The sequence below is a fragment of the Bidens hawaiensis genome, unplaced genomic scaffold (assembly GCF_021521415.1).
Source record: "Bidens hawaiensis isolate Kalapana, Puna unplaced genomic scaffold, B.hawaiensis_p1.1 tig00002507_1, whole genome shotgun sequence".
Taxonomy (NCBI): Eukaryota; Viridiplantae; Streptophyta; class Magnoliopsida; order Asterales; family Asteraceae; genus Bidens; species Bidens hawaiensis.
In genome coordinates this window covers 1,930,289-2,002,377 of record NW_027491137.1, presented here as the reverse complement: position 1 = coordinate 2,002,377, position 72,089 = coordinate 1,930,289, and the positions used below count along the sequence as shown (strand labels likewise).

The window sequence follows — 72,089 nt, the reverse complement described above, 5'->3', positions numbered from 1 at the left end:
AGTTTTAATAATAATAATAATAATAATAATAATATAGTAAACTTACCTCTCTAATAATAATAATAATAATAATAATATAGTAAACCTAATTTAGATCAATAAAACCCTATTTCCTAATACTTGAATTTACTTCAAGATCAATCAAAAACATAAACAGTGGTTTGAACCAATCAGTCAACTTAAACTCACATCCCCCTTGCGTGGGATTCATACAATCCAAGAACACAAATAAAACATGGTATCTTGATTGCGTGGGATTTAATAATTGATAAGATTTCAATGCTTAACAATGAAATCTTGTTAAGACCCGCTCGTAAATTCACAACATTTTTGAAAGTTCTTTTTGGGTTTTCAAAACTTTCATAAACAGTCACTGTTGAAAACAGATAGAATAAGATTCCCTGAAAGATTATATGATTTAATTCTAAAAAAAAGGCCCGTTTAACTCATTTATCTAAAAGACTCAAAAATGTTTTATAATATAGTGCTTGGCACTTGATAATTGGCCATTGATGAAAACATGCAAAGAGTGACCAGCAGAGAAGACGGTTAGTGTCGGTTGTTCCCCCCTTATCAAGAACCCTTCATTAGAGTCGATCTTAGCACTGATTCACAGTTAAAATCCATAAATTAATAAACATTTTCAAATGAAATTGTTTATTAAACATTATGCATACAGAGGTCTTGATCCACTTACTCAGTCATGTACCATAAGTAATTAGAAGCATCTCGAGTTGCATTTAACTGCTCCAACAATCCAACGGTTCCAAACCTATCATCATCATAATATTCTGTTTCATCATTGTACGATTGCCAAGCAAATCCTGTCGGCTCACGCTTCAAATCTCATTGTGGTCTGAGCACCTACCTGTTTATATTGTTACAAGTATTCAGATTAGATTTAAATATATATTCATAAATTATTAGGTAGAAAAAGAAGAATTAAAAACATTTGTAGCCAAATAATCAGCTTTATGATAGCACCTACAAAACTGATTTGTTTCAAATAATTTTATAAGCACATGGTCATTATCACTTTGACCAAAATTTAATACAGTAAAAACTGATTATTAAGATCTTTCAGTAATCACATAATCTGAGTTTTTAATATGACATTTCTCACCCTTATGAAAGAAAGAGGTGAGGTAGAGGGAATTGAGGGGTGAGAAATGGAAATGGAATTGGAAAGAATTCTCTTGTTTGTTTATGAAAGAAAGAGGTGAGAAATGGAAATAAACCATTTCCATTTCTCTGATTTTGTTTCTCTACAAAAAGCGGAGAATTGGATTTCTCGACCTTCATTTCTCCTATTAAGGAACACACACACAGCCTGAAAGCAACGACGGGAAGACTGCAATACACTAATCGCCGGTATGTAATTCTTTCTTTCTTTCGTACTTCTTATCATTATCACTCACTTTTGCCTTTTGTTTGCCCTAATATCTTCGCTATACATAAAAACCCTTTCTTTGTCTTATCAATTAGGGCACCAGCACAAAATTAATAACTTTATGTGATTCCAGTTTCCAAATTCAATGTCACAGCGTTTAATTTGACCGAAATCAATGCTGCAAATCATATTATTATTTTCAATTTTACGAATGCGTCCTCTAATTAGAGAACTAGGGTTTGCTACAATTCTTGAAATAAATAGTAATTGCAGTAGATGTATTGTTTGTAAATTGATTGATTGTATCAATTGGTCGATTTCGAAGGGGGTATAATATAACTATAATCACAGACCCTCAAAGGTTTCTCTTTAATGGAGCAAAAAGTTATAATTTTTGTAGGTTATTGCCTTAAATTGATAACACAATTATCCTTTTCTTAATGGCCGAGGCTCGTTAACTTTTTGTCAGTTGAAGATTAGAAGTACATTTAGTTGCATTATAGCCAATTATAGTTATATCAGGTTTTTAAAGGTTTTTGTAATTATGCTTAATACAAAATAGTGAGTTTTGGATACCACTTGGATTAATCTTAGGGACCGAGTTTCGATGATTCGATCTTATTTTGTTATTAGTTCAATGCATCATCTACAATCCGTATGTGCTGATTATTTTGTTTTAAGTGTAATGAAATATTCTTGATGGTGGATGCTTAAGTGTATTTGTATTTACATGCACCGTTGCCATTCTGTACTTCAATTCCACTGTTACTACACCCTGTGCTTGCTCTAAACCTAGTGCATTGGTTATGCTTTGTTTTCAAACCTGTTTTATTTATGCAATTTTCATGCATTGATGATCTTCAATGTGTGTGTTTTGCATCTCATGTCCGGTCTATTGGAGTCTGTAGGAAGTTACAGTCTTACAGATGTCTGTTTTAGAGCTTGGATGCTATGCAGGCTTAGAATCTATTTTGGTCTGGCTATTTAAGTTAATAGATACTGAAACTCTGAAAGATTTTTGACTTATTGTAACCATTCTGTTTTGCTTTTACTTTTCGCATTCTTGTTAAAACGCTTATGTTAAGCTCGTCTAAACTAGGGAGAATTATGTGTATTTGAGAAATTGTCTGTTGTATTCTTTCTTGCTTACTGAAATATGCTAGTAACTTGGTGTATATACAATGCAGATATCGGATATCAGTTTCACGCGTCCTGTGAACCAGCCAATTAGAGGAGCATTAGGGGAACTGGCCATTTATTTATAGGAAGTAATAGAGAGGGCAGAAGCTAGCAATGAATGCTTTGTTGTCAAGTGACCCAATGCATTTTGGTATGTACGATGGCGGGCCATACAGGCATTCTGATGATAAATTGGAAGAACATGGTGGTCGGTGGTACTTTTCACGAAAAGAAATTGAAGAAAACTCACCATCTAGACCAGATGGCATTGATTTAAAGAAGGAAACGTATCTACGCAAATCATATTGCAGGTTCTTGCAAGACTTGGGTATGAGGCTCAAAGTGTAAGCTTCTTTATTCTTAGTTTTGTTCTCTCAAGTTATTATTCTTATTCATGTGCTTTTCTTTATTTGTTGGTAATCAATGAAAAATGCAATTTAGTGCTATAGGGTATTTCTCTTAAAAAGTTGAGTTGAAGTAAAATGTCAACTTTGAGATTGAATTGGTCAAATGATAGTGTGGTAGCCTAAAAATAGTCAGTGATGTGTTATATAAGTTTTAACATTGACATAAACGTGTAAATATAGGGATCTAAATGGGTTTGAGACTTTGAGTTAGCTTTGATTCAAATGAAACCTATCTCACAAAAGACTTTTTTGCACAGGTTGGCATGAAAGTGAAAAAATAATGAGATAGCCAATGACATCCAAGTAGTACAGGAGAGGAAATCCTTTGGTCGATAGGGACTCTTTTAGCATGCAAAAAAAGCATTAGCATGGGTTATAAACTCTTTTGGTGTTTACTTGAAATTCATTGTGTAACAACTGATATTGTGAGTTATGATAAAAACGGTTCAAAGCAGCTCATTTGATTGGTAAAGATGTGGATCTAGGACGTTCTTTTCTTGCGTTGACAATAGAAGAGAAAATTGAGATGGTCGAGTTGTATACCGATGGTTCAATGGGATAGTTGTGTATGGTTGAAGTATGTTTTGTATGTGAATTGGTTTTAACTATGGTTGATGTTTTTTGCTTAAAAACTATGTTTTGTATGTGAATTGGTTTGATCAATGCATATTTTGGTTGGAATTTATGCATCTTTTTATATGTTTTTTATTTTTTAATAAATATTTGTTATGAAAAAAATACTTGTGCTAATGACAAAATTGATATAATTCTCTGTTTATTTTCTATGTACCAAACAAGAGAAATGATTCTCAGCTATATTTCTCTACTGAAATCTCTGTACTACCAAACAGAATAGTCAATTCTCATTCTCCAGATCAATTCCCTTTCTCTGCAATTCCATTTCTCTACAATTCCATTCTCTATACCAAACACCCCCCTACTGTATTATAAACAGTGGTCTTGCAATCAGGTAATATGCTGACAGACCATGGAGGCAGATTGTAATGCTGATTTTGAAAATTAACTTTTGCAAAATCAGATTTGTCATCATTTGCAAGAAACGCAGCGCAGCCGCCGGTTTTGTTCTTGTAAACATATGCCTGCAAAGAAAGCGATTAATATAAGGTGTGGCCCCACTTAGAACTCAAAAAAGATTGATTATAAACTAATGGGGTGAAAAAAGATCAGACCTTTTGATAGTTTCCAAGTGAGATAACAGATGGGTCCCGGTTTACTAAAACGGGCTCGCATAGTTTTATTGCTCTGTGCAGACCTTTCAAGTGTCTCCATTTAGTTTCCCTTTTTAGTCCTACATATCGAATATTATACATTTGTGATTTAATATTTTAAAATGTAAACATCAGACAGTTAAATTATGTGACATGATGCCTTCATAAATGATGTTTCAAATTCTAACTAATTTATACCGAAATCAAGATTAATAATCTTCTAATGTACCATATTCATCCAAAGGGGCATCATAGTCATAGCTCGTGGCAATAAACGGGCCACCCGCAGTCCTACCAAAATTGGTTCCCCCATGGTACTGTCAAAGTACAAGAAAATATTATAACTTGACAATATTGAGAAAGGATGACCAAGAAATTAAAAAAAAAAAAAAAAAAAACATTTGAGGTACCATATAGTAATTGATAAGGTTTGTATAAGTCATCATAAGCCTTTTGGGATATTCCTGCAATTGAAAAATATTAGGATAAAAACCCGAAATGAAATAAATATTTTTTTTGGGTGTAATAGTAAATTTATACGCACCAAAGTGTCGGTTGGGACGGGCACCATCCATGGTGCTTCGCTTATATACTCCTCCATTGTCACAAAAACTGATTGTGGAGGCTGCAAAAGATTAGATTATCAATAATACTCACAACCTTTTAAAGTTTTAAAAATAATAATAATAATAATATAGTAAACTTACCTCTCTAATAAAAATATAGTAAACCTAATAAAGCCCTATTTCCCCTATTTCCTAATACTTGTATTTACTTCAAGATCAATCAAGAACATAAACGGTGGTCAATCAGGAACACCACCCAAGAAAAAAACCTAATTTAGATCAATAAAACCCTAATTTCAATTACATAGTTAAGGAGTATACCTTTAACAGAGAGTGAACTACAGAAGAGAGGAGTAGGTGGCGACGGCGATTGCGCGTACAAAATAGGTGGCTACGAAAGAGAGGCGGCGACGGCGGTGGTTGTTCAGCAGAATACGGCGATGAAGAAGGCGACGGCGGTGGCTGTTAAGCAGAATACGCCGATGGCGATGGCACACAAAGAACCAGATCCGATTTTGCGATTTTGATTTTGATAAAATCAAACTGGAATTAAGGTAGGTGATGGCGTAGATGCTAGTAGGAGAGAGGAACTGGAATTAGGGTTGACAAAAAAAAAGAATGAAAAAACTGGATCCAGTTATTTATATTGGAACGGGTTGTATTGGAGCTGGTTTAACCGAATGAGATATCATTTTATGAAAATGGGTTACAATTGGTGAAAATGGCTAAGAAGGTGACAAGTGGCATCACCTAGTACTTGTTTATTAGTGTGTGTGTATATATATATATAATTATTGTCGAAACTGGTGATCATCTCACTCAACATGTGTTGACAATCTCTGTTTATATTCTATGCATATGCAGGTTATCAGTTGATTTGAAGTTAAGGTGAAGAATACATAGAAAGATCTTAGACAATAAAATCAAGAAATATTTGCATTATTGTGGATTATTTATTTGTTTTAGGTTATATTTGTCGTGTTTGAAAGCTTGTGCACTTGAATTGAAATTTGAAATAAATGAATTAATACATATTGTCATATTTTATTCATTATGATAGTACATTGTAAGCTGTGAACTAACGGTTCACACCCCGGCATTTCCGCTTTAGGTTGGGCTCAACTAATTTTCCAATACTGTCATGATGATTTTCTAAACTATTAAACTGTCACACCCCGACTAGCACAATGCGGAAGCGTAAAACGGGAATGTAACAGACATCTCTGGTATCAACACATTGTTTATAAAGAAACATCACAAACTAATTTACAATATATTACAATTCATGGTTCTATCATTGTTTTACAGTCTAGGTGATACAAACAAAACTAGTTCGTTAACTATACAATCTTACTACTAACTTCCTTGCTTCTATTCACATAGCATCAACCACACACCTTGGGCAAGTAACAGATCACCAAATCATTCCGATTTAGGTACACCTGAAAAGCAGTTTAAAACGGGTCAACTACTAGAGTTGGTGAGTTTCACGAGTTTCAAGAATACAGTTATGGATATTCACAAGTTAACACTTGTAATCATAATATAAGTATGTATGTATGTAAATGATGTAATTATGCTAAGCTACAGTGAAGCCTTGACTGTATGTGCTGCGTGCATCCATTTCCCACGCTCAATCAACCACTGTGGCTCCCCTTCCGCCCACAACATGCCCGGTAGCTATGTCTAACACTACATAGCCTGTATGTATAAATATGGTCATGTGCAAACGGTGCTATGTGACACGGCAACCAGGCCGATTCCGTTTGGGTTTGTCAAACCAATAGCAATATTCACAAGCCACCGGCTCGAAGTTAATCACTGTGACCGTGGGGACTTTCATGTGTTAGCACTTAGATAATTCACATCAATACATGTTTCAGGCATGTATATGTAATCAAACATGCTTTTCACCCCAAAAGTTCGTAAAACTGTTTAAAGAGTGGGGTCATGAAACTCACGGTTTAGTAGATAATCAGTACTGTATCAGCTCGTGGTTTGTTCGGTCCGCTATCAGTAGTTCCTATAATCAATATTATAATAATATTAATATTTTAATATTATTATAATCTCAATACTAAATTGGGCTGTATAACTAATCTGGGTATAGCTGGAACGCCCAGAAAGTGGCAATAGGCTTAGGTTGTGATGTTATTCAATGTCTAATACTTAGAACTGAACTTGGCTCAGATTCCCATTTTCCCAGCTGGGCCAAGTTGTTCGTTTACGCGTTCAGAAAATAGTTATGGGAAAATAAGCTTAGATAAATGTATTGGTTAATAAAATGATTAAGTTATAAAGAAGGATCACATACTGGGATCCCGAATTAGCTACGGGGCCCATTTCCGTTTATTCAGTTTGATTTAAGAAGAAACGCGCACAATCCACCCGGATTGTCCAGGTTTCTCATAGAAAAGTTCGTTTTTACTTAATTAGTCCAAAAATATGATTTTTGATCACTCTTGGTGTTTTGATATTCCCGCAGGTTCGTTAATCGCGAACTTGCCGGTTTTATAAAAAACTGAATTTGTTTAATCTTTAAATTAGCATAATTAATTAAACGTTAATCATTAAATTATGAAAATTTAGCCACTTATCAATTAAAATATGTATATTTTTATAAAAATATTTCTGGAATTTTTTACTGATTTATTAATTTATAAAAATTTATTTTATCAGCTATATTTCGCCTGAAAATCGTCCGTTTATCCCAAACAATTTCAAAAAATTCCACCAAAATTCCTGAATACTCAAATCATGTCCCAAAACAACCTGTATCAATTCCAGAATGTAAACAGCTCGTGCAATATTCTTTTCGGCCCAAATTCGGCTATAAAAATTCACACGAACGCATATACACAATACACATTTAGACTTCTCCAAATGATCTCAAAATTCATATGTGATCAAAAATACATTAAATCTGAGTTCCCAGAAAAATTTCATAAGTTTTGAAGTATTTTAGCTATTTTTCCCAAATAAACGTTCCAATTCGGTAATAAATTCCCCAAATATTCTCAGATGGTTGAAAAATTACCAAATTTGAACAGAAACTCATTGACATGGTCCTTGATGTCCCTGCAAAATTTCAAGACCTAATAATATTGACATCACAACCTTAACCTAAACAGCCCGTAAGCGAGTGTTTTGGCATTACCTTAGCGGTTTTGGTTCGTTTCCGCCTTTCTAATCAACTTTTCAAGCTCTTGTGCTCCTATGTAGGCTAGGTACATGTCCTATATCACAAAACAAGCAGGTTTCATCAATAGAACAGCCCTTTAACTTAGGGTTTCAGCTAGTGCACAAAAACGAACTTTTGAACCGTAAAAACGCCGTTTCAACCCTTTAATCCGTGTTTATGGCAAAAAAAAACTATCAAAACAGGTTCCTTACCATGTGTATGATCAAAACATGTTTATGGACCATTTTTAGGATTTTTACATGGTTAGGAATGATTTTTAGCAATTAAGACATATTTTTATGGTATTAATCAAGGTTAAACAAGGTTAAAAGTTACTTATTTAAGTTGTTACCATAGGGTTTTGGAAGGTTTATGGAAAAATGACTTGCAGCTGCTTGGACTTCAGTTTTTATCAAGTGAAATGAATAAACAAGCTTAGATAACAAGTTTTATAAAAAAAAATGGGGGTGGTGTGGGCTACTACGATTGGAAGCTTCATGGGCCCATTTTGGCCCAAGTTTCTGATTCTAAAGGCCCAAAAACGTAAAGCCCAGTCCAAATTTAGTTCGGGTTCGGTTTTTGGCGCAAAAAACTTATCGGGTGCGTTAAACAGCGCGAAAACGAGTGTTTTTCGGCTAGTTTTGTGTAAAATTATAAAAATATATTATATGTTTGTAAAAATCAAAACTATTTTCACGGATCGCTTAAAACATTTCAAATAAGTGTTTGGTAAGTCTTTTTCGGCTTAACGGATGATACAATGCTTGGTTTGTAACTATCTTTCGCGTTTAAATCTATAACGGGTTGTTAAACGAGCATGTTTTCGTTTAACTTGTTTGCTATCGAACTAAGGCCATATTACTAATAATTTAGCTTGTATTAAACGTATATCACTTATAGATGGTCCCCCGGGATTTCTGGGTCATAACCCGACTCGTTCGGTTAATCGTTCGTTTGTTACGCAAAAGGCGTTTATTTGCTTAATCGGTAAATACGTACTGAGGTGTACCTTGTTTTGGCTCAAATATCACATAAACTCATGACAGATAGTCCAAATGTTTTCAAATATATTTTCAAAGAATTTTAATTACATTACAGTGATTAAGTCTCTGTAGACTTACGAGATCATTACTACTGTTATTGTGGGGTTTTGTATACAAAGCTTGCCTACTAGGCTATTACATGTTACTTATCGGACAAGTGTTAGCCAATAAGTAATATAACCACAGTCACAAATACGGTCGAGTGACAAGTACCTTTCAGTAATTTGTAAGCAGCCAGATGTAAAAACCTCTTAATGCTGTAACTGTTCATTTATAATGAATGTACTCACCAGTATTTTCTGTTGATCAAATATTTTTAAACATGTTTCAGGTGACTTGTTAGAGACAAAGGAATGATGCCTGCGGGCTTCCAGTTTAAATAAGTGGCTTGTCACCAGAATAAAGAAACATGTTTAATAAATTAGGGTTTATCCCAATAAAACCTATGTTTGTATAAAAATTGGTTTTAATCCTAGTTAATGAAATAAGAATCATGGTACTTTTATAACTCTGATCATTTTTCATAACTACGATTCTGATAAAGTATTCCATTGCAAATTATTTTAATAAACACCGATACCACCACTCGATGTTCGAGGCTCCCTTCCAGGGGTATAGGGGTCGGGGGCAGTGACAAAGAAGATGAACACATAATGTCTAATATACATATTTTCTGTTTCCTTCTTAAAACCAAAAGATCAGCTAGTCCAATGGTTAAACCATCTATTTGTAACTTAGAGGACCTAGGTTCAAACCCGGGTCATAGCATTTCGTTTTGTTATTTTATTTTCATTAAACCTTTTTCTTTTTAAATCAAAATAGATTGTTAAAAATCATAATAAATCAAATAAAATCATTTTTAAACTAAATAAATTTTTACAAATTAAGTATAAAATATATTTTATCATTTTTTATCTAAAAACCGATCTTTCAAAATCCGTCAAGTTTCGTTTAAACACGTCAAACATGTATGTATGTATGTGTGTGTGTGTATATATATATATATATTTCGTTTGTAAAACATTAAAATTCGTTAACATTTTTGTTTTCAAGATAAAACATACCGTTAACACCAAAATTCCGTAAACGTTATAATATTCAAACTTAACGTTAAAATAATAATATTTAAATAATTTTTTTCGTTAAATCATTAAAATTAGTTTTTATTACGATTCGTTAGCGTTAACTCATCAACTTTAATTTGTTAATTTTAATTCGTTCGTTGAACTTTAATTCGTTAACTTTTAATCCGTTAAACCTTGATTCGATAATGTTAATTCATAACTCGTTAAACTTGTTTTCGTTAGCTTAAAATTTGTTAAAACCATTAAGACTTAGAATAATATTAAAATAATCCATGCCTTAAAATAATACACATTCCCAACAAATAATTAACTTTAATAATCCCGTTAGATTAGTCTTTAAATTTTGTATTTATTTTATTTATAGTTCGTGCGGATCTTTCGTTTCGGTCTCTTTGACGCATTTTTGGATTTCGTTTTCTCGTTTATCATCTATTGCAAAGGTGAGTTTCTCACACCCCTTTTTTAACGCTTTTACATTTTTGGGGGTAGCATGTATATCTTATTTAAACATTACTTACTTATTCATTTACAAAACTACAATTCGTATTATGGACTTGTGTGTTTATTTGTTTACTTGCGTTGTGCTATTATCCGAGTACGTTGGTTGTTACCAACTGGAAAGGACCTTGCGTGCGTTTTGCTATTATCCGAGTACGTTGGTTGTCCCCAACTGGAAAGGACCGTGCGTGCGTTGTGTGATTACCCGAGTACGTTGGTTGTTACCTACTGGAAAGGACCTTGCTTGCGTTGTTACACATGTTAATATAATTGTATGGTTTTTGCGTATGTATATCAAAACTGTGTGATTCTCACCAATTACTTGTTAGTTGACCATTTATTTTATATACATGCTACAGGTACAAACATTAGAGGATGATACTTGGAGAAGACACTAGACTTAGGTTATTCAAACAAACGGACAAACTGTATAGTTGTATTATTTATTGTAATTCTTTGTTACAAAATTGTGTATATGATGTTTAAATCAATTAATGATAATATTATCACTTAGTAGTGTCACATGTGTTTTGAGCAATCTGTACGTCACACTCAGGCATTTCCGCTTAAGCCGGGGTGTTACAATTTGGCACACACATTTGTTTAGCGTGTTGCTAGAAGCTTCAGATGAGATGAGTCATTTTCAATCGTATGCCAATGTTGCTCTAGCAATGGATTGGGACTACAACTTCTTTAAGTTTGTGTTTGATGAGATGGTTGGAAATTCGAAAGGGAAGAAGGTGGAAATATATCTGATGTATCCTATGTTTTTACAGATGATCTTTGATTTCCATTATCCTTTGCTAGAAAGATATGTAAATTCCTTGGATGTGAAAGGCATGGGTCCGGCGTCTTTTGGACTGATGAAACAGAATATGGCTGCTAAGGTTGTGTACCAATGGCTTCGTCCTCTTATTAAATTTGGAAAGTTTGCTGAATTAGAGGCTAATCCGATAGTTTTCATGCCTGCTGTGATTGCTGAAGAACATGCTAAACTTGCTCGTCAAGAACCTATTCCTACATATGAGGTTCTTCCTGATGATGAGGCAGAGAATCCTCCTCCACCACCACATGTGGAGGAACAACACCATGAAGAGGTACAATCTCATGTACCTATACCTGATCAGTTGGCTGTCGTGAAAGAAATGTTACAGCGAACGGCTTTGAAGCCTCCTCAAGCAGTTCTTGTTGTACAAGATTAGCCATCTGAGAGTGATCAAGAAGATAAAACTAGTTTAATTCCAAAAAAGAGAAGAAGGAGAGATCCTAGACAATGGGTTTTGATTAAAGAACCGATTGTTACACAAGCTACATGCGAGCTAGTTATTATGACTCTGTTTATTGAAAGCCCGGAAGTTGAGATGGAAATGCCTCAAGCTGCTGCTGAAACACATGTTGAGCCCTCAAGTTCATATGCTCAACATGTTGCTTAAAGTTCAAGTGTATTTGAGAACCATATTCTGTCATTGCAAAATCAATTTCTTCAAGACAAGGGTAAAGGAGCATTAAGGGAAGCTGATGCACATCTTGTTGACAAGCCTTGATAGAAGAAAGCAATAAACCAAGGGGGAGATTGTTAGGATACTTTTGCTGAAAGTTCAAGTGTATATGTGTGCTTTTAGGTATTGGGCTTAATACGGACTTAGCCTTTTGTGGTTTGTAAACACCCTATATATAGATATGGTTATTGTTGTTTAGGGTTAGACGTCACATGATATATCATTGTAATCGGTTCTCAAAGAAGATTTATGTACCCGACTTTTAGATTATAATAAATTTGTGCATTGAAGTTCATCTTGTTCTTATTGTTTATATTGTTCTTGAATCACCACGGTGTTTGGATTCCACACACATCATGTTTACTTGATATCATATTGTTTAGATCCGGATTTGGGACTTACAAATAATATGTCAAGATAGCATTCTTTACACTTCTCACTATGTTAAGATAGTTAACTCTCACGAGTATAAACTATGTCAATATGATGTTTAATCTGACAACACAACCGTATATAAAGTTAAATAATTTCTCACCAATATTAACGCTATGTCCAGATGGTGTCATCTCTTTTAACTCAAATTTATATCAAAGATAGTATTATTAGTCACTAACAACTTACACAATATTCATTAAACAATACTAGTGAATACTCTTCGCATGCAACACAAGAGTGACAAATGATAGATATTTGTAGCACACTCTTCTTCCCTTTCTCGCTTTTATAGATTTTCATACTATTTTTCTTGATCTTTAATCTTTGATATTCTCAAATGAAGTCGAAGTTAGGAGTTTTAGAGTTGAAAGAGTATGCTCAAAAGGGTTCCAAATTTGAAAAGACCCAATTATACTCAGATGAATGACACATGACATCATTTTGCGTTAAAAACTAACTAGGATTAATAAATTAAACGTCCAATCCTCTCACAAATGTTTGGACTAAGGTTGCAATTCCTTTTTGATAACACATCTGGTATACAACTTAAATGCATATTCACCTTCATTATTTTTCCCAACTTTTACTTTGTTAGAATAGTTATTATGAGTTTGGATCAAATACAAATGAAATTAGCATGCTAATTATGAGAATTAAGTAGAGTAATTATAAATACAAGTAGAGTAATTATGTATTACGTCAAAGAGTAATTATATAATTACATAATTACTCTACTTGATTCTCATAATTAGCACATTAATTTCGTTTGTACGTTAATTTCCCCCCCTAGTTATTATTGTTTCTTCTATAAAATATTAAACTAATACTTATTTTAGCATGCTTTATCTAATATCCAAACGAGAACCAAAAAATCATGAGATACTTATCAACCAAACCTAACCTAATCATCCATCCATCCATCTATCTAATTCAATCATAAGTTTTTTTATTTATACAAGTGTAAAGCTAATTTGGAAGTTGTAATATATAATTATAACTTCACTTGTCGTATATCCCGAAATGATCGCTTTTAGAAGCAGTTGAATTACGTGGCAATTTTATCCACTAACATTATACTTAAAAATCTAAATGTGAATTTATCTTCAAGATTAAAGACTTATTAATCCTTGGTTTTCATGTTATTTCGAAACCATATATAACATTCTTATTGAAATATAAATCAGTCAATAAATAATTTATATATCAAAGCCAACCGAAGTGAATAATAATTTGGAGTACTAAAATCTTAACCCTAAGAGGGCAAAGACAACGGAATCATCGTTTCAAGGCACAAAGACTAACAAAACAATATAAAAAAAAAATAATAATAATAATCACAAACATATGTTAGTTGATGAATAAGAACAAGGAAGTTTGTCCAATATGAACAAATAATGACGTCAAGTAAAGAAACAGAAAAACCTTAAACAACAAGAACGGTTGATTGGTTGTTTGCTAAACGCCTAAACAAATCAACACAAGAAAAAGATTGGAAATTTAATACCAAGTCAATACTAATAAAAAAATATACCAGTGGCAGTATTAATTTGAATAAGTCAGAAAAATAAATTCTGGTACTGGTCGTAGTTTTTTCCGACGGCGGTGATGGTGGTTCAACATGTCCCAATCTCAGCTCAAGGTCTACATCCTCTTGAGGGTTTTGAGGGTGTTGAATGTTTCTTTGAACCGCGGTATCCTGGTGGTCGAAAAGTGCGAGTGGTTGGACCGGTAGAGGGTTTAGTCGTGGACGGGTAGAGGGTGACTCTATAGGTGGTGTAGTGGTGGTTGAGGGTTTGAACTTGCTGGTTTTGTCCTTACGGTGGATGTTCATGTGGCCTCCAAGTGCTTGTGCATTAGTGAACCCTCTTTTGCAATAATTGCACTCGTATGATCTTGGTGTGTGGGTTGTACTTGTACTTTGTGGTTGAGGTTCGGTGGCGGTGGACGGTGGTTTTGGGTCGTCGGAGGATTCGGAAGGCGGTTGATCGGACTCCATTGACGGAGGAGAAAGATTTAGGGTGGTCAAAATGGTGGGAAGAAAAAGGTGGTAGGTTTGTAATATAGAAAGATAACGGCCGGCAGATGGAGCCGATCTTAATAGGATTAAATTACAAAAAATAATCTGTCCATTTCTCTCTTTTCTTCTGTAATTAACTTGAGGTTTAATTTGGTAAACTTGGGATACGACTAATTCAGTAAAAGATAACTTTTTTTCAAGAAAAGTTTTTGTTTTTTCTAAAAGTTCGTAAAAGATAACTAATTTTATAGTTTTATACGTTCTTGCAAATTTATTAAACAACTTTTTGAAGACTGCAGGTTTCTAATCAAATAACGTTATAATGTAATTTCAATATTCATCAAGATCGACTAATGATTCTTGCATTATATATTGATGAGTATGATATAGATTGTTTCAATAACTTTATTTCATGTTATTTGTTAGGTTAAAGTGGAGTTTAAGTGTTCCGTTAGTGCAAAGCATGTAATGAGACGTTAACTATCGCATCATTTAACAATGATGTTGTATCCCACTTAGACTTTCTCCATTGCGCCCATGACATACCTGCCCAAAATGATGTGGAATGTGCCTATGTTTTCGCGCTCATTGGCCTTTAGCAACCAAGCCCTTTTCACAAGAGCTTTGGTTTTTTTTTTTGCTTTTTGAAGGTGAGGTGTGCCCAAAGTAAAAAAAAATTGTTTAATATAAATGTTGTGTGTAATATGTAGGTGATGAGATAGAAATTAAAGAGTGTAAGTATATTTGTAGGGTGAGAGATGAAATTAAGGTTTTAAGGATTTGTAAGGATATTATGTGAGCTGACTTGGAGATAGTCTTACGCTGTTGACTTGGTTGTAGTTGGCGTCCCTACATACCACCACTGCGCATAGTCATATAAGAATCTTTTATATATTTAATTATGTTTACACAAATTTATAAGAGATGAGTTTCAGTGAGGTTATATATGTTGATCAGTTTTTCATGATAGTAATAGGGAAACATGATAAATAATAAACTAATGTACCTGTTATAGCAAAAATAGTATTAATTGCAGTAGAGAATGATGTAGATGACATGAATGTTAGCCTAGTCGAGTTCCCCTTTAAAGTGTTTAGTTAAAGAGGAGGATTAGGGTTCTAGAGAAGAAACAATTTCAGAAGAGAGAGAGATATACAAATTTGATGCATATGTTTGTTATGTTGTGATGTAATTTATTCTCTCTCTTTTATACACTTAAGGAGAAACCCTTTATTAATTAATAAGAGTGATATGGTTTATCAACAATTACAAAATTAATATATAGTAAGGCATAATTAATATTTTAATCTATTATTATATAAATGATTATAATATAATTGTCAAATATAAATAACTATATATTATTATATTTATTCTTACACTATAGTGTGCGTTTACCAGTTTAGTTTTTTTTTTCTTTTTGTGAGATTACAAGCTAACAATATTGTTTAATTAGATAACTAAATAAACTAAACGTTAAATGAAATCTATATATCATTTAATGATACGCATTTTGGTTATGTAGTAAATAAACAAACATGAATATTATTTCTTCCACAATTTAAATGTACAAATTTGAACATATGTCATGTTAGGGTATATCTTTGCAAATGTTTGTTTGCGTTCTTTCATTTAGGTTGATTCATGTCTATTCATTTAGGTATGTTTTACATCTACTATTTTGTGTTTGTTTAAATAATCATTTAAATCAACTTATTATTTATAATATTAATTAAAACCAAAATGCCTTTGGTCTAGTAAGACGTAACCCCAAAAAACCGACCTCTCTATTAGTATCTTCACTCATCGACATATCTGATGATAATTATCGCCACCCTACCGCCATGTAGCCACCAGTGACGGATCCAGTAATTCTTTTAGGTGGTGCACTACTTTTATATGTTTCAATTTCATAGAATCGGGTATAAAATATTCCGGGTCGGCTCGATGATTCGGACAAAGTCCATTACAAACTAACAAACTAATAAATTAAAACTAAAATGTAGCAAATAACATAACAATTAATAGCATCAAGAACAATTAAATATTTAACAAACGAATTTAAACTTACCTTTACAGTGGGAGGAAGACAACCACTGTGTAGATGTGTGTGTTTATAAAAACCCTAAATTGATATAAGGCTGACTTAAAAAAGGATTTAAAAATTCGCTTGCTGCACGGAATCGAGCCCATGATCTTCCGTTTACAAAACCGGCAACTTACCAGCTAGTGTAGGCTTGTAGTCTACAAAGAGTGGTTCCTTCATAATTTATAAGGTGTTGCTCTAATATTTTCTATATATCGATACGCTATCATTTCAAATCTCGGGTGGTTCCGAGAAACCACCCATTTACACTATAGATCCGCCCCTGGTAGCCACCATCACTGCAACATCACCAAAACACATAGGTAGCACTCGAGCCTTTCAATCTTTGTATAAAAAAATATATGGCTGCTGCAAGTTTAGGTGTAACCAAAGATGATGATTCCATTTGAATACTTGAAGGTAAACTACACATACATTTATAAATCCAAATTCCACTCGAGACAATACTTTACTAGCATGTGTCTTAATCCTTCAAATAATATATCAAAGCTCAATTCCAAAACTTCTTTAAGCGGCTAAACTTCATATTCTTATAGGTAGTTCATTACTCTTGCATCTACTGTCACACCCCGACTCAGGACCTAGGCGTATGACTGTCAGTTGGTTCCTGTTTTGTAAATATATTAGAGTAGAGGGTTCATTTTAACGGAAGTCTTTAAATATATTAAAATGTTAATTTACATTATCAAAATTACGCGGGAATTAAATACACGAGTTTCAGTTTTACAAAACAGTGATATTAATATTTCAAGGATTTAATCATATTCAAAATCGAGTCATCTCAAGCGATCTTCTAATGACTCAAATCCTTGTATACCATCTATCAGAATCTAATTACCTGCATGGGTGGGAAAAATACGTCAGCTATATGCTGGGAAAAAAACTACACATACATTTGTAAATCCAAATTCCACTCGAGACAATACTTTACTAGCATGTGTCTTAATCCTTCAAATAATATATCAAAGCTCAATTCCAAAACTTCTTTAAGCGGCTAAACTTCATATTCTTATAGGTAGTTCATTACTCTTGCACCTACTGTCACACCCCGACTCAGGACCGAGGCGTATGACTGTCAGTTGGTTCCTGTTTTGTAAATATATTAGAGTAGCGGGTTCATTTTAGCGGAAATCTTTAAATATATTAAAATGTTAATTTACATTATCAAAATTACGCGGGAATTAAATACACGAGTTTCAGTTTTACAAAACAGTGATATTAATATTTCAAGGATTTAATAATATTCAAAATCGAGTCATCTCAAGCGATCTTCTAATGACTCCAATCCTTGTATACCATCTATCAGAATCTAATTACCTGCATGAGTGGGAAAAATACGTCAGCTATATGCTGGTGAAACGTTGACTCAGTAAAACAGTTTATAACATTCGTTAAATACAAACATAGTTTTCTGTTCACAATCTCAGTAGGAATGCCTGTCATTCCCGGGATTTATACCATTGCCCTACACACACAATTCAAAGGTTCTCCAAGTACATAGCCCCTGTTCGGAGACAACCATCCCCTAGGCTAGGTAACCCCGTTGGGAATCGGTTATGACTGACTTGGTTTTGTATGCCAGTTATCAGTTATGTTTGGATCCAGACACATGTGTATTTTGTCTGAGTTGCTTTTTATTATCTATTTTGTATTACAACAATTTTAGAGACAATAATCTCATGCAAACATTTATCAGACTCTTTGCAATAAACACCCTGTCTATTACAAGAGTAAAATCAGTTCAGACCATAAAAAGTTAACGTGTTCACCTTGTATTATCAGTTAGAAATATCAAAATCCTTAACTTCAGTATGCTATCAACCTATATTTGTAATAGGCATGCATAAGTACCTAGTTTGTATTATTCAGCAGACTTTAAATCTGTTTCAGTTCAGCAGACTCGAGGTCTGATCAGCAGACTCCTAGGTCTGATTCAAGTTCAGCAGACTCGAGGTCTGATCAGCAGACTCTTAGGTCTGACCTAACCTTAGTATAGATATAGTCGTTTTATGAAAGTACTTTGTATTTACATATGACTTTTGAAATAGCACGCTTTGGCCTAATAAAGGATATCACGTTGGCAAACTTCTCCAGGTAAGCAAACGGGTCCCGCGGTTGATTGGGTTGTATACGAATTGCTTTCCTTAGAAAAGAAGAGTCTACTAATGATATCCCCCTTCCAGTTACTACGTGTTAATCAAAAGTATAGTTTTGATAACGTTACTTCATGTAGAAGCAACGTCTTTTACTTTATAAAACATTAATTGGAAAACAATTACAGTTTAACGACTATATTCAAAACTAGGTTCTAATACCTATATAATAAAGTTACTTAACCATAATCCTACCTTAGTCGACTAGTCGGAAGTGAAACCTAAGAAAAACAGCAGCACTTCGGCTTGTGCTTCGTTTAGAATACCAGCAGCTCGTTTAACAGCGTAACAACACCTCGTTTCTTCGCGAGAACAGCCCTCGGAACCCTAGAACTTCCTAGCACGCTTCCCGATGTTTAGCTATGTGAAATCTAAGGTGAAAATGGGATGAATGAGGCTAAACCCATAGTTGCCTATTTATAGCCTCGACTTGTGCATCTTCGCGATTTGCGAAGATGTAGGCCATGTCAGTTCGCGATGCGCGAAGATGCATGGCGGGCGCTGCAATTTTGCATGTCAACCCCGTGCTGACACGTGTCGTCACGTAACTGGATAAACTTTGAAATGTGTGCCAGCAACTTCGCGATACACGAAGCTGTTCAATGGTCATCTTCGCGATACGCGAAGATGCATGAAGTTTAAAATTTTCATTTTCAGTCCTTCTACTTCCAGATTTGACATTTTAACCCCTCAACTTCTAAAATTTATATTTTTGGCCCAAAACTAGATGAGGTATTTTCACGGTGTTACATCCTCCCCACATTTAGAAAAATCTCGTCCTCGAGATTTATACAAAGAGAAAGAATGTGGATATTTTCTTTTCATTTCGGACTCAAGTTCCTAAGTGAATTCGTGACCTCTCTGCGAATTCCATCTGACTTTTACCAACTTTAATCTCTTACGTTTTAGGAACTTGGTTTGACTAGCTTCAATCCGTATTGGTTCCTTTACAAACTTGAGTTTTTCGTTCACTTGTACATCTTTTAGAGGCATAGCGAGTGTCTCATCAGCTAAACATTTTCGCAGATTCGATACGTGAAACACATCATGGATTCCTTGCATCTCTTCAGGTAACTCTAATCGGTAAGCTATATGACCTATTCTTTCAAGAATCTTGAATGGTCCAACAAAACACGGACTTAACTTACCCTTTTTCCCGAAACGAACAACACCTTTCCAAGGTGACACTTTAAGCAACACTCTTTCTCCGTCGTTAAATTCCAATGGTTTCCGTCGTTAAATTCCAACGGTTTTCGTCGTATGTCAGCATAACTCTTCTGCCTATCTTGTGCTGCCTAATGTCTTTCTCGGATTTGAATTACTTGATCAGTCGTTCTCAGGACAATTTCAGGACCAGACAATTGATTATCACCGATTTCGAACCAGCACATAGGCGTTCTACACTTTCGCCCGTATAATGCTTCATCTGGTGCCATTTGTATGCTTGTGTGATAACTATTGTTGTACGAAAATTCCATTAGAGATATGTGAGTATCCCAACTACCACCTAAGTCTATAACACAAGCGCGAAGCATATCTTCTAATGTTTGAATCGTCCTCTCACTTTGTCCGTCGGTTTGTGGGTGATAAGCAGTACTTAAATTCAAGCGCGTACCCATTGCCTTTTGAAAACTTCTCCAAAAGTTGGAGGTGAAACGACTGTCTCTATCGGATATAATTGATAACGACACACCATGCAATGCTACAATGTTTTCCACATATAGTTGTGCCAACTTGTCCATGCTAAACGTTTCTTGAATTGGAATGAAATGAGAAGATTTGGTCAGTCTATCAACAATGACCCAGATAGCATCATTTTGTCGTGACGTCTTAGGTAATTTCATAATGAAATCCATGGTAATCATGTCCCATTTCCATATCGGAATTTCAGGTTGTGTCAACAAACCCAATGGCTTTTGATGCTCGGCTTTGACCTTTGAACATGTTAAACATTTTGCCACATACAAAGCAATTTCTTTCTTCATTCCGATCCACCAATAATCATCCTTAAGATTATAATACATCTTATCACTACCCGGATGCATCATATATTTAGACTTATGAGCTTCTTCTAATATCTTCTCCCGTAAACTCCCAACCATAAGCACCCAGATTCTTTTTCCTAATCTGAGTATCTCATCATCACAGTTAACTAATTGATCTATTGTACCATTCTCTTTTTCAGCTTTTATATTCTCTTGTTCTAGTGCCAACTTTTGAGCTTCTTTGATTTCAGTTAATAGATCAATCTTAAGTTCTAGCCTCTGAGCTCGTACTCTCTTTGGCTTTTCGTGCTCTTTTCTACTTAAGGCGTCAGCCACAACATTGGCTTTACCTTCATGATAGATGATTTCACAATCATAGTCATTAAGCGTTTCCATCCATCGCCTTTGTCTCATATTTAATCCTTTTTAATCAAATATATGTTTCAAACTTTTATGATTAGTATAGACTGTAAACTTTACACCATACAAATAGTGTCGCCATAACTACAACGCGAAAATTATAGCTCCAAGTTCAAGATCATGTGTGGTGTAATTCTTCTCATGAACTTTTAACTGTCTTGAAGCATAAGCAATTACCTTCTTCCCTTGCATCAAAACGCACCCCATTCCAGTATGCGAAGCATCACAATATGCAATGAAGTTATCTTGCCTTTCAGGTAAGGCTAAGATAGGTGCATTTGTTAATTTCTGTTTGAGAGTTTCGAAAGCTTCTTCTTTCTTTGGTCCCCATTCAAATTTTACTGATTTTCGGGTTAATGAAGTCAAAGGAACAACTATTCTTGAAAAGTTTTGTATAAATCTTCGGTAATAGCCAGCTAACCCCAGAAAACTTCTAACTTGTGACGGGGTCTTGGGTTTCTCCTAATTTGTAATAGCTTCAATCTTGGCTGGATCAACTTGAATACCTTTCTCATTAACAATATGTCCGGGAAATTGTACTTAGGACAGCCAGAACTCGCACTTTGAGAATTTAGCGTACAACTTTTCCTTCCTCAATGTTTCTAATATAGTTCTGAGATGAGCTTGGTGATCTTCTTTTGTTTTTGAGTAGATAAGAATGTCATCAATGAAAACAATGACAAAATTATCTAAATAGGGCTTACAGATTCGGTTCATCATATCCATAAAAGCTGTCGGAGCATTAGTGAGTCCAAAAGGCATGACAGTGAACTCATAATGTCCGTATCGGGTTTCGAATGCTGTCTTTGATATGTCTTCTTCTTGTACCTTCAATTGATGATACCCGGATCTCAAATCAATCTTTGAAAAACAACTCGCCCCTTGTAGTTGATCAAAAATATCATCGGTTCTCGGTAACGGATATCGATTCTTGATTGTAACTTTATTCAATTCCCGATAGTCAATACACATTCTCATCTATCCGTCTTTCTTCTTGGCAAACAGTATTGGAGCTCCCCATGGTGAAGAACTCGGCCGTATGAACCCCTTTTCCAATATCTCATCCAATTGCTTCTTTAGTTCTTTCATTTCAGTCAGTGCCAATCTATAAGGAGACTTAGCAATTGGTGATGTTCCCGAAATTAAATCGATTCTAAACTCAACTTCTCGGTCAGGTGGAATCTTAGGCAATTCATTGGGAAATACATCGTTAAATTCAGAGACAATTGGAACCTCTTCCATCTTTTTAGGTTCGGGTTCTTTAGTTACATATGCCATAAAAGCTAAACAACCTTTAGTGACTCGCCTTGATTTTTGAAATGATTCCGATTCTACCAGATTCTCTATCACCGGCTATTCGAATATTTTTCTTATTTGGAGTTAGTATTTCTATGGTTTTCTCGTTACATAGGATCCGGGCTTGGTTGGCGGCTAGCCAATCCATTCCTAATATAACATCAAATCCAGCTAACTCCATAGGTAATAGCTGTACTGGCATATCGTATCCGGCTAAGGAAATATAACTATTTAATACTTCAGATATTTTTATTAAAGTTCCATTAGCCGTATCTACTTCATAATGGTTATTTAACTTAGCTAGAGGTTCATTCAATAGATCACAGAATTTATAATCTACAAAACTTTGATTGGCTCCTGAATCAAACAAAACTCTAGCATAAACATTATTGATAAGGAACGTACCAGTGATTACGTTTGGTAATTCTCCTGCCTTCTGAGTGTTAAGCATAAAGGCGTGGGCATTCCCTTTTCTTCCTTCATTTCTGGCACCACTTCCACTGGCGCCTGCAGCTACCTGCTTCTTCTTCGTGCATTCCGCACTAAAATGACCCTTCTCACCACATTCAAAACAGACAATCATTTTCTTTTTACAATCTTCTTCCTTATGACCTGGTTTCTTACAAAAATTACAGGTCGAAAATGGATCAAATTTACGAACATCAGACTTCACCACTGGCCTCATACACTTTTCATCATGTCTCTTTCCACAGTTCTTGCACAGTGGTCGATTGAACATCATTGTCCTCTCGTTTCCCTTTCAAAACTTCTATTTACCGTCATTCTCTCTCCTCTTCTCCACCACATTCTTCTTCTCTTCATCTCTGTTTCTGATCATGCTTTCCATTAAATACCCTGCTAGTTCAATAGCAGACTCAATTGTTGCTGGCATGTGTGATCTCACATGATCACGGATCTTTTTCGGCAACCCATAGATATATCTGGTCACTTTATTATATTCGGGCGTGACCAGATGTGGTACCCGTCTACAATACTCAAGGAATTTGGTGTTATACTCCTTGAGGTTTGTGCCAATGACTTTGTGATTCCAAAGCTTGGTTTGAATATGATCAACTTCGTGAATGGGACAAAACCTTTGCTTGATTAATTCTTTAAAAGTCTCCCATTCCAGATTATACAAATTGCTTCTCCTTTTCACATCAATTAAAGTATTCCACCATTCTAGCGCTTCTCCCTTGAACATTTGAGACGAATACTGGATACTTTCTTCTTCGGTACATTTACTTATAATAATTATTGACTCCATCTCCTCGAGCCAACGGAGCGTTGTTATTGCCCCTTTATCTCCATAGAATTCCTTTGGTTTATATACTTGGAAATCTTTGAACGTGCATCCCGTACTGACTTTTACTCTTTTTATCTTACTTGGGACATGTTCAGCAATGGAACTTTCATAACCCTCATTCTTCTTTTCATTTTCATCTCATGTTCTTTTTGATTCTTTTCTTGTGGAGTGCACAGACACACTATGGCTTGGCTGTATTTGTTTTGTTGATTTTGATTTAGCCAAACTTTTAGAATTTGCCGTGTGTTCTTGAACTATTTTTATCAGAGGAGTTACAGCTTCCTTGATTAATGGGGAAACCGTTTCCTTTATCATATCACGAATGCCTCGAATATATTCTTCTGGAATCGATTTATTATTATTTTCAGGAGTTTTTGCCTTGTCAGCTTGACTCTCTTGACTTACTTGAATTCTTTGTTGTTCAAACATTCTGTAAATCAAATGAATTCATGAATTTAAAACACAAGACACAAGATTTTATTCATAACAGATCTTTTTAGGTTACAGAATGATAGAAAAACTTAACAATATAATCCTAATCCTTTCCCCATTTCTTAACTAGATTCTTCATCTTGTCACATTTCTTGATGATCTTGTTGCTTATTTTTTTCTTCTTAACCCTCTCGTTTCTTAGTTCGTCCATCACCGAGTTAGGTTGGTTAGGATAACCTACTGGAGCGGATGCAGAAGAGAAAAGATAAGTTGTTTACCTTGGATACAGGTGAAGATTTGCTACATAAGCATGCATTTCTTCATCGGGAATATTCGTTGTATATAATTCCTCGATGAGACGGGCATCCTCCCGTATCTCGTTCGCTTGCTCAGCCTCAGTTGGTATAGGGCCTTGGTATGGTGGAAACCTAGGATCCTCAGAGTAATGAATCGGTCCTTGACTTGGTCTAGCTATAATTTGGGCACCTGGTGGCGGTGATCCAAAATTCCACAGACTCTGGTTGGAATGACAATTCATCCAACTAGAGGATTCAGTACTTGTTTCTTGTTTAACCCTACTCTGAACTTCCATATCCCAGTATGGATAGTAGTTTGGAGTACCAGTCAGCGGAACACTTTCTGAAGTATCACTTGATATTTCAATTGGCATTTCGGGGCTTCCCGGAGCATATACTGGTTGACTTCCATAAGCCAAATAGGGATCGACGAGATCAACAGGGTTCATCTGATTCATCAGGTTTGGATTCATCGATTTATTAAAGTTATTCAGATCAGCTGGGTTTGTGTACACTGGTTCAGTCGGGTTCACCGATATAGTTGGCCACTTAGGACCAAAATTTGTGCTAGCTCTTTCAGACGGCTCAACATCGGGGGCAGTATTTGACCTCCTTACAACCCGATGTTTTTGTCAGTAATAATTTATATACGACATCTGCATATATATAAACTTAGGGATAGGTAGACTACCAATCGTAACTTATCCCTACTTATTAGATAACTGGTTAAAGCTTATGTACTAACTTATTTAATACCTAATTCACTGAAACCTGGCTCTGATACCAACCTGTCACACCCCGACACAGGACCTAGGCGTATGACTGTCAGTTAGTTCATGTTTTGTAAATATATCAAAGTGGCGGATTCATTTTAGCGGAAGTCTTTAAATATATTAAAATGTTAATTTACATTATCAAAATTACTCGGGAATTAAATACCCGAGTTTTAGTTTTACAAAACAGTGATATTAATATTTCAAGGATTTAATAATATTCAAAATCGAGCCATCTCAAGCGATCTTCTAATGACTCCAATCCTTGTATATCTATCGTCATCTAATTACCTGCATGGGTGGAAAAACACGTCAGCTATATGCTAGTGAAATGTTGACTCAATAAAACAGTTTATAACATTCGTTAAATACAAACATAGTTTTCTGTTCGGAGACACACAATTCAAAGATTCCCCGAGTACATAGCCCCTGTTCGGAGACAACCATCCCCTAGGCTAGGTAACCCTGTTGGAGAATCGGTTATGACTGACTTGGTTTTGTACGCCAGTTATCAGTTATGTTTGGATCCAGACACATGTGTATTTGGTCTGAGTTGTTTTTTATTATCTATTTTGTATTATAACGATTTTAGAGAAAATAATCTCATGCAAACATTTATCAGACTCTTTGCAATAAACAACCTGTCTATTACAAGAGTAAAATCAGTTCAGACCATAAAAGGTTAACGTGTTCACCTTGTATTATCAGTTGGAAATATCAAAATCCTTAGCTTTAGTATGCTATCAACCTATATTTGTAATAGGCATGCATAAGTACATAGTTGGTATTATTCAGCAGACTTTAAGTCTTTTTCAGTTCAGTAGACTCGAGATCTGATCAGCCCTAGGTCTGATTCAGTTCAGCAGACTCGAGGTCTGATCAGTAGACTCTTAGGTCTGACCTAACCTTAGTATAGATATAGTCGTTTTATGAAAATACTTTGTATTTACATATGACGTTTGAAACAGCACGCTTTGGCCTAATAAAGGATATCACGTTGGCAAACTTCTCCAGGTAAGCAAACGGGTCCTGCGGTTGATTGGGATGTATACGAATTGCTTTCCTTAGGCAAGAAGAGTCTACTAATGAGATCCCCCTTCCAGTTACTACGTGCCCGTCAAAAGTATAGTTTTCATAGCGTTACTTCATGTAGAAGCAATGTCTTTACTTTATAAAACAATAATTGGAAAACAATTACAATTTAACGCCTATATTCATAACTACCTATATAATAAAGTTACTTAACCATAATCCTACCTTAGTCGACTAGTCGGAAGTGAAAACTAAGAAAAATAGCAGCACTTCGGCTTGTGCTTCGTTTACAATATCAGCAGCTCGTTTAACAGCGTAACAACACCTCGTTTCTTCGCGAGAACAGCCCTCGGAACCCTGGAACTTCCTAGCACGCTTCCCGATGTTTAGCTGTGTGAAATCTAAGGTGAAAATGGGATGAATGAGGCTGAACCCGTAGCTGCCTATTTATAGCCTCGACTTGTGCATCTTCGCGATACACGAAGACGCAGGCCATGTCAGTTCGCGATACGCGAAGATGCATGACGAGCGCCGCAATTTTGCATGTCAACCCCGTGCTGACATGTGTCGCCACGTAACTGGATAAGCATTGAAATGTGTGCCAGCAACTTCGCGATACGCGAAGATGCATGAAGTTTAAAATTTTCATTTTCAGTCCTTCTACTTCCAGATTTTACATTTTAACCCCTCAACTTCTAAAATTTATATTTTTGACTCAAAACTAGATGAGGTATTTTCATGGTGTTATACCTACACTACAATTTATCAATAAACTATTAAGAAGTTACACTTCAACTTCCCTTATCTTGCAGCCTTAACACAAACCTTGGGATGTTTATGATATTTTCCAATATCTCTACGATAAGCTTTCCGCATTGAATTTAGCATTTAACGTTTTATTGGATGGGAATTGGGTGTCTTGACATAGGATATTAAAGTATGGACTTCAAACCAATCCCCATGACTGATATGTTTAGCAGATCTCTTCCTAACTCTTTAGTTAGATCATTTGCCAAATTATACTCATATATTATAAACTCAATAGATATCACACTTTGCATGATGAGCTCATGAATCATGTTATGTATTATATATAACCGTCTGGACTTTCCATTATACACCTGACCAACCCTTAGTCAACACTATCACACTTGATAAACTTTGGTGATATCGATTTAGCCACAATGGAATTTCATAATAACAGAGTCTTACCCATTCAACCACTTTTATCGATTTTAAATGCTAGAAACTTGCAATTTCCAAGTTATGCAAATTCATTCCTTAGTTACACAAGAAATAAAACCTCCCCCAACAGAGAATACGCATCCATAGTTATGTAGTTTTTTTACTGCTTGCCAGTGTTGAGCACTAGAATTACTAGTATATCTGCTCAACTTACCCACAACATAAGCTATGTAAGTCTTTGTGCTAATCATAGCATACATCAAATATCCAATGAACTTAACTTTGAATACTCTAATTGTGAAATAGAATCACCTTGATTAGACATAAAACTTGATATTAGGATCTATAGGAGTGCTAACCGGAGAACAATCAAACTGATTGAATTTCTTCAATATTTTCTCAATCTAATGAGATCGAGTCATAGCTTATACCATTGTTACTCCTTTTTATTATTAAACGTAGTATAACATCAACTTCCCCCGGATCCTTCATATCAAAATTAGAAGAAATAATTTCTTTGTCTTATTAATCATTCAAATCTAAGTAAGATTACTAGGAATTGACCATTTCTTTCAAGATTATATTTTTCCTTTCAGACACACCATCATGTTTGTGGTATATAAGTAGACTAAAATACACTAAATCATAATACTCTCAATCTCTACCAGTATAGAGATTCTTAATCAAACCACGTTGATGAAGGTCTACGTTTTGTTTAAAGATTTCAAATTTATCAAAACTTCATCCTTAAAATGCAACAAATAGATATGACAATATCTAGAAGCATCATCAATAAAGGTAAAAATGTTTATATTAATGCATGCCAAAAGTTAATATTAAACTGATTTAGACATAGTCATACATACGGATTCAATAGCGAACGGGACATTAACACTAAAACTTTAAGCATTCAATGACATAACTATTCAAATCCAAAAGATTTCATGTCAAGATAAGATAAACTTATCCGACTAGATAACATGGTTAAAACCATAAATTATTTAAAACAACCCAAACAATAGATTATTTATAATCTCTAAAACATACACAAGTCAACAAAAACAAATGTTGTCCTAAAGTAAATACAAGTCTTCAACTGGTTCAAATTCTTCAAACCATATCACTTCCTTGCATACTTGACTCGTATCACCCGAGTCTATACACTATACAAGCATGTCATCCTATGCATTAAAGAATTCAAAAATAAGCGATAATTCTTAACCAAATTATATTTAGAAACCATTGGAATTTTTAAGTCCAATAGCAAACTCGAAACCAGGGTTTGGTTTATTTCACACCCAACTTGTATACTTGTGTACCTTTAATGGGCTTATATTACTTGGGTCGAGGCCCATCAACCCTATGTGTGTACCATATGAACAAATATTTTAATAATATTTTTATTTCATTCAAACTATAAAATAAACATTGTTTCTTTGAATTGAATCCAATTTTGTGTTTAGAAAAAAATTAGCATTCCCCGGATGAGTCATTGAATCAACTATAAAACTCGTAGGTTTTATCATATTTAAAATATAGTTGGTAAACGTACCTTAGGAAGCATTCGGGTCTTTCGACCCATTTGGACCAGCCACATTAGACTTGTTTCCACACATAACCCTCATTTGACAATCTTGGCCACATCTCCAACAAAACAACTTTGGCTTCTTTTAAAAATCATTGTCTCGGTTAAAATTTTGTTATTTCCGGCTGCCAAAACCAATTAATTGATTTCCTTTGTAATATGAAACTTGAACTCGATTGAAACTGTAACCAAAATCTTTAGCTGAAATCATCTTTAGTCCGTTAACTTTCACATACAACACCAAAATCAATATACAAAAAGTCAGTAACCAAAATTAATATATTCATACCCAAAATGAATTGGGACTCGAAGTACAAACAAATATTAGTAATTAATATAAAGAAAAATTGGAAATAAATAATTCTATCTTTTGTGTATTGACTGATAGCCTGATAATAATCCCACTTTAAAAATCACTGCTAAAGATCTAACCTTTCAACTATTTTTGTCTCAATGGATCTTTGTTTAAAAACACTTAGCATCGTTATGTTTTTTTCTAAATTTCAAACCAATGTTTTAGGGCTTTTGATTGTAAGAAGAATACGAGTCAACTGATGCAAACCTTTTTATGGATTACACGCAATGACTTATCAGATAAGACAAAAATTTCTATATATAGAATTGGATTTTGAAGAATTTGTGTATACGAAGAACTAGAGAATAAATAATGGTCCTCTCTATTCTATGTTTTAATATCCAGGGAATCAAAAACATCGATTAATATAATTCAAATCTAATTTCCTTATGAGTTATGAGTCCAAATAAATTAATTAAAAGTCCATTTAATGTTATACTTAAGACCAAGTAAATAATTACTTAAATCCAAGTAAAAAACCGGATAACAAATCCCAAATAACATTATTGTTAAAAGAGCCCGCACTTCCGCGCCACCTAATTCGTTTAATCTCTAGTAGTGTTATGTCCTCAATCAACAAGTTAATCCAATAGTACTAAAATAACCAACAAGTAATTGACCACTTGGTCTTACGAATGTTGGATAGCCTTTTAATGATATTGTAACAAAACAAAACAAAACAAAACCAGCATGGTCGACCCATGGATTTAGACATGATTGACCATGAGCTCTTGAAATCCTCAACCCTGACAACATTTAACACACGAAATGGTTGTAGACACGGTTAACCTGTAACCTAACTTGTAGTACCGATGTGGTACAACATAAGGTATAGTACGAATGTGGTTCCTCGCTATATCCTTGCTAATATTGTAGTATACCTGTGTGTGTGTATTTTCATGTTGATGCAAAAAAAATCATTACACATTTACACTAAGGTTTATTGTTGAATTATTAGTATCGGGTAGATCACTAAGGGAAACAATGGTAAATTGTGGAGAAAAAGAAAAAGGAACACTATTAGCCTCATCGTTATTTCTCCCTCGAACCAAGCTCTGACTTTAGAATATGTATTCATTTATAGTGAATGTGCTATAGTAGAGTCTGAAAATCTAACCTTCTTCCTTCGGTGAGGATGAGTATTAATATTTTCTCTCTTCAATAACCTATCTTTCTAGATTTTATAGCATATCCATAGCGCCATATCACATAACTGCCAACTAGTGCCGTTAGTGGGGGAAGTTTGATCTTTCACCACGTTCGACACAACTAATGATCATCATGGAAGAATACATGGAAAAATGTCATGGGGTTAGCTTGGTCTGGGTATTACTATTAATTTCATCAAATGATCGTTCGTCTACCGTATAATCAACATCATCCCTGACATATCAACTTCAGAGTTAATATATTCATGCAAGGTGACTAAACATGGGAAGGCGTATCTTGTCAATCAACATGTATTCATCCCTTTTTTTTGACACTTTTGGTTTCTTCACGCCTGGAGTTTTGGAGCTATTTAGCCGAGTTCAGCGAGTCATTCATAGTAATGCTATGACTCCAAAATCAACCAGTATGGTTTTTAAAATATTGAATTTTACAATTCAAAAATAGGTGCGTTGCCCACCTATCTTTTGTTTTAATATAATCACCACTTTCCAAATTAAATTATTACTATATATTCTTTGGCTTATGTAAAGTGGGATGTCCCTTCACACTTATAAGTCAACAGACGCTATTTATTTACATGACTTATTTATCACTTTCAAAGAATAAAGAAAATTTGACAAAATATTTGGAAATCCTATATTCTTTCTAGGTGAAATAGAAAGATTGCCCCTTATAAGTTATACATTTGACAAATTTTCCTTAGATCTATAACAACTACGCTAACATTGTCTTCACTTCGCCGTGCCAAAGCCAACTTAGTCAATAACAACGATGCATTAGAACATGTCGGGTCACAATTCTCGTACTCGATTTCATCAACGATGCATTATCACCTTTCAGACACATCCTCGCTAGTCCACATGCAGTGTCATTCGACACCACGTCCCACAATCCATCACTTGCAAGTATTAGACAGTCGTCCTCCGCTGTCCGTTCTATTATCGTCACCTCTGGCTCACATGTCACATAAGGTTTCAAATAATTATCTCCTGGAATAATAGAATATATTATAAATTATAAGCTTTGAACTAATGAGTTTTCGAACATAATTGTTATGAGACTGTAATTACCAATAGCTCTAGACATGGCAAGAACACCACAAACTGTGTAATATATTCGCCGAAAGCTTCGCTCCATCGTCTTCTTCCACTCGTTCTTCTTCAATTCCTCCTTTACCAAAAGGTGTAATATATTCTTGCACATCATTGCAACCTAAAATTAACAAATAAAATTAAAACATCGATCTAAATTTAAATAATTCTTCAATTTATTTCGTTATGTAATGTAATGTAACATAATGTAATACATACGTGAGAACAACCATGGCCGTCAAAGACGCCAAAATAGTGCGTATTAGATCTTAATTGATCATCTTCATCTATCCGAATAAACGATGGATGAACTGCGACAGTATCTTCCATCTCCCTCCTCCGTCCACACACCGAAGCAACTCCGAATTTAGGATTTGATTCACACGAGCTTGCGGATTCGGAAGCCTTGGTGACAACATCATCATCCGATTTAAATGCTGAATAACTGCTGGCGGCACGAGAGAAGGACGCCAGTGAGATTGTGAGTCTGGGTTTGTTTAAACTGTTAGCGTTACCATCCGTACGTACTCCGGCTACAAATTTAAGTCTTCGATTTCTGCGATATATTTCGGCCATTGCAAAGAGTTGATCAAATTGCAAGTTCTGTTCCCGTGTGGTGAAGAAACAATTGAATTGAAGATGAAGGCGGTACGGTTTAAAAAGGGACGCCACGGAGACAACTACAAGAAGAAATATAATTATTAATTCTGCAACTATTTATTTAATAAATACAAACAAACAATTAGTTTTTGTAGCTAATTCATGTGTCTGGATGTGCCACAAACCTATACCATTTCAAACGTAAGCGTTTTAGCTCTTGTCCGAACAATTAGTCCACCACCCAAAACAGGAATCCCTCTCACATATAGTAATATTTTAATGTTTTTAATAGGGTCGTGGAGGTTTTAAGAAAGTTTGGAATCTGGTGTGAAGTTCGTGGTGGTTCGTGAACGTCATGTGCGTTGTAGATGACCTAAGAGCATTCACGTCAATGACCGTCCACAAGCTGTCGCCTCAATATTACACCATATTCCAAACTTTTTCAAAAATACTACTTATTTTACATTAAAAAACGTCCACGTCATTTTCTGCTTTTACAATTAAATTTAATATAGTGTTAATTTAATATAATTTGATTATTCATGGCCCAATCTTCTCATTTGGACACCCCAAATGTACAGCACCCACACTGGTTTGTCTAGTTTTGTTTTGTCCGACTAGCCACCAAATTAGACGGCCATCCTAGCAAAATTACCATTGTGGAGGGTGTCTAAGTATTTACAATAGGACTAAAAGGCTTAAGCTTATAATTAACCGATTAAACAGAAAATGTTTTACTAAACATCTTGATATCATTAGAGTGTAAGCCTAAATAATAATTACTTTTTTTAACGACCAAATATAATAATTACCATATTAGAATATAATTTGATGTTTAATATTTAAAATCAACTTTTCACACTTTTAAAACAAAAGGGGGTATATAATACCCATAAGCACATAAGCAACGAGTAATATATATCCAACATGTAGAAGGCCACATAAACACCAACTTTACAATAATACGATGCGTTTTGGTAGTGTAAACTGTGAAAGAAAGTAACATCATGCGGGCGGTATGTGTGTAGTAGATGGTTTCACATTTCACATTAAAAACATATGTTATAATAGTGGGATGATTTGAAGATAAATGATTAATTATATTATTAATTAATAATTAAAAAATAAACAAAAAGTGTCTCACGTCTACAACAGCGCCTCTGCACATGTGACCCACGCCCTTTTCGCACCCCTTTGTAACGGTGTTCCTCAATCCTCACCCATATTCCCACAAGACGCCCCTTTCACTCCTTCCATAGAGCATAGCATGAGTATGATAGAAAAATACTAAAATTACCTATGCCTATCTCATACGGGAACTTGACCTTTGATGAGGACATAAAGGTTGGTCTTTAGGCTGACAACCGGTCATTTAGGTTCAAAGAATGGGTCCAATAGAAGATGGTAAAGGCTTTGGCCTTTGGGTGAGAGGTCCAGGGTTCGATTCCTGGCATTGACGGTATAATGTAAATAGTATGAGGAAAGCTTGAACATTAAAAAAAAAATAGAAGATGGGGTGATGTGTTAGGTTGGCTACTGACTCTGATGTGATGGTTTATTAACTAGGAATAAAACATTGCTTTAGAATGCGACACCTGCTCCATTATCCACCACACTTTCATTTTTAAGGATTTCCTTTCCTCATTTTAGCCGACCCTTTTATGTAAAAGTTTTATAAGATTGGTCATGTAGTCGGATTTAGAAACCTAGCATAAGAAAGGATTTTAGTCATGTATATTCTGAGAACTCTAAATTATAATTACTATTATTAAATATAAGCAAATGATTAATATAACAAACTAATAATTCATCCAATTGAGGGCTAACAACATTACACCAAAACTAATTTTATATATATATATATATATATATATATATATATATATAAGGGGAGGGATTTTTTGAGAACCATGTTGAGTTGTAAGAACTTAAGAATTCCATTCTAGGCCACACATTTAATTAAATGGATTAAAATATGTGGTTGAGATTAAATATGACAAAAAAGTCAAACTAGGAGAGAGAATAAATATATAAGTGGTTATACTAATTTTTACGTCCGTTACACATGTGTAAAAAGTCGACTCGATGCGTAAAAAATTCTGTAATTTTTTTACGTGTATGTAACTTATATATATTACGCATGTGTAAAAAAATTCGGAAAAAAAAATCGTTACGCTGAGTTCTTTCGAGTTCTTAAAACTCAAAGGGGTTCTCATTTGAAATCTTCCCATATATAATATATATATAGGCTAAGTATAAAATGAAAACTCACTTGAGTTGTGAAAACTTTAGAAACTCATTCTCAACCACATGTTTTTAATTAATGTTTAAATCTTGTGGTCCACAATTAAAGTAAATAAAAATTGTAAATATAAATATAACTTTTTCTCTCTTATAAAAACATATATAAAAATTAGTAAAAAAATGTTAAAAAAATAGCAAAACATTTTTTTTTGATGTTTCGATATTTTGTATTAAATGTTACAACATATATTACATGTAACAAAAAAAAAACTATGTTACATAGGGTTTTCATTTTAACCTTACCCTATATATATATATATAGGGTTAGTTTTATTTGAAAACTCAAACAAAGTTAAGAACTTTTAAGAACTCTTAAAAACTAAATATGTTTTTAACTTTTTTATATATTAACATTATTTGAGACTTGTTTTATCATATTTATAAAAAAAAAATTTTGATTACATATATAAATCACAAGTTACATATGTGTAAAATTTACACATGTGTAACTTGTGATTTTGATTACAAGTTACACATGTGTAACTTGTGATTTATATATGTAATCAAAATTTTTTTTTATAAATATGATAAAACAAGTCTCAAATAATGTTAATATATAAAAAAGTTAAAAACATATTTAGTTTTTAAGAGTTCTTAAAAGTTCTTAACTTTTTTTGAGTTCTCAAATTAAACTAACCCTATATATATATGGTTAGTTTAATTTGAGAACTCAAAAAAGTTAAGAACTTTTAAGAACTCTTAAAAACTAAATATGTTTTTAACTTTTTTATATATTAACATTATTTGAGACTTGTTTTATCATATTTATAAAAAAAGATTTTGATTACATATATAAATTACAAGTTACACATGTGTAAAATTTATGTGATAAAAATTTACATATGTGTAAAAAAAACATAGATATGCGTAAAAAAACTAATTTTCATAATTGTAATCGTAAATATAGATGTCAAAAGTGATAAAACTATACTTAAATAACATCAACCTACAAAATTTTTTACAAAAAACGTTAGTTATTAAGAGTTCCTTCAAGTTTTTAAATAATTTAAGAGTTCTAAAATGATATTAAATATATATATATATATATATATATATATATATATATATATATATATATGAGAGATTTCAAATAAGAACCCCTTTGAGTTTTTAAGAAATCGAAAGAACTCAGTGTAACGATTTTTTTTTTGAATTTTTTTTACACATGCGTAATATATGTAAGTTACATACACGTAAAAAAATTACAGAATTTTTTACGCACCGAGTCGACTTTTTACACATGTGTAACAGACGTAAATGTTAGTGTAACCACTTACATCTTTATTCTCTCTCCTACGTTGACTTTTGTGCCAGATTTAATCTTAACCACATATTCCAATCCATTTAATTAAATGTGTGGTCAAGAATTGAGTTCCTAAGTTCTTACAACTTAACATGGTTATCAAAATATCCCTCCCCTATATATATATATATATATATATATATATATATATAACTTTTTAAGTTTTATTTTAATATCCTCTTTGTTTTAAATTTAAAGAAAAAGAAATAAGACTAAAATGCATCCATACAAAAACCTCTCATACTCTGTTATACTGTAGTTATTGATATCATAAACTAATCTATTAATGAAATAGTGTCTAATATTAGTGGATGTATATTAAAAACGTTCAATTAAATAGTTTAAAATTAACTAAAGTTAAATACTAAAAGTTTATCTTATTTAGTTTTATTTTTCGAAGAGACTAAATGTTGCGTTCTATAGGAATTGAACCTTTGACCTTATATTTTACACTCAAACCACCTTACCACCAACTCTAAACTACTCTTGGAGTTATAAACCTTGGTTAACAATAATGTTAAAAGTCGTGTTACTATTCTATTTTTTTGAAAGGCTGCATTATATCAACAATGGCTAATTATAAAACTCTTTCAGACCCGACAATATGGAATGCAGTGAGATTTAAATGCATCTTTTATTGTACCATTTAGTTACATAAAATGGCATTTAATAGAAAAATATAAAGACTTTTCAAAAATCATATAAATAAAAAAATTAAAAGCTTGAGATGAGATTACCAAATCAAAGACGTATAAGCCATGATTTTACATGATTGAAAACGTGATATTCAAACTGTAAAAAGTAGATGCCTAAAGCCAACACCTATACTAACGTAGTAAGGTGTATACTTTAAAATGAAAATAATCAATTTGTACAAACAAACAGTTGGTCACTTGGTCTAACAACTTTTAACTATTATTTGATGTGAATGCATGACAAGTGTCAACCAACATTGAAAGGTTTAAGAATATTGGAACACAGCCACACAATTATATTATTTTTCCCGTTTATATGACAAAACATATTGGTTGGTAACGGTTGCCAAAATAATAATGGTTTACGAGGGACAAGGTTTATTGTTAAGGGACAAAGATAAGCCACGTACAAAAGGCCCAATCACATAGACCTAAAGAACCAGCATGCGCCTAACTAATATTGTGATTTAATTAACTAAAAATTGTATAACGTTCTGCAATATCAATGTCATGTAGATAGATAGTCTGAGAAGCGCACCTTAACTAATGAAATCTATTGGGATCGAGCTAATCTTTCTTTCGCTTGTAAGAGTTCTTACAGGAGAGCCTTAACTCCGGTTGAAGGATGAGACAAGACTCTTATTCTCCTCCTGCCCATATAACATACCAAAATGATAAAAGAGCATTCTCACGTTCATCTATTAGCCTTATTTCCTCCAGCTCCCTTGCTATTGTAGCAGCTATAGCCTTTGCCTCATTTAAGTGGCATTTAACTAACTTACCCTAAACAAGCACGTTATTGTTTAACTAAAAGGATAAGTAAAAGGAAAAAAAATCCAAAAAAGTGTGTTTGGTTGGTTTGGGGTGATCTACGTCATATTGGTATAATTTCGTCGTTAATGCGTTGACGCCCTTTAATGATGGTGGTGTTGCTGTTCGGCATATTGTATTTTATTAAAGTGTGTGAGGTGGCGGGGACGCCAACCCGAAACCCACAACCTTAGTAAGTTGAAATCCATACAATTAAGACCACAACACATACGATGACAAATAAGTGCATGGGCATCAAACATATACATATGCATGCCAACAATTGACATCCATCTTAATGGAAATCATTAACGAGAATTTTAGTAAACACATCCATTAGTGATAACTATGTTATCACTATAGTTATTACTAATAATCGAGCTTTTACTGAAGCTTCTTTTGCAATTGTCGGGTCAAGTTGTCAATAATCTTTGGTTACAGTTGCAACTTTCCATTGATTATCAAATACTTTTGAAGATCAGTTTTGACTTCCGCTAGGGGCGTGATGCTTGGACCTCCATTGTCGCTAAGGGCATTGCTCCTTGGATCCCATGAGGACAAACTCCAACCCCCGTTAAGGCACGATATCTCCTTGAAACCCCCATGCTCTAGGGTCTTCTCCTCTAAGAACCATTGAGGTTACATGGTGCTTAAAATCATAATGTGACATTTGTCAATTTCGGGTTATTTTATACTTGTATTCTTAATGTAAACCCGACCCGTTTTGTATCCCGAACCTTTCGATATTATCAAAATGATGAATTGTATGTTAAATATTTGTTTTATAGTTGTTGGATAAAAAAAAAACACCTTTTTCGGTTCTTAAAATTCCCCGAAAACGCTCAAAACGAACTCCAGGGACTAAAACTACCAAAATGGAGACTTGAAGGACCCATTTGTAGTTTGTGCTTTCTTGGATCTATAACCAACCCATTTTCATGAAACACCCTTTATGAAAGACACATTCAACTTACCCTATATATACACACCCATCTTCTTCATTTGTGCTTGCTCATTTCCTCATTTCTCTCTCAAATTCTTGAATTCTAAGGTTGTTCTTCATAAGCTAATCTTTCATTTTAACTAACTTCTCAATACTTAAAGCTTGATGTTACAACATATATATAATATACACTCCTTGTTTACCTTTGGTCTTTCATTTCTCCGGTCTCGGCCGGTTGAAATGCGGGCTAGTAAGGCAAGGTACATGGAGGACTTTGTAGTCCTTGTTTATATATTTAACAAATCTAACCATATAACTTGTTATACTTGCTTAACTTCTACATATTTTAGTTTATTGTTCATATTTTTCAAGTTCCATGGTATTGGGTATGTGGTGACTAGCCTCGGTTTCATCCCGAGTTGAGAACCGAACCAAAAACCGAACTTTTGCTTAAAAGCATTATTGTTAACTTTTTGAATGTAAAACTTGAGTATTATTATTTATAAGTTATTTTACAAGTTCCATGGTAATTGGGTTTGTGGTAACCATCCTCGGTCTTATTCCGAGTCAAGGAACGAACCAAAAACCGAACTTTTGTTTAAAAGCTTTATTGTTAACTTTTTGAATGTAAAACTTGAGTATTATTATTTATAAGTTATTTTACAAGTTCCATGGTAATTGGGTATGTGGTAACCATCCTCGGTCTTATTCTGATTCAAGGACCGAACCAAAAACCGAACTAAACCGAGTTCACTCGCTTAAGACACACAAGTGTGTTTTTAGCCACCAAAACTCATATTTTTCTTCAAGATTATATTTTAAATCAATTTTAGTTAATTTCTAAACATATTTGGCATGTCGGTAACCAACTTGATCTTATAACAAGTTCGAACCGATAAGGTCGTATACTCGCTTAACGAACGTTAAGGTTCTTAACAATAGAACTACATACTTGGTTAAGTCTATTTTGATTTTATTGAGTTATCTCATAACATTTATTATTTTGGGAAGTTAACTGTGAGCTTGGTCAATTATCAAGTCTCGAACCGACAAACCCGAACACTCGTTTAAACCTCGTTTTGGTATTCTTATAACCAAGGGTTTTGCAATATCGCATTTTAACCCACATTATTACTTAACATAGGTTGAGTAAAAAAAAGAAAAAAACTAATGAATAGAATACCGAGACCCGGTTTCGAGTAAACTTATTTTACAAAACTCGTTTATTTAATTTCTCAAATATTTACATTTTAAATCCTAAACTTTATTTATTTACTTTATTTGTCATGTATTTTATTTTAAACCCTTCCAAGACTACCTACTAACACAAGACCCGTTTAATATAGGTCTTGCTCGTTAAACCAATCTCTCCGATTATTCACGACACTATCTTTCAAGTTACTTGTTAATGTGAGTACTTTTTCATCTCCCGTTTTCCATCTTTCGTTTTGGGGGTGTCATTGCATACTTATTCAAATTCAAATAATTTATACTTGAGTCTTAAACCACAACACGTATTGTATATGTTTAGTTAAATAAATGCTCGATTTTGTGTTATATGCTTTACATGATTATGTGCAAATTCTTGAATGCTAAGGCGGGTAGCCTCTTGAATGCTAAGGTGGGTAGCCTCATCAAAGTATGATCATACGTTAATTCCGAGTATATATGGTATCCCCATATAGAAGGTGTCGTCAATGTATTCTTATTAACGATTTCATTATTGTCATCAATGTATTCTTATTGACGGTTCGTCAATGTATTCTTATTGACGGTTTTATTATCTAAATTGTTGCTGTTATTTATTGTTTTCATATACTAGTTGTGGATTTCATACTATATACTTATTTTCCAATACTATGAAAATTGCTCACCAACCTTCGTGTTGACAAACTCTATTTTATGCAATGTTACAGGTTTGATGTTAGCTTGATTGGATTACTTGAAGAAACTTATTATCTTGGCTTTAGAATATTAGATAATAAAAGAACAAGTTATTTGTTTATCTATCTATTTGGCATTTTGTATGAACAATTGTTGTGTTATTTATGATGATATGGATTTAAATGAGTTGTTTTAATATTGTAACTTTATAGTGTCATTGTGCAATGAGCAATCATGTCACGCCTCGATGTTTCCGCCTTCATTGGTCGGGGTGTGACAGATTGGTATCAGAGCCATCGACTATAGGATAGGTGGTTAGACGTAACAGCCTAGTATAGTTTATGCTCTAAGGTCCCTATACGTGTGCTCATACGTGTTTACCCTACTTGATTGTTTATTGCATTTATTAATTATTTATAAACTTGTTTAAAAATCTATCTCATCATAAATGTACACATACACACATTTTCAACAGTAGTCTAAGGTATTTTTACCTTAAAACAAAACACTAGTTTTTATATTGTATTTTATGAATCACAAGCTTAACTTGGATCTCGTTGTTTACAATCTCCTTAAAGCTAGGTTCTATAATTTGCTTTGTGACGACCGTAGGGAACGAAACACTTGATTCGATCATTTGACAAAAAGATTCCAAGAATCGAAGGTGAATTTACTTACCTGGGATGATTGGGTTTAGTGTTGGTTTATAGGTCAAGCAACTCGAGTTATATGAGCCGACAGTTTAAGTTGTCGTATGCGAGCGTTCCGGTCGCCTCCTTATTTTGGTGGTGAAAACATAAAAGCCACGGTGATACGTGGACAAGTGTTTTTAACATCTCGTTGTATCTCCGTTTTATTGTATGTTATTATCATGATTTGAGTCAACAACATGAAAGACGTGGTGATATGTGCACATGTTCGACTCCATATATATTACTTTTACATAAGTTTTTATTGCTGGGATATCAAATCATGGTGGTTTATGTACGATTTTCCCAACTATATATATGTTTACAAGAAATTTTGTTGTTTTTTTTTTGGAATATCAAATCATGGTGGTTCATGTACGATTTTTCCGACTATATACAAATTTCAACACTTCAAAATGTCCAAATTTTAAATTCTCGAAACTTTGAAACATATACTTATATATACGTTTTTATCATTTGGTTTATATATAAACTTTATTTCTACTAACATTCTCATCCTTATGACACTAGGATTCACGTAAAAAAAATGGTTACATACATCTTCTATTTTAAACTCAATGCCCTCAAATTCGCTACAATTCTTTATAATTTTTAGAATGCCTCCGCTACGACGCCACTACCGCAAGGACTCCAGACGCAAGATGGACACTTTAGTAGCCAAACAAGTCGCCGCTGTGATTCCCAAACTCCTAACTCACTTGCAAGCAAACCAACCTCCACCCGTTGTAGCACCCGTTGAACCCACACCCGCTCCCTACTTGTATAAACAATTTATCGGTGCTAACCCAACCAAATTCCTTGGTACGAACTGTGCAACTACCTTGTTGCAATGGTTTGAAAAGATGGAAAGTGTGTTTCGACACAGCGAGTGCCCCTAAGCGAAGAAAACTAATTTCGCTTCGAGCATGTTTATGGAAACTGCTTTTACGTGGTGGGGTAGTGTTATGCATCTCCAAGAAGCGGAAATTGCCATGAAGCTTTCATGGACCGAACTTAAGGAACTCATGATGAAGAAGTTTTGTCCCAAACACGAGCTCCAAAAGTTTGAAGCCGAATTTTGGGAATTGAAACAAGAAAGTGGTGATAATGCCGCTTACTCGCTCCGTTTTCATGAATTGAGCACCCTTGTACCTCATTTGGTTACCCCGCTCGAACGTAAAATCGACAAATACATTGGGGGTTTACCCATGCTAATTCGGGACTCAGTCATGAGTAGCAAACCCGAGAACCTTGAGGATGCAATTACTCTAGCCGGTGCGCTATCGGAGAACCATGTTAAGGCGGGTACCCTAACTATCAAGAAGAAAAGTGATAAAAGCAAAACCGAACCCGCACCTCAAGCCAAAGTTGACCACCACCTCAAGCCATCAACTACTCAAACTCTTCCCGCCACAACAACAAAAAGAAATCCAAAAAAAAGCACTGAAACTATGCCGTTACCCAACCGCAACCGCAACAACAACCCCAAGCTTCCCCACAAAATCGAAAACCCTATACCGGTACTTTTCCACCATGCAACAATTGTCAACTTCATCACCCATCTCACTTACCTTGTCGCCATTGCACCATTTGTAACCGTTTTAGCCATCTAAATAGCACATGTCGTTCCGCACAACGTACTCAACCCAACAAACCAAGAACCACTCCACAAAACACCCAAAACAGCTTTGCACCTTACCCGCAAAACCCTCCTCAACAACCCCGAGCTTACTTTAACTGTGGTGACCCAAATCATTTCCACAACAATTGCCCACGACTCACTTTTGCAAACCAAGCCCAAACCGTAACCATACCCTACTATCAAACCCAAGCCTACCAAGTCCAAACCTACCAACCTCAACTTCCCCAACTCAATGCACCACTCATCCAACCCATGCAAGCCATCCAAGCACCTCCTCCTCCACCCCCTCATGCACCTCAAGGAAATCCCGGTAACCAAGGACGAGCTTTTATGATGAATGCTAATCAAGCTCAAGTGGCAAACGATGTTGTGAACGGTATGTTTTTAGTGAACGAGCATTTGGCTTCTATATTATTTGATACGGGTGCCGATAGAAGTTTTATTTCATTAAAGTTTGAATCTACTCTTGCCGTACCTCGCACTAAACTTTCTCGACCCTTTTCTGTCGAAGTCGCCAATGGAAATTCTATCACCATAAACTCGGTCCTTCGTAATTGTTCTCTCACTCTTTGTAAGCGTAAATTCTCCATCGATCTCATTCCGATGCAAATGGGAAGTTTCGATGTCATAGTTGGCATGGATTGGTTATCTTTGCACCGTGCTGAAGTCGTTTGTAATGATAAATTCATTCGCATTCCGCTTGTCAACGGTAAAACTCTCAAGGTCTATGGCAAAATGTTTCCTAAAAGGCTCAATCTCATGTCGTGTTCTCAACCGCAAAAATACTTACGCAAAAAGTATGTTCCGTTCCTAGCCCAAGCGGTGGTAAAAGACCACAAGGAAAGAAAAATCCAAGATATCACAATTGTTGTTGATTTCCTCGATGTCTTTCCAGATGATGTTACCGGTCTTCCACCCATTCGTTCGGTTGAATTTCGAATCGATCTTGTGCCCGGCGCAATGCTCGTGGCCAAGGCTCCTTACCGTTTAGCCCCGTCGGAAATGCGAGAGTTATCAAACCAACTCGAAGAACTTTCCGACAAAGGATTTGTTCGTCCAAGCTCCTCTCCTTGGGGCGCTCCCGTCCTCTTCGTGAAAAAGAAAGATGGCTCATTTCGCATGTGCATCGATTATCTTGAACTCAATAAACTTACTATAAAAAATCGTTATCCTTTGCCACGAATCGACGACCTCTTAGATCAACTCCAAGGCGCAACGTGTTTCTCCAAAATCGATCTTCGATCGGGATATCATCAGTTGCGTGTTCGCGAAGAAGATATTCCAAAAACCGCATTCCGTACTCGATATGGACATTTTGAATTTTTGGTCATGCCCTTCGGGTCAACCAATGCACCCGCGGTATTTATGGATCTCATGAACCGCGTTTGCAAACCGTTTCTAGATAAATTCGTTATTGTCTTTATTGATGACATTCTCATCTTCTCTAAATCCAAAGCCGAGCATGAGCATCACTTGCGTTCAATTCTCGAAGTCTTAAGAAAATTGCTCACCAACCTTATTGTCCAAAACTATGAAAATTGCTCACCAACCTTCGTGTTGACAAACTCTATTTTATGCAATGTTACAGGTTTGATGTTAGCTTGATTGGATTACTTGAAGAAACTTATTATCTTGGCTTTTGGATATTAGAAAATAAAAGAACAAGTTATTTGTTTATCTATCTATTTGGCATTTTGTATGAACAATTGTTGTGTTATTTATGATGATATGGATTTAAATGAGTTGTTTAAATATTGTAACTTTATAGTGTCATTGTGCAATGAGCAATCATGTCGCGCCTCGACGTTTCCGCCTTCATTGGTCGGGGTGTGACAATATAAGTTTGATTGAGCATGTATGGCATGTCTTTTAACTCGTATCAAAGTTTAATATGATTTCTCATTTGGTACTTTAAGTAATTCGTTATTGTCTAAATAACTTGATAACACTAAATTCATCAACATATATAACAAAACATATACTGAGCTATAGGAGAGTGTATAAAAGTACAAAAATAAGCACACATACTTTAAAATATCCATTATACATGCGTCATCCTCCTTTGAGAAGAAAGGTACATGGCAGATGATAGTGGTTGTGTTTGACCATAGAGTTAAATACGGTTTAGCTCACGCGGTTTGCTCCATATGAACATTTTTGTCTAAATGTGTAAATTCGAATTTTACTCAACTATTATTATTATTATTATTATTATTATTATTTATTTTTTTTTTTCAATCAACTCCATGTTTTTAACTCTGTTAATTGTTAGATCTCTATACAAGGACATTTTACTATTTTAGTATTTATACCTAAAGTAGAATTATTTATACGCATTTACATAAAAAATAATAATCTAAAGCCTATCTTATAAATGATCCTTACTGAAAACAACACTCACTATAACCTTATCTTGTCCGTATTAATTCGATACACTCTCTAAACATATTTCAAACACATTCGTTGACACTGCACCACCGCCCCTGACACCATTGACCCTCTTATGATAGCCATTGATGACACCATCACCCGTATTGCCATTGTTGTTACCTTTACCACCGCCGCAAACACCCTAACACCACCTCGTCATCTTCACTGCAAGGAGGCCCATGGGCTGTGTAGGCTAGTCCACTTCACAAGGCCCAAAATTTTTAAGGACGCAAAAGAAATCAACTTCTATCTATGTATTAATACATAAGTGAAAAGCAAGCACTAAAAATTTGTAAAACACTACGTTGCATAGTTGGTAAGCTCCACCATTTGCTAGTTGAAGAACTCGGGTTTGAAACCTAGCTGCGTATGATTTCTTTGATTTCAAAATTTCTTTACTTTTTTAAGTTGGGTTATGTTTCCCTTTTTTTCATTTCAAAATTACTTTACTTTTTTATTATTTGATATATTCATGTTAACTTCTTTTTTTATATTATATTTTATTTATACATCTTTGATTGTAATAAAAATTTCCTTACTTTTTTTATTATTTGATATATTCATGTTCATTTCTTTGTTTGCATTAACATCTTTTTTTATATATTTTATATATAATTTTTTTATATAAAACCATAACTAATTTAATACTCACTTAAAAATTGTAAAATAAAAGCCTATTTAGTTTCTAATAATTTAAAGGATAAAACATATTTGTATTGTAGGCCAAACAAACTTATTATGATTCATATTTTTATTTCTTTTTTAAAACGTTTTAAATGTAGTCCATTTTTTAACTCGCACATGGGCCCTTAAGGTTCCCTGCATTGACTGAAAGCACCACCGAGACCCCACGGCCACCACCATCACCATGTCTTCTAGCATCCCAGAAAAGAATGAGATATTGGATTTTAATATTCCAAATTTTGGCCTATTTGCCGATATTAATCTCAACTTTTACTCTATTAGCCTCCACTGAGCATTTTCTTAACAGGAACTAACTCGGTTAGTTTTAAAGCAAAATATATCCTTTCTTCAAGTTGAGGTAGACAAATGAAATATGTAATTTAACTTAAAAACTCACCACCACGGCCGTCGCCGCCACCACCACCACCGACACCGCCACTGCTGCGACCGTTGTTGCCGACATCGCCACCACCACGATTGTCGCCACCACCACTTGTTTATGAAGCAAGAGTTTGAAATGGGATATTGGATTTTAGTATTCCAAACTTTGGTCTTTTGGCCGGCAATAATAATTGTAAAAATTTTCAAACAGGCGGAGGTGGTGGTGGTGACGGTGTCGGTGGCTGCAACAGTGGTGGTGGTGGCGATTCCGGCAGCGGCGGTCGCGTTGGTGGCGGCGGCAGTGGTAGTGGTCGCGACAGGGCGGCCATGGTGGTGAGTTTTTAAGTTAAACTGTATTTTTCATTTGTCTCCCTTAACTTGGAGAAATTATATATTTTGCTCTAAAACTAACCGAGTTATTTCCCATGAAGAAAAGGCTCAGCGGAGGTCAATAGAGTGAAGTTGGGATTAATATAGGCAATTATTAAGTTGGGATTAATATCGAGCAATAGATCAAAGTTTGGATTATTAAAATCCAATATCTCTAGAAGAATACAATGTGGGGAACCTATTTTGATTTTTAATTTTCAAAGGCAAATTGGATTTTAATAATCCCAACTAACTGCTATTGGCCAATAATAATCTCAACTTCGTTTATTGCCATTGGTGGACCCAAATTTAAAAAAATTGGCTTTCAATGGTCCCCCATTAAATAAAACTTAACGACGTTAGGTTTTTCCCGAATTTCAAACTGATTTTTTAGGGCTTTTGATCGGAATGAGGATACGAGCCGATCGATGTAAAACGTAGCTCGAAACGGTGTTTCAAACAGCTTAATTTTTGTTAATTTGAAGTTCAAACACCCTATTTGAAGCGCTAATCAAGCCGTTTGGAACATCGTTTCTAGCTATGTTTTAGATCAATCGACTCGTATCCTCATTCCGATCAAAAGCCCTAAAAGATCAGTTTGAAATTCAGAAAAAAACTTAACGCCGTTTAGTTTTTTTAACCGAAGACCATTGAGAGCCAATTTTTTCAAATTTGAGACCAACAGTGGCAATAAATGAAGTTAAGATTATTATCGACCAATAGCATTTAGTTGGAATTATTAAAATCCGATTTGCCTTTTTGAACAAGAATTTATTTTAATAAGTCTAATTTGGTTAGACTCTTGTTTTTAACCTTGGAATTGTTATTTTTTATAAGCAACCCAACCCGTTTTTAACATGAAGCCATTTTGGTCGTGTGTCGCCACGCTTCCATTTTACCAATCATTTGAAGAACATCCAACAGGTTTTTGAAACAAGCGATATTCGAACCATTTATATATATACCTTTGAGATTTTAAAGTGTTGGAATCAGATCCAATAATTTATCTCTTTGATCCGGCAATGGGGCTCCTCAGCATCATTCGGAAAATCAAACGCAAAGAAAAAGAAATGCGAATTCTAATGGTGTATGCATTTCATTTGTTTGGTTAGATATTTAAATACAAACCATACATGTATGCTGATGAATTTGTGGTTACATCTACAGAGGACTTGACAATTCGGGGAAGACGACAATAGTGTTGAAGATCAATGGTGAAGACACGAGTATTATCAGCCCTACTCTTGGCTTCAACATCAAAACCATCACCTATCATAAGTATGCATGCTCTCTCTCACATACACACACTATCAGCATAGATAAACCATGCATATAATAATGTTACACATACCTATATTATAATTCTTGAACGAGTGATTAGCAATTGAACCATTGTATGCAGTGGTGAAGCTTGGACGAGAACGCTGGGGAGGTGGGGGGGGGACTCAAAATGTATTTTTATTTTTATTTTTAATTATAAAAAAGGGGTGGGCGAGCGGGCTCAAATTTTCGGTCAAAAACGGCTAAATTTTCCCAACGTATAAAAATTTCAGGGTGAAAAGGGATAAATTTACACTACTACGCAAAAAAACAGGGGGAGCCGGGGCCACCCCTGGCCTTCACTAAGCTTTGCTGGTGATTGTATGTGATATTTCATTTCTGAACAACTAACAATCTAACATACTTGTAGATAGGAAGAAGATTGACGATTCGAATGTTTCTTTATTGATCTTCTAAAGAAATAACTAGGTAATAACAAGGAAATAAATAATAAGTGATTAAAGTAAAATATGCCGGATTATTTCTTGTATTTTCAGAACAAGCTGTTGTAACTTGGGAACTGTATTTTTGTCTAATGTGATCACAGAGGTGTAACATGTGATAAAAATTGGGAAAGGTTGGCTCCTGTTCAACTGACATAACAAGGTATCTACTGAACTACATTGTCCCGACCAGTCTGATGCTCAACATAAAGGCATGCCTCATAAGCTTGCTTACCCAATGCTGTCGAGGAATAGTGGTGATCCAGCGATCTGTTTTCTAGGAGATATATTAAGCTTAAAGGGTCACTTTCAATCTGAAACTTACTAGCCCACAAATAAGGGCATTCTGTTGCAAGACAGCCCTTGTTCCTGTACCTTAAGTATCACATCTGAATAATTGCTCACAACGATGCTCGCTCAACAAGTATCGTAGATTCTCTGTTTTTCTTGCCTTTGGTTAAGGCTTAGCATATTTTGCGTGGACAAAGATTGATTAGTCTGATTTAGGTCAACCAGTGGTTGTGCTAGAGTGCTAATGCTTTCTCGCTTCATCTCTTTAAATTGGGCGTGAGTGCATTCCTGATCTTCGCTTCATGAAGGCCTCAAGATGTTGTTGGGACTGTTAAATCCGTGTTGCAGTGCTCTCATACCACTTATGGTGTAGGATTTTCTTACAGATCTCGGTAGACAGTGTAGGTTTGTAGTTTGGAAATAGTCAAGATATCTCTTAGAATGGTGTGCTAAGTCACATTCAGTTCAGTATATTGATGGTGTTCCAAATCTTTAATCGGATAATTTTAAGAGAAAACAAGAAAGAGTATGCTTTTCTGTATGAAAACCGCACGAGAAAATTTCACGTGTAAAACAAACCAAAGGACTTCTTTGTAAAACATTCCTGAATGCTCAAGTTCGTTATGTATGCAAGTGTTTATGTATATAGATAAGTTTGTTATCATCTTTTTATTTCTAGAATCGGTCAGCGCATAATAGACTGACGTCTTGAGATCTGAACTCATAATCTAATTGTGAAGGTTCACAACCCACTTGGTTTTATGCTTTTACTCTTGATCATTACCTTTGGTAGTGTAAATATGGAACTAATTTTTTAAAAACTAACTTAAATATAATGGCAAGTACACCCTTAACATATGGGATGTTGGGGGTCAAAAGACTATAAGATCTTACTGGAGAAACTACTTTGAGCAAACTGATGGATTGGTATGGGTTGTTGACAGTTCAGATCTTAGAAGACTCGACGACTGCAAATTTGAGCTCGATAATCTATTAAAGGAAGAGGTAACTCCCACTTTGACTTTGTTGTTCCAAACTTATCATTCCATGACTTTGGATATAAATTCTATCATTGACTTTCTTATTATGTTGGAACAGAGGTTATCAGGAGCTTCGTTACTCGTTTTGGCTAATAAACAGGATATACATGGTGCTCTTTCGCCACATGAAATCGCCAAAGTAAGTGTTTTGTGATTAAAATGTGCATTAGTTTCCAATTAGTTGACTTGATGTTTATGTATGACTATTATAAGGTACTGAAATTGGATGACATGGACAAAAGCCGACATTGGAGGATTGTAGGATGCAGTGCATACACTGGAGAGGGGTTGCTGGAGGGATTTGATTGGTTGGTTCATGACATTGCTTCGCGTATTTATGTTCTTGATTAGTTGGAGAAATACTGGTATTCCGTGCTAGCGCGCATGATGGTGCATACTTAATTTTCAAATCCAGCTCCAATAGTGCATTTGAAACTTTATAATCAGGAATATATTATTATATGCAGATGTTGAAATGTCAATATTAAAACTTGCAAGTTGTGATGCAATATGTTCAATGAAAATAACCCTTAACCTCACTTTCCAAGTGCACATTTACAAAAGCAGAAACGCTAATATGATATGCGTCTCGCAGTTGTATACTTAAAACTTCTTGTAGTTTTCTCAAAAGAGTATATAGGAGTGCGATTATAAGCAGTTGCAAGTTAAAGATATTTTTTCTACTTCAAAAAAAATTCTTGCTCATTTATAAGTTCACAGTCAGGAAATCAAAAGCTTGGCTCAGAGTCACGACACACCGTGCCCCGTGGCCATGAGAAGGCAGGCATTGTTGTGCTTGCTAACTTGGGTGAAAACCAACAAATTGGTCAAGCTAACAATAATCATCCATTTTAATTTTCAATTGTAGTCAAAACAATCTATTAAACCACAAAGCAAAAGGAGAAGATAAGCAATTTTGAAATGTCATCAGTAATTCAGTAGTACGTTACAGCGCCAAATTTCGATTTACAAAGCCTAATGTATTTACATTGTCATCATAAATCGAACGCCAAAACATCAGAATGAAGATTTTTTTTTCAACAATGATAAGCAGCCTTCAAAAGAGCAAAACATCAAGAAAGATATCCGGTCCTCATGAATGTTTTCCTGCCTCTTTCATAACCAACAGATTCTGCAAAGTTCCAAGTTCAATTTAGAATCAGAGAGAAAAATATGACAAATATTATGTGCAAGGGATAGAGATTATTGATACTGACCTTAAACTTGTAGGGTCACCACTCATAGTAATCAAACTTGATAGTGTCATGAGAATCTAGGTTTTTTATCAGCCGGCTTCAAAATTTGAAAAGAACACATTAAGCTTTCATCAACACTCATCATTGTACCGGCATTATCAAATTCACCACAATAATTAGGGGCAGAGAATATAGTAACAAGCTGCCTATCAGCAAAGAATTCATACCCATCTTCAACAACCTACGCAATATAACATTTAAGATTGCATCAGCATTTTCAGACAGACCAACTATTTATGAACAGGCCAATCCAGGTAGTGTTTTTTCTCAAGTAAAGCAGGTCTGAGAGTTTCCCAAGTTGTCATTTTTAATGCATAAAACTTCGCTTCATTTCATTCATATAAGAATAAGATTATTATTAAAATAATATAAATGTTGTAATCATACTAGACACTAAATTTTCAGGGTCAATAGTGGCAAAACTTTATATACAAGAGTTTAACCCGTTTTGACCCAATAATCGCATGGTCCATCCAATTATTCATTATTCAAATCGGGCTTGAAAAATCCAAATTTTGAACTGAACCAAACTGAATTCGAGTAACGAAATTTAGGTATCTCGAACCGTATTGAATCAAATAACCCGAATTCGTGTTATAAATTATTTTCATTTTGTAATATATTTTACTTACGATTTATCAAATTAGGCTTCAAAATTAGTTGTGTTTTTGATATGATAATATATCTATAATATTCTTTTATCTAACACATTTATAATTTTGAACCTTTTCTTTTTGCTAATTCGGTTCAAAATTCAAATAAACTAAAATCGAATAAGCTTATTCAAATCAGGTTTGCAAAATTTATTCGAATTAAGTTTCAAAACTTTCAAATTCAAATAACCCAGGTAACTTGAAAATCGATTTGATGAACGGTACCCTTCCACCCATTTTCTCACCTATAAACAAACTATAAAAAAAATATAAACTAACCTGATGAGCACGACAAATAAGATCCATATCATGCAACATTAAAAACTCAGACACCTTATCAGCCCCAAAAGTGTACGACACACCCCTATCATTCATCCCCCACCCCTTAACATCCCGACTCGGATCTGACCAAAGCAAATCACAAAGCAAACCCGAGTCCGGGACATCAGTCGGACGGGTCAAGTTCCTTATCTGATCCAAGTTAGTCAAATCAGGTGAAAGACCACCGTGCATACATAATATTTTATCATCTATAAGTGCAGCACAGGAAGACAGTTAAAACAGTCAGTAAAAACTTTCCAAATTCAAACATTGAAACGGCGTTTGCATTCATCATAAAATCCATATATTCGGTTGATGGAAGCACATTCGTGGTTTCCTCTTAACAGGAAGAAATTTTCAGGGTATTTGATTTTGTATGCAAGTAAAAGGCATATGGTTTCTAGACTCTGTTTCCCGCGGTCCACGTAATCTCCGAGGAACAAATAATTTGATTCGGGAGGGAATCCGCCATATTCGAATAACCGTAAGAGGTCGCCATATTGTCCATGAATGTCACCTGGAAAACAAAATATACAAATTTCATGTCACTCTTAACTTATATTATGTTAGATGCAGATCTAGCATAATTAGTATAACTTACATTGCTAGATAAAAATACACTATAAATAAAGCATGAGTGACCACTTAGCGGTTAATCAGCCTATCAACCTATGTGGTCATCAAGTGCATTTGAAAACACTTTGGATGACTTTTAACCATTTTGACCCAATCGACCCATTTTACCCATGTATATTTCAGTTAAGCTTTAAAACTTTAGCCTTTTGATACATTGGGAGTAAGATACAACCCAAATACCCATTTATAACATTTAACAGATCTTTTTGATACCTGAAATGAGCAACTGGACATGAAACCGGTATGTTTTACACGCCTCTAATAAAACTATAAAGAATAAACGATATGAAGTTAACATGCATAGAGAAACCTAGCAGATTACTACTGCCCTCAGAATTAACTTTGCATTTCCTATGTCTCACCAATTCAGCAAATCCATCACCTACCATGGTGATATTGCAAAATTTGTAGCTATAAACTTGCAAAAAGAACTCACTTGAAAAAAAAAAAAAAAGAAGACGACTAATTTTTTCTGTTATATGTAGGCTGGCTTATAAGATGCTAAGCAGTTAATGTGGAAAAATATTGGATATCGGTATCGGTTATCGCAGTGAGATATCGGTGGGATATCGGTAATTTTAATATCATGTAAAATTCATTTATATAGCAATTTAACACTAATAATTTAGTATAGTCTCCTACCATTAACAAATTAACCTTTTTGCAAATTGCAAAACACTAACAATCGTAGCAAGTAAAAATTGATTAAGACTTAAAACAATAACATTGAACACTATAAGTTGATAATTAAGACTTAAAACACTGATATCAGGAATATCGGTGATAATATCGGCCAACTATTAGTCCAATATCGGTCAAATATTGGTCAACATCGTTGATATTATCGGTATCGATATTCTGCACCGACATTCTGACTTATATATCGCTAAGGGACCGATAACCGATATATCGGCGATATCGACTGCATAGATAAGATGATAAGAAAAAAATGGCCAATAAATGTTTTGCATGTCACATAAGGATGGAGAGTAAGGCATAGATAGCCAGTTTACGCCTATAAACCATGTTATGTCATTTAAGTGCCATGAAGTATAGAGATTTCGCATGCATCACTAGATTCCTTCAAAGTATAACCTCTACAGTCTACTACTACACTAATTTCTTGCATAATTTACGGTCATAGGAATTTTAAAACTACAAGTTCACACCCACAACAGACCAAAATCTAACGGTCCTCCATGCTAAAAGAAATTAAGAATATAGGTATCGTTTTAGCTAATGATATTCGATAACAGTCTCCAAGAAGTTTCATCACAAACTTGTCAGTCCATACTATATAGTCAATTTATACGGCCGGTTGTCGGTGTTGTCTCTATAATCATTCATCAAACAAACTTCTGATTTAGGGCTGCCTGACTCTTCAACAGCACAATACTTCTATAGGTTTCTAGTACCATTAGCAATTTAAAATAATAATAATAATAATAATAATAATAATAATAATAATAATCAAACAACAGGTGAAATGCCCTATATCCTGAAAAAAAAACGTGTCTAATTTGATGAATATGAAATAGCAAGAAACAAATATTATTATTACCGCAGATCTTGATGGGAGCTTCAAGCTCTAAGAGATTAGGCTGCTGAAGGAAGATATCGCGAGAAGTGGAACAGAGTAAACGGATCTCGGCTTCGGAGAGCTGAACCTGGCGCGTGGTCCTGGCTTGCCGGAACTCCAGCAGGCGGTTGATGATGTCATCGAGTAAGGCAGGGTTCATGCCATTGATAGATAGATAGGAACCCTAGATCTCGCCGCCCAAATTTGGAATGGCTTTTTGCTTTGCTTGTTACTTGTGTTTGTTTCTCGGAATAATATTAAAGAATGAGTAGGAGGAAAAGTTGCGAAGCTATATTATTATTATTATTATTTAATAGCTTATGCGCATGTACAAGTGGTGATAGCATTGGAATATTATATAAAATATATATAATTTGGATGGATTAAATTACAGATAGAGAGATGCCGGAGGGAGGAGAAAGGGGTTGGCTGCAGCTCCGGTGGGCAGAAATGCCGCGTTTTGGGATCAAATTCCATTGAGGATCATAAGCTTTAATGTTTTATTTTTCCATTGAATAAAAAATTACAATTTATAAAATCATCAAATGTTGTGGAATAGATCATGTAAAATACTTTTTTAAACAAAATTACAAAAATTGTCCTTTTATCTTTCATCCAAATTTCACTCGTAGTTTCTTATTTTCAAAATTGATCTCTTTTGTTCTTTACGTTTCATAATCCAACAGCGTTTGTCATTTTCGTCTAACCCAGTTAATTTTTCTCGTTAAGTCTGGTCATGTGCATGCCTTGAACATGAGGGCAACTTAGTCATTTTACCATCTTCAAGGTCTCCAGTAGCCACCGCCGCCACCGTCTTCTCAGACAAAAAAAACCAGCTCCACCTTCACTCCCACCAAACACGATTGCGACAAAGAAAACCACCTTCACACATTCACTCACCACTCCTAATTCCCCAATTCCTACCAATCAACCATGGTTGAAAAATCCGACCAAGAATCCAGATCTCCGCCCACACTCAAATCCAATCCCCGCTACAACTCACCCTTAACCCAGGTGGGTCTCATCGGACTGGTCTGCTTCTACTGTCTAGGGATGTTCATCGCCTTGCCCGGCATGGGTGGCGGCGGCCAGGTGGACCACACCGCCACCAACAACGCCAACACCGCCCTCTACACCACCTTCGCCGTCTTCGGTGTCACACCCCAACCTACTGCGGAATATGCCGGGGCGCGACATAATTGTGTCATAGCTCAAAAGACACTAAAGTAAATACACGTGTCAATATCTAAATTATTTATTTCATATAACTCAAGTACGCAAAAACACAAACATTATCTAGAAATAAATAAACATTACAACTTAGATAAATAAGAACAAAATCCGTCTTTATTACTCATGCAACCTAAAGTCCAGTCTACTTTTTAATCTCTTGCTTCATCCAATATAGCTACCTGCGCCATGCGTGAAATTACATAGTTTGTCAATATAAAGTTGAGCAAGTAAACACGGTTTTTTAATACATATAATATTGAAAATGGCAATTCCTTGAAATAAATATGAGCTACTACAACTAGCATAACAATAATACAAAAGTTGTCTTTTCACTCGAATCACATAGATAACGAGCTACTCTGATGACGTATGATCATACTAATGAGGATGAGGATGAGATACCAACCACCAAAACATAAAATAAACACATAGTCATATTTGCACGTATAACTAATTGAGCAATATCATATGACGGAAATAATGGAATTGTAGTGAAATAAAACGATTGAGTTGTGAACGCATAACGCCCCCAAAATGTAAAACAGTGAAAAAGGGGGATGTGAATTACTTACCTTACGGTTGGAAAGAGTGTTGATACAATGATAAAAAGTTACGGTGGCAACAGTTGCGCTTCTCGAGACACGTCAATAAAAACGCCCTAATTGCTAATGACGAAATTAATCAACAAACGAAAATTTTAAGAGGCTTATAATGGATTTGCGATTTGATGGTATTTTGAGATTAAAGATCTATTATATTAATTGTTAAAATAAATTTGGTGATTATTATATATTAATGATTATTTATCACTTATATTTTGTATTATTATTATTATTATTATTATTAATATTAGCGATTGTATTAATATTTACCTATAAGCATGTATTTATAAATCAATAAACATTATAAATAATCTATAATTAACCATAAACTTATATATAATATGTTTGATAAAAGAAATATATTATACGCATGCATATTTATTTATTAACGGAATAAATTATTAGAAACTACAATCTAGCTCAATTTATTATTATTATTATTATTATTATTATTATTATATATACACATGGAATATATTAATCGATAAGAAACTAAAAGCTCCTTTACTAAAATTATTTTGTATTTATTATATAATTAACTATTATATATGATTATAATAATATAAATATTAATATATATATTAATGGGAAAGTTAAACACAAATTCACTTCGAGCGCTAATGGGTTGTTAGTTCGGTTCATTTTAATGTATGACCAATATATATGTACGTTTATTGGCATTTCATTTACTCACCATTTACATATGAATTGTGATTTACCTATATATATATATATATATATATATATATATATATATATATAAACACACTAAAAATTATGTATTATTACTGTTTTGGTCAAAAATTAACAAAGGTGATTTCGTAACCAAATTAGTAACTGGGACTTGGTGCTTGCTTGAAATGAATGGAAAAATTCTAGAAAACAGAGATTTGTTGCGAGGAAAAAACCCGTTATCCTGAGGATAACAAGAAAAAAACCCCGGGTGGTGAAAACTATCACCACCAGTTTATTAATAACAAAAATCGGTTACAAGTAGTGGAGCTCAAACTGGATCGTGATTACAGAGTGCGAGTACTACTAAGTCTCGAGTGATAAGAGTGTTAAAAAGTGTCTAAAATAATCCAAGTGAGCTCTATTTATACATAAAAGAAGCTAACTAATCTTCCTAAAATTCCGGAGATAATAGACTCCTTCCAATTAGCCGTTTTATTCCCACGTTTTCTTTTTGACCACGTTCTATTTGAAGTAACCCAGCTGCAATTCCGAATCTTTAGGCAATCGTGGTAACGTCCCTTGACCTGGTAAACAAGGAAAGACAACGAACAATTTATTAGTTATACAACATATTTAGGATACCTGTTACCTTGGAGTTATGCTGAACATATTGCTTGCTAAGGATGCCGAAAATCCGAGCCCTAATAATTGTCCCCAAATTTAACGGCTGTTTTCATGGATTACAGCTGTAAAATTTTTTGAAATTTGAACTCCGCATGCGTGATGGATCGGCCGCACGTGTCAATCATCCGTGACCGAGTAAACCCTAGGTTATCCTTATAATTACGTAGATAAATAAACCTTTCACTCATCGATTCTTCTATCCAGGTAATCCTTTCTTTTTCTTCATCTTCTACAATTATGAGTCCAAAACCCCATGCCTCAGGCATTGAAGATTTTATCTCACAAAACCTTCTTGCAAGCCTCGCGAGTGAAATATGTACCTTTAACAACACCGACATTATGAACCTACAATATCGAGGCTATTTCCCTCAGGGAATCGTTTTCCAGCCTTTCGACCCAGCCGTTCTGTCTAATCTTGTTTTCAAGACCTGGATTTGCTTTCCGTATTTGCCATTCAAAATTGGTTTTTCGTACCCTTTTCCCCTTTTCACCACCGAGTTCTTTAATAGAACTGGTCTTAGCTTTGCCAAAACCATGACCATGGTTTGGAGGACCTTATTTGTGCTGGAAAGGTTAATCGCCGATCATGCCATTGATTTCAGTCTTTCTAAACTTGCTTTCGTCTATGAACTCCGTAGTCACGCTTCCTCAAGATACCTTCTCAAGACCAAGTCTGTCCGAACCCCACTCATTTTGAGAAAAACCCAAAATAACGACCAATGGAAGAAACAATTCTTATTGTTAGGAGAGATTCCCTTCCTCATCCTGACAGTCTTCCATATCTTTAGGTTTCCAAGAGTAGGATACATTATCTTGAAGCTGTATGCTGATATGTCTACAACTGATATGCTTTGTCTTGTTTTCTTGCAGCTTTGAAGTTCTTTGATTTTACTCCTCCCAGCAAAGAAACCGAGAGTAAGCTGAACTCTTTCTTCCTCATAGACGAAGAAGAGAGGACCTTTCACTTCTAGTCAAGTCTCCAAGAACTGTCGCCGTCAGCGGGCCCCGCTATATCTGGTAAGAAGTATCAATACATTAGTTGAAAAATTTAAGGATCAGAGATACTAACCTGTGTTTTTTGTAGTGACATCTGCTCTTGTTTTTGTTCTTGACGACATTGACAATATGGTCTCTACACGTAGCACCAAGAAGAAGGAATCCATTCCCGTGACCCAGCCAAAGCCCGAAAGCAGTCGAGCCAAGGGTTCAAAAGAGAGAAAGACCCAGGATACCTCTGACTCCTCTCCGACATGTGACCTTGAGTTCAATCAGGTATGACTCATCCTATCCTTATTTCTTGAAGATAATGTATGCTGAGGATACTTTACTTTGATCAGGGTCTAGGATTGCTATCCGCTAAGTTCAATGATCTTCACCATGAACTCCTTGACGCCAATACCTGTATTGCCGAAATGCTGAAGATCAGGACTACTAAGAGCAATCTCCTGGACAAGAAGACCAAGGAGAATGAGGATCTTAAGCAGGAACTCGCGCTGGCCAAGAAGGAACTCGTTCATCAAGAAGTGGATTGTTTGGTGAAGATCTGAGAGGTTACAGAGGGGGCAAAGAGGTCAGCTGCCATTTCCATCTTCCAATCATGCCTTCTTATGGCAAAGGAGGCCCAAGATTCTGGCCTTGATACTCCTTTTTGGGATATAACGGCCTGGAAGAAGGTGCTGGTGGAGTTGACCGGGGAAAGCGTGGAGGATGCCGGTCCGAGTGAAGTGGAAAAGGTAGCGGACGAGGCTGTGAATGTGGTGATCAAGGATGCGGTGAAGGCAGCTGGTGGTGGCGAACCGTTGGGCGATGATGGGGGTAAAGAAAAGGCTTGAGCCCAATTTTTTAAGGTTTATGTGTTTGTGGTTTGTTGATGGTCTGTAATGGTTGTTTGAAAAATTTTTATTTTCTGTCTGGAACAAGTATGCTTAGGATAACCTAACAATAAGGAAACATAGGTGGAGGGATCTTGGGTTCCAAGACGAAGCCTATGTTTTCTTGAACCATAACTATGTGGTGATGCCTGGGTGGAGGGATCTTCCGTTTGTTGAAGACGAAGCCTAGGCATTGTCTTTTTGTTTATCTGCACTTTATGTTAGTAATGACATAACATTTGGGTTTAATATTGCGTTCTATTTGTATGTTATAATAATTTGTCTGAATATATTTTGATTGGAACATGTCTTATGAAAATATCTTTAAGTTTTTGAAATAAATTATTTTGAGGATAATGTATCCGAAACATAATTCTTAAATTCATCTTACTTTAAAGTAAAATATTTTAAGGATTTTATCTTTAGAAAATATATTTTTTGAAACCCTATTATATAAAACTTCTTTAAGGACAATATACCCTTAAGTCTTGCATAAATATGAATTGTCACAGTTAAATCAAAAGATTATGTCTTGAAAGATAAAATATGTAAAAAGACTAAGTGTAAAGAGTACCTTTTTAAAGAACATTTATGAACTTAACAAGTTTACATACGATGTACCCAACTGTTGATCTTTTTAGGTATCATGCTTCTGGAATTTTGCTAAGTTTAAAAACAACTTAGTAACATCTCTACACTGGCCGATCTCCGATATGTCAAAACAAAGTTAGATAATCCTGGCAATAAAGCCCATTTAATGGCGATAAGCCTTTTTACTGGCGATAAATCCTTTTTACTGGCGACAGGGCCTTTACTTGAGAAACATGAAAATGTCTAAACCTTAGATAAAACTGAGGAAAGTCCCAAACGTGAGGACATGAAAATGCCGAAACTTTAGATAACATGAAAATGTTATAAACCTTAGATAACATGAAAATGTTATAAACCGTATGTGTGACACGTCTGCCACTTATCTTGAGGATCCGATCTATAGCCAACAATAAACGGATTATCAGCTGGTCTGGTATGCCTGCCTCTAACTATAGTCGAACATCGTGCGCTCCAAGCGGGGTGTTACCCAATTCGTTAGAAAGGTGAAGACCTTTAAACCTTAGAAGATATCAAGGATATCTTATTCGTGTGTGAAGACCTTTAAAGGTGATTAGCCTCTAACTGTTGTCAAGATAACATATCCTTAGGATAAATGCAAAACACTAAATTCTTGATGAGGGATGGGTGTTAGCTTGGCTAACACCCCTCCGATGCTTAAGTCAGTAAACTTGATAAAGAGGTTGTGAAATTCAAGTATGTAAAAATTTAAAGATAGGTTAGGGAACATAACTTTATCCTAATATGTTGAGGATATGAACATACCGGTTGAGGATACTAACAGAAATTTGCCTTGAGATGAATAGCATTCCAAGCTATTGGTAAAGGAACACCTTCTATAGTGATCAATCTATAGGCCCCTTTGCCTGCTTCTGAATCGATCAAGTAAGGACCTTCCCACTTTGAAGCTAGCTTTCCATCTGCTGGGTTAGTGGTATTCTGGAATGCCTTTCTTAACACCATATCTCCCACTTGGAATCTTCGAATTTGGATGTTTTTATTGTAGGACTTGGCTATTCTTTGTTGATAAGTTGCCATTCTGATTTTTGCAAGGTCTCTGAGTTCATCAATAGTGTCAAGGTCTTCAGTGAGGCTTTGGTTGTTGGACTCAGTATCTTGGATGCTGGTTCTTGCTGTGGGGGATCACCATTTTTGTAGGGATAACGGCTTCGGCCCCAAACACCAAAGAGAAAGGTGTTTGACCTGTTGCATTTTTTGAAGTGGTTCTATCAGCCCAAAGAACGAATGGTAGTTCTTCAGCCCATTTTCCTTTCTTGGATCCTAATTTCTTCTTCAAATAGTTGATGATGATCTTGTTACTAGACTCTGCTTGACCATTGGCTTGAGGGTGTACTGGAGTTAAAGTCATCATCTTGATTCCCCAACTTTCACAAAAGTTAGTTGTTCTGCTACCGATGAACTATGAGCCATTATCACAAATGATCTCTGCCGGGATACCAAATCTTGTCAAGATATTGCGCTTGATAAATGAGATCACATCCTTCTCTTTAACTTGGACAAATGATTCGGCCTTGATCCATTTGGAGAAGTAATCCGTCATGGCCAGCATAAAGACTTTTCCACCAGGAGCCTTGGGCAGCTTTCCCACAATATCCATTCCCCATTTATGTTTTGGTCAAAAATTAACAAACGTGATTTTACAACCAAATTAGTAAAATGGGACTAGGTGCTTGTAAAGTTGGGTTGAACACAGAGATTTGTTGCGAGGAAAAAACTCGTTATCCTGAGGGTAACAAGAAAAAAACCTCGGGTGGTGAAAATTATCACTACTGGTTTATTAATAACAAAAAGTGGTTACAAGTGTGGAGCAAAAACTCGATCGTGATTACAAAGAATGCGAGTGCTAGTAAGTCTCGTGTGTCTAGAGTGTGTGTATTGATCGGAGTTTATTGCTCTATTTATAACAAAAAGAGTCTAACAAACTTTTCCATAATTTAGGAAACTATGGACTAAATCAAATTAGCCGTTAATCCCCTTAATCAGCACGTTTCCTTTCCTGCCATGTTCTATTAACTGAAAGTGTGATTCTTTGGGAGATCAAGGCAACATTCTTTGACCTGGTAAACAAGGAAAGGCTGCAAACAAATTGTTACTTATATAACATATTTAGGATACCTGTTACCTTGGAGGATACCGCATCCTGGAGTTGACCTGAACATAATGTTTGCTGAGGATACCGAAAATCCGAGCCCTAACAATTTCATAAATGACCACGGGGATATAATAGGATGTAGTGGTTCAGCCGACTGATGTAAGATGTTGCTGTGTCTTTGACAAGCATCACATTTCCTGGAGAAATTCATTGCATCCTTCTTCATTGTTGGCCAGAAGTAACCTGTCCTCAGTATCTTGGATACTAAGGCTCTGCCCCCAGTGTGGTTTCCACAATCGCTTTCATGTATGTCTTTGAGAACTTCTTGTGCTTCATGGTGTTCCAAGCACCTCAAGTATGGACCTGCAAGTGACTTTCTATACAAAACATTATTTAGGATAATATACTGGGTTACCTTCATTCGAAAGGCTCTGGGATTTTCTCCTTCTTGGATCTCGTTATCCTAAAGATACCGTATTATGGGGCGGGTCCAGGATACTAGATCGTCTTCAGGTCTTGAAGTCTCCATGACTTCGTTGTTCTCCTTTGTTGCTGGAGTCAAGATATGCACGATAGGTATCTTGATGCCATTAGGTATCTTGAGAGCTGATGCTAAATTTGCTAAGGCATCTGTTTCAGCGTTTTCTTCTCTTAGTACCTGTACTATATCAAATGTTTCAAAACACATAGGTAATTTTTTAACTACTTCTAAATATTTTGCTAAGTTTTTTGCATTCATTGCATAAGAGCCATTAAAAATGGTTAGCTAATAATAATGAATCAACATAAACTTGAAGATACCTGACCTTCATATCCTTAGCTAATTGTAAACCAGCTATTAGGGCCTCATATTCAGCCTCATTATTAGTAGCCTGAAATTCACAAGATATAGATAGAGGTATAATGTTCCCCTGTGGCGATTTTAGCAGGATACCTAGACCTGTTCCCATTATGTTGGAGGCACCATCAGTATGTAAGGTCCAACTCTCCTTGACCTCCAACTGCTGAACTTCTTTTTCTATTTCTATAAGTACATCTTGGCTAAAATCAGCCACAAAGTCGGCAAGCGCCTGATATTTGATGACTGTTCTTGGTTCATACACAATATCGTATGCACTAAGTTTCACAGCCCATTTCGCCCTTCTAACTGACATTTCCGGTTTTCTCAAAACAACTTTAATAGGATAGTTAGTTCTTACATGAATAACATGGGTTTCAAAGTAATGTCTTAGTTTATTAGAAGCCATTATAAGTGCTAAAATTAATTTTTTTAAGATAAGAATACCTGGATTTAGCATCTAGTAGACTTTTACTTACATAATATACGGGATGTTGTTGACCTTCATGATCTTTGACCAGGACAGCACTTATTGCATTCCCCGAAACACCCAGGATAATGGTTCACCATTAACTGGCTTCATCAGAAGTGGTGCTGCGGATAAGTATTCCTTCAAGGATACCAATGCTCTTTCTCGCTTCTCTCCCCATTCGAATTTTTGATTCTTCCTCAGGATATCATAGACGTCTTTACACTTCTTTGAAGATCTTGAGATGAATCTGTTGAGAGCTGCTATTCTTCCTGTCAACCTTTGGACATCTTTGACATTTCTTAGTGATTTGATATCCAGGATAGCCTTGATTTGCTTAGGGCTTGCTTCTATTCCTTTCTTGGTGACCATGTATCCAAGGAATTTTCCTGCTCTGACCCCAAAATGACACTTGGCTGGATTCAACTTCATGTTATACTCATCCAGGATATCAAATGCTGTTGCTAAGTCTTTGAGATGATCCTCAGCCCTCCTTGACTTTACCACCATGTCATCTATGTAGACTTCCATCGTGTCCCCCAGTTGGTCTTTGAACATCATGTTGACTAGCCTATGGTATGTTGCACATGCATTTTTTAATCCAAAAGGCATTGCAATATAACGGTATATACCTGTGGGAGTCATGAAGGCTGTGTCTTCTTGATCTGAAGACTCCATTTGAATTTGTTGAAATTCCGATGATGCATCCATGAAGGTTAGTAGTTCATGGCCAGCAGTCGCATCCACTATTGAGTCAATGTGTGAGAGTGGAAATGGGTCTTTTGGATAGGCCTTATTCAGGTCTGTGAAGTCCACACACACTCTCCATTTCTCATTCTTCTTCTGGACTACAACTAGATTGGCCAACCATCTAGGATATTGGACCTCTCTTATCATCTTGGTTTTGAGTAGCCTCTGCACTTCTTCTTGTATGATAAGGTTTCTTTCAAGAGCAAACTTCCTTCGCTTTTGATGTACCGGCCTGAAAGATTTATCTATACCAAGTTTATGAGTAATTACAGATTTAGAGATACCTGTCATATCTTCATGTTTCCAGGCGAAGGTAGAAGCTCTTTTCTTTAGGAAGGATACCAATCCTTGTTCGATATCCTCATGTAGACCTGATCCTAACAATACCTTGATCTCGGTATCCTGAGGATATATGGACACTTCCTTCACATCTTGGTCCCTGGCTTGCAGAACCTCCCCTGGTTGCTTCTGTAATTGCTATGCCTGAGTAGGCTTTGTAATCCACTTCATTGATGAAGTATAGCATTCCTTGGCATCTTGCTGATCGCTCTCAATCTTGATGATTCCCCATGGGCTTGGAAGTTTCACACATTAATGATAAGTTGAGGGTACTGCCTTCATGCTGTGGATCCAAGGCCTGCCTAATATCACATTACAACAAGACAATGAGTCAATAACGTAAAATTTTTGTAGGGAGTTAGTTCCCTCAATATATATTGGAAGTTTGATTTCTCTCAAGGTATTCTTGGTCTTGCCACTGAATCCTACAAGGACTGAGGATTTTGGGATAATCTCCGTTTCCGGGATATCCATATTCTTTAAGGCATCCATCTGGATAATGTTTATAGAGCTTCCTCCATCAATGAATATCCTGCGCACAAAACAGTTAGCTATACATAAAGTAATCACCAAACCGTCATGGTTGGGATCCATAAGATCACATCGATCTTCCTCGTCGAAGGAGATGATTTTTTGAGTTGTCAACGTGGAAGTACGGAGAGGTCTTTCTTCGTTTTCTATCTTCGTTTCTTTGGAACGCTTCTTAGCTGCCGAATACGAGGTTCCACAGATGTCAGATCCTCCCGATATAAAGGATACAACCTTAGCCCCGGGTGGTGAGGAAAGTGCTTGATGTGTGGGTGAAATAATGTGTTTTAAGTAAGTTATATCGTGTGTTTTATGTGTTTATATGCCTTGGACACGATTACTTTGAGTGGTTTTACGACAGGTGAGTGGAGCTTAAAGGAGCATAGAGGAGTTAAATTGGCGCATATGAGATGGAATAGAAATAAATATTTTATTGCATGGAATGATAGCGAATTTGAAGACGAAGACGTGGCCAAAAACGGTGAGTAAAACGGAGCTATAACGAAGAAGTTATGGGCAAAACAGTGCCGGGGAGGCTATTACCGCAATCAGGGGAGCTGGTCAGGCAATTTTGGAAGAGAGGCCGCAAGTTGCGGTCTTATAAGCATAAATTGCGGCCTAGTTCGTAAAAAGACGCGGATTTTAGGTTTTTGCCTTCATATATAAATATAATATCACACCCCGACTAGCACAATACGGAAGCGTAAAACAGCAATGTAACAGACACCTCTGGTATCAACCACATTGTTTATAAAGAACATTACAAACTAATTTACAATATATTACATTGGTCTATTTATCTTTACAAACTAGGTGTTACAACAAAATATACTTAATATACTCGTACAAAATATACTCGTACGTTATTCTACTCGTACTAGTAACCTTGCGTCTATTCACACTGCATAGATCACGTTTAGTAACAGATAGCACAAATTCACGGATTTTCCAACTTCTGGATCACACCTGAAAAACACATTTAAAATGGGTCAACAACACGAGTTGGTGAGTTTCACGAGTTTCAAGAAAACAAGTATGCGTAATCACAAGTCATAATTTGTATATACGCATGTAAGTATATATGTACGTATATATGTGATGTAATTATGCTAAGCTACAGTGAACCTTGACTGTTCGTGCTCCGTGTCTCCATTTCCCACGCTCAATCAACCACTATGGCTCCCCTTCCGCCCACATTATGTCCCAAGTAGCCATGTCTAATACTACATAGCTGGTTTGAATAATTATGGACATGTGCAAATGGGATAATGTCTCAGCAAACCGCGCTGGCTCCGCCTGGGTTTGTCAAACCAATAGTACTATTCACAAGCCACCGGTACGAAGTTAATCACTGTGTTAGTGGGGATTTTCATGTGTTAGCACTTAGATAATTCACATCATCATACGTTTCAGATAAGTATATGGATATTAATAAACATGCTTTTCACCCCAAAAGTTCGTAAAAAAGTTCATAAAGTGGGGTCATGAAACTCACTGTTTAGTAGATAATCAATATTGAGTCAGCTCGTGGTCTGCTCGATTCGCTATCACTAGTTCCTATAGTCAATATTATAATAATATTAATATTTTAATATTATTATAATATCAATACTAAACTGGAATGTATAACTAATCTGGGTATAGCTGGAATGCCCAGAAAGTGTCAATAGGCTTAGGTTGTGATGTTGTTCAATGTCTATTACTTAAAATCAAACTTGGCTCAGTTTCCTCGTTTTCTCAGCTGGGCCAAGTTATTCGTTTATGCGTTCAGAAAACAGTTATGGGGAAGTAAACTTGGGTAAATGTGTTGGTCGATAAAATGATTAAGTTATAAAGAAAGATCACACATTGGGGTTCCGGATCCGCTATAGTGCCCGTTTCCGTTTATTCAGTTTGATTTGAGGAGAAACGCGCACAATCTATCCAGATTGTCCAGGTTTCTCATAAAAAGGCTCGTTTTTACTTAATTAATCCAAAATTATGATTTTTGATCACTCTTGGTGTTCTGATCTTCCCGCAGGTTCGTTAATCACGAACTTGTCGATTTTTGTTAGAATTGAATTTGTTTAATCTTCAAATTAGCATAGTTAATTAACCGTTAATCATTAAATTATGAAAATTTAGACACTTATCAAATAAAATATGTATATTTTTATAAATATATTTATGGAATTATTTACTAGTTTATTAATTTATAAAAATTTATTTACTTGCTATATTAAACTTGAAAATCATCCGTTTATCTCAAACGACTTCCAAAAATTCCACAAAAAATCCTGAACGCTAAAATTATATCCCAAAACCATCTGTATCAATTCCAGAGTGTAACAACCTTGTTCAATATTCTTTTCGTGCCAAATTCGACAATAAAAGCTCATATGAATGCATATGCACAAAACACACTTCGGCTTTTCCAAATGATTCCAAATATCATATGTGATCAAAATATACAAAATATGAGTTCCCCACAAAATATCATAATTTTTCAAGCATTTTAACTATTTTTCCCAATTAAACGTCCCAATTCTGTAATAAATTCGCCAAATATTCTTGGACGGTCGAAAAATTACCAAATTTGGTCGGGGACTCAATGATATGGTCCCTGATGTACCTGAAAAATTTCAAGATCTAAGAATATGAAGATTACAACCTTAACCTAAACAGCCCGTAAACGAGTGATTCGGCATTACGTTAGCGGGTTTGGCTCATTTTCGCCTTTCTAATCAAGCTTTCAAGATCTTGTGCTTCTATGTAGGCTAGATACAAGTCCTATATCACAAACCAAGCAAGTTTCATCAACCAAACATCTCCTTAACTTAGGGTTTCGGTTAGTGTATAAAACCGAACTTTTGAACCGTAAAAATGTTGTTTAAACCCTCTAATCCGTGTTTATGGCCAAAAAAAGAGTATGATTCTGATTCCTAACCATGTGTATGATCAAAAAATATCTATTGACCATTTTTAAGATTTTTACATGGTTAGGAATGATTTTTGACAATTAAACTAGGTTTATATGGTATTAAACCTAATTAAACAACTTAAAAAATGATGAAAATATGAAGTTACCTAGAGTTTTCTTGGAGTTATGGCTGGGGTACAAGACGAGGATCCATATTTTTTAAAGTTTGAGGTAAAAATATCTTGGTTATTATATACAAAGAAATTTACACCAAAAAAAACAAATTGTTTATGGGGGTGGCGGCCGCAACACATTGGGCCTCCCCCTGGCCCAAATTCAGCCCAAACTCTAGATTTCCAGGCCCAAACGCAAAAGCCCAAGTCCAAATTTATTTCGGGTTCGGTTTTTTGGCGCGAAAAATATATCGGGTGCGTCAAACAGTGCGAAAACGAGTGTTTGTCGGCTATTTTTGTGTAAATTTATATAAAAACATATTATACGTTTGTAAAGTTCGAAAATATTTTCACGGATTGCTTAAAACATTTCAAATAAATGTTTGGTAAGTCTTTTTCGGCTTAACAGATGATAAAATGCTTTGTTTGTAACTATCTTTTGAGTTTAAATCTATAGGGGGTAGTTAAACGAGCATGTTTTCGTTTAACTTGTTTGCTATCGAACTAAGGCCATAATACTAATATATTAGCTTATATTAATCGTATAACACTTATAGATGGCCCCTTGGGATATTTGGGTCATAACCAGACCCGTTCGCTTAATCGTTCGATCGTTACGTAATACGCGTTTATTTGCTTAATCGGTAAAGACATACTGAGGTGTACCTGGTTTTGGCTCAAATGTCAAATGCTCCCCCCATTAGAAAATTTCGTCCTCAAAATTCGATTACTCCACTTTGCCTTTATTTGGAAACAAGTGCGGGTATTTCTTTTTAAATTCAGATTTTCGCTCCCATGTGAATTCGGGTCCCCGTTCTGAATTCCACTGAACTTTTACCAGAAAGATTTTGTTATGTCTTAATTTTTTTATTTTCCCCTCTAATATTTCCATCGGTTCCTCTACGAAGTTTAGTTTTTCGTTTATGTTCAAGTATTTTAATGGCACGATTTCGGTTTCGTCGGTTAGACACTTTTTCAGGTTCGAAACGTGAAAGACATCCTGAATAGAACTCAACTCCAAAGGAAGTTTCAGTCGGTAGGCTACAGAACCGATCTTAGAAATTACTTCATACGGCTCAATGTATCGCGGAGCGAGTTTACCGGTTTTACCTAATCGAATAACACCTTTCCACGGGGATACTTTGAGAAACACTTTATCGCCTACTTTAAAGGATAACGACTTCCTACGAACATCAACGTTGTTTTTTAGTCGATCTTGGGCGATTTTCAATTTAGTAGTGATCTTACGGATTTTGTCAGTGGTTTCTTGAATCAAGTCAGATCGGGTAATTTGAGTGTCTCCGACTTCAGTCCAGCACAAGGGTGATCTACATTTCCGACCATACAGTGCTTCATATGGTGCCGCTTGAATGCTACTGTGATAGCTATTATTGTACGAATATTCAACCAGTGGAAGATGTAGGTCCCAGTTCCCACCGAAGTCTAGTACACAAGCGTGAAGCAAATCTTCTAAGGTTTGAATGGTTCGCTCGGATTGACCGTTGGTTTGGGGATGGTAGGCGGTGCTTAGGTCAATTCGGGTTCCCAAGGCTTCTTGTACAGCTTGCCAGAATCGAGAGGTGAAATGGCTATCACGATCAGAAATGATTGAAACGGGTACGCCGTGTCGGGATACTATTTCGTTGATGTAAATGTGGGCAAGTTTTTTGGTTGTGGCACGGATTTGGTTAATCGGTAAACTATTACCCAGATTGCATCATTTCCTTGGGAGGTTTTGGGAAGGTGTGTTACAAAATCCATGGTAATCTGTTCCCATTTCCATTGCAGTATTTCTGGTTGGTGCAACATTCCTGAAGGTTTTTGATATTTAGCCTTAATCCTCGCACAAGTTAAACATTTACCGACATACGTGGCTATATCCTTCTTCATACCGGGCCACCAATAATACTCCTTCAAGTCTTTGTACATTTTATCTATTCTTGGGTGAATGGAATACTTGGACTTATGGGCTTCGTCCATGATCAAGTCCTGCAATTTGTTAAGAGTGGGAATCCAAACTCGGCTTTTAAAGTATAAATTTCCGTCGGTTCTTTCTTCAAAGTTTTGTTCGGTCCCATGTAAGCTTTCACTTTCCAAGTGATCTTATTTTAATGCTTCGTTTTAGGCAATGCGGATTTGTTCGGTAAGGCTAGTTTGGACAATCATTCCAAGTGCTCGGACCCGTAGTGGTTTGATTCTGTCTTTTCTACTTAAGGCATCTGCTACTATATTAGCCTTGCTCGGATGGTATCGTATTTCACAATCATAATCATTCAACAGTTCTACCCATATCCTCTGCCTCATGTTTAGTTCTTTCTGGTCGAAAATGTGCTGTAGGCTCTTGTGGTTGGTGTATACTGTACATTTGGTGCCATATAAGTAGTGCCTCTAGATCTTAAGTGCAAAGATAACCGCGCCAAGTTCCAAGTCATGGGTGGTGTAATTCTTCTCGTGTACCTTTAAATGTCGAGAAGCATATGCTATGACTTTGTTTCTTTGCATTAGTACACATCCTAAGCCTTTCCTGGACGCGTCACAATAAACTACGAGGTCATCAGTTCCCTCAGGAAGACTCAGTATCGAGGCTTGACTTAGTTTCTGTTTCAGCAATTGAAAGGCCGCTTTTTGAGTCAAAAGGGTTAAAGGTTGGGCAATGCTGGAAAAGTTAGCAATAAAGCGCCGGTAATACCCAGCTAATCACAAAAATTGGTGAATCTCTTTCGGTGACTTCGGGGCATGCTAATTTTTAATGGCTTAAATTTTGCTCGGGTCTACATGGATTCCGTGCCGATTAACAATGTGCCCTAAAAATTGTACCTCTTGTAACCAGAATTCACATTCTGACAACTTGGCATACAACTTCTCCTGCCTCAACAGCTCCAAAATGATTCGTAAATGCTGCTCATGTTCCTTCTTAGTTTTTGAATATATCAAAATTTCATCTATAAATACGGTAACGAATTTTTCAAGGTACGACTTACAAACTTGCTTCATGAGGTCCATAAAAACTGCGGGTGCATTAGTCAGCCCAAAAGGCATAACTAAGAATTCATAGTGACCATAATGAGTTTGAAACACCGTTTTAGACACATCTTCCTCTTGGATTTTGACTTGATGGTAACCGGATCGGAGGTCAATTTTGGAGAAGTAATTTGCACCTTGCAGTTGGTCGAACAAGTCGTCTATTTGTGGAAGAGGATATCGGTTTTTGATGGTAACTTTGTTTAATTCCCGGTAATCAATGCACATTCTAAAACTTCCATCTTTCTTCTCTACGAATAGTACCAGTGCTCCCCAAGGAGAATAGCTAGGACGAATGAAACACTTATCTAACAATTCTTGTAGTTGGTTTGATAATTCTTGCATTTCAAAGGGTGCCAATCGATAAGGTGCCTTAGCAATAGGGGCTGATCCTGGGATTAGGTCAATATGGAATTCAACCTGTCGGTTCGGGGGTAATCCAGGTAAATCGTCAGGAAAGACATCGGGGTATTCACGTACAACAGGGATATCTTCTGTGTGATTCTTATCAGGGTTCTTTACGGTTAAGTTTGCCAGAAATGCCATACACCCTTAGCGTAAACACTTCAACACTTTGAGATGAGACACGAGAGGTAATATCAAACCAGACTTCTCTCCCTGTACCACAATCATTTCACCATCCGAAAGGGGAATTTTAACTGTCTTGTCATTACACACAATCTCCGCTTTATACTTGGTTAACCAATCCATGCCGACTATAACATCGAAACTTCCTAACTCTACTGGGAGTAGGTCAATAAGGAATGGATGGTCATTTAGAATAATGGAACAGTTTTGGACTAATTGGTTGACAGTTATAGAGTTACCGTTAGCGAGTTCTATAGTATAGGGATTTGTTAGTTCACTAGTGGAAACGAAACTTCTATCGGCACCCGTGTCAAATAATACAGATGCATATTGATCAGAAACTACAAATGTACCTGTTACTACGTTCGGTCTGGTCGTGCTTCTTTTGACCCGATAACAAACGCGCGTCCTCTGGGCACTACAAAAGTCGATGCTTGGTTCCGACCGGTGACTGCTCCTTGATTCAGCTTGGGGCAGTCCCTTCTAAAGTGCTCCGTGCTCCCACATTCAAATCAAGCACGGCGATTCACTGTGGTTGGGTTTTGTTGAGCAGGTCGTTGATGAATTGGTTGCGGTCTAGGTGGTTGGGGACGGCGGGGTTGGTCGATTAACAATCTCCATACCGATTCGGCAATTGGGACCACCATTGTGTCCAGTCCTTCCACACCTTTGACATACTATCGGTATACACTCGCCCACATGATGAAAA

The 72,089-nt window shown here is 35.5% G+C and overlaps 2 protein-coding genes and 1 pseudogene across 3 annotated transcripts; 1 reads left to right on the top strand and 2 right to left on the bottom strand.

The window, feature by feature from the left end:
* Positions 1–22,488: 22,488 nt before the first annotated feature.
* Positions 22,489–23,232, bottom strand: LOC143619802 (uncharacterized). Its single transcript, XM_077091647.1, has one exon. The coding sequence runs from the start codon at positions 23,230–23,232 to the stop codon at positions 22,489–22,491; it is 744 nt and encodes a 247-aa protein (XP_076947762.1).
* A 24,239-nt stretch (positions 23,233–47,471) lies between these two features.
* On the top strand, positions 47,472–49,924 carry LOC143619748 (ADP-ribosylation factor-like protein 2). The gene is made up of 6 exons (XM_077091605.1): positions 47,472–47,536; positions 47,617–47,727; position 48,003; positions 49,347–49,508; positions 49,602–49,682; positions 49,757–49,924. Exons 1-6 carry the CDS (start codon positions 47,472–47,474, stop codon positions 49,892–49,894), a joined length of 558 nt encoding a protein of 185 aa, XP_076947720.1. The 3' UTR covers positions 49,895–49,924.
* A 697-nt stretch (positions 49,925–50,621) lies between these two features.
* LOC143619823 (serine/threonine-protein phosphatase PP1 isozyme 2-like) lies at positions 50,622–54,206 on the bottom strand (annotated as a pseudogene). The gene is made up of 4 exons (XR_013151241.1): positions 53,971–54,206; positions 51,732–52,290; positions 50,761–50,980; positions 50,622–50,675 (listed from the first exon to the last, which is right to left on the bottom strand). The product of XR_013151241.1 is annotated as a serine/threonine-protein phosphatase PP1 isozyme 2-like (transcript).
* Positions 54,207–72,089: the final 17,883 nt, after the last annotated feature.

What these genes read in the sequence shown, in the direction of transcription:
- LOC143619802 (XM_077091647.1), bottom strand. Translation starts at nt 23,232, where the DNA reads ATGATGTTCAATCGACCACTGTGCAAGAACTGTGGAAAGAGACATGAT.
- LOC143619748 (XM_077091605.1), top strand. Translation starts at nt 47,472, where the DNA reads ATGGGGCTCCTCAGCATCATTCGGAAAATCAAACGCAAAGAAAAAGAA. An exon ending in ATAATCTATTAAAGGAAGAG is followed by an intron (nt 49,509 to 49,601) that starts GTAACTCCCACT and finishes ATGTTGGAACAG; the next exon opens with AGGTTATCAGGAGCTTCGTT. An exon ending in CGCCACATGAAATCGCCAAA is followed by an intron (nt 49,683 to 49,756) that starts GTAAGTGTTTTG and finishes GACTATTATAAG; the next exon opens with GTACTGAAATTGGATGACAT.